The sequence below is a fragment of the Myxine glutinosa genome, chromosome 4, assembly GCF_964187855.1.
Source record: "Myxine glutinosa chromosome 4, kmMyxGlut1.1, whole genome shotgun sequence".
Classification (NCBI taxonomy): domain Eukaryota; kingdom Metazoa; phylum Chordata; class Myxini; order Myxiniformes; family Myxinidae; genus Myxine; species Myxine glutinosa.
In genome coordinates, this window is record NC_136264.1 from 26,867,467 (window position 1) to 26,939,555 (window position 72,089).

At 45.9% G+C, this 72,089-nt stretch overlaps 2 protein-coding genes across 6 annotated transcripts; both read left to right on the forward strand.

Moving 5' to 3' along the window:
* Positions 1–16,406: 16,406 nt before the first annotated feature.
* Positions 16,407–37,922, forward strand: SPSB4 (splA/ryanodine receptor domain and SOCS box containing 4). 5 transcript variants are annotated; one of them, XM_068112064.2, is made up of 3 exons: positions 16,407–16,648; positions 34,508–35,271; positions 36,950–37,922. In XM_068112064.2, the coding sequence occupies exons 2-3, from the start codon at positions 34,572–34,574 to the stop codon at positions 37,075–37,077; spliced, it is 828 nt and encodes a 275-aa protein (XP_067968165.1). In that variant the 5' UTR covers positions 16,407–16,648; positions 34,508–34,571; the 3' UTR covers positions 37,078–37,922. The 5 variants fall into 5 exon arrangements, with proteins under 5 accessions (XP_067968165.1, XP_067968167.1, XP_067968168.1 ...); XM_068112066.2 differs by lacking the exon at positions 16,407–16,648 and adding an exon at positions 17,082–17,149; XM_068112067.2 differs by lacking the exon at positions 16,407–16,648 and adding an exon at positions 17,163–17,322.
* Positions 37,923–39,412: 1,490 nt separating this feature from the next.
* Positions 39,413–47,084, forward strand: LOC137424529 (uncharacterized). The gene is made up of 3 exons (XM_068112068.2): positions 39,413–39,736; positions 39,894–40,032; positions 42,635–47,084. The coding sequence occupies exons 1-3, from the start codon at positions 39,466–39,468 to the stop codon at positions 43,038–43,040; spliced, it is 816 nt and encodes a 271-aa protein (XP_067968169.2). The 5' UTR covers positions 39,413–39,465; the 3' UTR covers positions 43,041–47,084.
* Positions 47,085–72,089: the final 25,005 nt, after the last annotated feature.

A 72,089-nucleotide genomic window follows, 5' to 3' on the forward strand; every position in this document is an offset into this window, starting at 1 on the left:
GGTACTGGGTCCCGCCTCGGCATCTAAAGCCGAGGCAATCCACGGGGGCGCCTGCTCGCCGGTGTAAGGCCTTATCCGGTCGGCGTGGACGATCCGAGGGAGGGCTCGTGGCCCCATTTTGATTTTTACTACCACGTCACAGACTTGCGACAGGACGACCCCCGGGCCTTGCCAGGGAGAGGTGAGTTTCGGGCACCTACCCTTCCTCCTCCGGGGATTGAAGAACCAAATCTTCATCCCCGGAGTGTACTGACTCCCCTGGCTCAGGTGGTCGTACCTGCGCTTCATCTTTTCCCCCGCCAGATGGAGTTGGCGGCGGGCGAAGGCATGGACTAGCTCCATGCCTTCCTCTAGGTGACGTGCATATCCCTCCCTCGGCGGGTTAACCACTGTGTCTGGCACGGGACCGCATAGCAAGTCGGCGGGAGCCCGTAACTCCCGCCCATACATAAGCAACGCTGGACTGCATGCGGTGGCCCCGTGCTGGCTGGTTCGGTAGGCCATGAGCAAATAAGGGAGATGTTCGTCCCAGTCATCCTGACGGGTGGCGGTGAACAGTGCCAGTTGTTGGATTAAAGTTCGGTTGAATCTTTCCACCATCCCGTCAGATTGAGGTCTTAAAGGCGTTGTTCTGGTTTTCCGAATTGACAGGAGACTGCACACATCTTTTAGCAATTTGCTCTCAAAATTTCGTCCCTGGTCGGTGTGCAACTCCTGTGGAATCCCATGCCGGCACACAAATCCTTCCACGAAGGCCTGCGCTACCACCCCTGCTTCTTGGTTGGGGAGGGCGTAGGCCTCCGGCCACTTGGTGAAGTAGTCCATCACAACGAGGATGTACTTATTACCTAGGCGGGTGCGGGGTAGTGGGCCTAGGATATCCATGGCCACCCGCTCTAGGGGGGCCCCCACCTGGTGTAATTGAAGGGGGGCCCTCATCCTCCGTGCTGGTCCCTTTTTGGCAGTACAGGCGTCGCATCTCCGACACCAGTCCTGTATGTCGCGCCCCATATTCACCCAATAAAACCTCCGGCGTACCTGCGATGTCGTCTTTGTCCTGCCCAAATGGCCGCCGGGGCGGGTACCATGCACCTGTTGCAATATATCGGTCTTAAATTGATTTGGGACTACCACCAGCCAGGAAGTTTTATCAGAGGGAACCTCCACCCACTTGCGATACAAGATGTTATCCTTCAATTCCAGGGTTTTCCACTGAGCCAAATACGCCTTGGTCTGTGCCCCGAGGGGGGTGACCTCTTTCCCATTAGGTCTTTGCCCCAATCTCACCCATTCGTGCACCGGCCCCAGTACGGGGTCCTCCCGCTGGGCCGTGCTCCAAGCCAAAGTTCCGAATTCCTCATCTGCGGTTAGTGGCAAAATTGGCCCTCTCACCCGGGTTGCCCGGACAACGAGGGTCGGGTCCGAATCGCCCAATTGTTCCCTCTCCTCGTGTCTCGCACAAAATTTGCAGTTTTCCCCCAGACAAGGACGCCGAGAGAGTGCGTCCGCATTACCATGGGCCTTCCCGGCCCTATGGGCCACATCAAAATCGTACTGCTGCAACTTTTCCAACCACCTTGCAATTTGGCCCTCTGGTTCCTTGAACCGAAGGAGCCATTACAAGTAGGAATGGTCAGTTCTAACCAAAAATTTCCGCCCGTACAAGTACGGGTGGAAATGGTTCATGGCAGCCAGCATAGCCAATAACTCTTTGCGAGTGACGCAATAATTTCGCTCGGGCCTACTTAAGGCCCGACTATAGTAACCAATCACTCTCTCCACGCCCTCCTGTGTCTGAGACAAAACTGCGCCCAATCCTTCCTGGCTCGCATCCGTGTCCAGGGTAAATGCCCCGTTGCTAGTGGGGTAAGCTAGAAGGGGTGCGGATGTTAAACACCCCTTCAATTTTTGGAAGGCCTCGTGGCACTCCCGTGTCCAATTAAATCGCGTCCCCTTCTCCGTAAGCCGGTGGAGGGGACGGGCCAACTCCGCAAATTTCGCCACAAAGCGCCGGTAGTAGGAGCAGAGTCCCAAAAATCCCCGCACCTCTTTGATGGTACGTGGTGCGGGCCACTCCTCTACCGCTTTAATTTTGTCTGGGTCCGTTTTTACCCCCTCGCGGCCGATCACGTGACCTAGATAGGCCACCTCCTTGGCAAACAAGGTGCACTTACTCGGGTTCAGCTTCAACCCTGCCTGTCTGAGGCACCCGAACACCTGGTCCAAATTAGCTACTGCCTGGGGGAACGTTTTGGCATGTACTAGGACGTCATCCAGGTACACCAGGCATGATTGCCATGGCATGCCGCCTAGTACTTGCTCCATCAATCTTTCAAAGGTGGCGGGGGCGTTACACAAACCAAACGGCATCACAGTAAACTGATACAGTCCCTTACCTGTGGAAAATGCCGTTTTCTCCTTCCCTGCCCTATCCATCTCCACCTGCCAATACCCACTCTTGAGGTCCAAAGTTGAGAACCAATTTGAGCCCGCAACGGCATCGAGGGTGTCATCAATCCTTGGCAGGGGATATGAGTCCTTGAGTGTCACGTTGTTTAGCTGGCGATAGTCCACGCAGAACCGCGTGGTCCCATCCTTCTTTTTGACCAGCACAACAGGTGACATCCAAGGACTTCCCGAGGGCTCGATCACGCCTGCGTCGAGCATTTTTTCAACCTGCTCGTCAGCTTCCGCCCTCTTGCTCCAAGGGAGCCGTCGGGCGGCCTGACGAATAGGCCGGGCCTCACCGGTGTGGATCTGATGTTTCACCAGGCCCGTACGTCCAATATCCTCGGTGGACAGGGAGAAGAGGTCCAAATGGGACCCAACCAGTTCGTGTAAGGCCTCCCTCTGGGTACCTCCCAACTCTACACTACTACGATTTACCATCTCGCAAATGGGATCGGGCCAATTCCTACTTCTTATTGAAGGCTCCCCCCGGGGCCGGCTCGGCTGGACGTTCTCGCCCCTCACTGTCGCGACTTCCTCAACTGGGGTGCAGCCAGCTACCCTCGTGCCCCTTACTATAGTGCGTGGTTCTGTACTTATATTTATTACTCGGACGGCCACTACCGGTCCGTCCGTTTTTACAAGGGTGCGGCCCACGATTAAACCCGGTATGGACTGCGCTGCCACCGGTTCGACCAGGCCGCAGGACTCCTGCCATGTTGGGCGAGCTGCCCACCGGGCCGGCACTATCGCCTCGGCCCTTGGGGGGAAAGGTCAGGGCCTCGGAAGCCTCCAGCTCCGCTCTCTCGGCCGTGCTCACTCCCCCTAACGGCAGCTCTTCTACTCCCACCTGCAGGATCCCCCGGCACAAGTCGATTTTACAACCGCTGGCAGTCAACAAATCCAACCCTATTAAACTTGGGTCGCACACCTCCGCCACCCAAACATCTATCTCCCTCCTTACCGACCCTAACTTGAGGGTCACAGAACCACGCCCTATGATCGGGGCCGTTACCCCGGTAGCAAGTTGCAAACTATAATTTTGCAGGTGCTGGATCTTATCCCAGCCACCTGCGCTCGAATCAAGGACCACAGGGCTGATGATCGTGGCGCTAGCTCCTGTGTCCACTACGGCGTCTACCCCCACGCCGGCAATTTTGCATCTGATTGTCAGGCTACCGGTTCCAATTTGGCCACAATAAATGACCTGTCGCGTCAATGAGGGCTCTCCTCCATCCTCTTCTGCCGAACACCGCCCTACGTGCCCGACACCTTCTAGTTTCCCGGGGTCTGGCGGGGGGGTGTCTGGGGTCGGCTAACCCGCTCCCCCCTGGGCGGAGTTGAGGACCTCAACCGCCGGGGATCATCCCGGCGCGTGGCTCGACAGTGCCGCGCCAGGTGACCCAGACGGTTGCAAGTATAGCACCTCACCTGATAAGGTGCTTGTCTCCGGAATTCCAAATTCCCCCCCCTGAAGGTCCGAATTGGATTACCCGCTCGTGGTCCACCGCGGGCCACCTCCGGGGCCGCCTGCCATGGTCCAGGTCCCGCCAGGCGCTGGTCCACCAGCCTCCGGACCATGCCCGCCAGGTCAGGACTCACGTCGGGGGCGGGCCCCCTAAGGGGTCCGCCCTCCATCGGGGGTCCCACCTGGCGGACCGCCATTGCGTGACGCTCGCTCCCCCGGGCCAGGGGCCTCGCTGCTTCCCAACGGGCCGCAGCGTCAGCCGCCTGCCACAGAGTCTGCGGGCGCCACATGGCGAGCTGTTGCCGGAGCTCAATATCCGGGAGGGCCTGGATAAAATGATCCAGCGCCAGGCTTTCCCGGGAATCCGCTGCCATGCTAGCATGTGCGATCCCCACTGCGCGGCGAATGTCGTGGGCAAGTTCCCCGATGGCTTCCTGGGGCTTGCGTTTTCGCAGCGCGAGCTGAGCTTTAACAAGCTCGCTCTGCTGTTCAACGCCGAATCGATTAATTAGGGCATCGCGGAGGGCTGGCAGGGTGAGAGCACCCGGTGGTAATGCCGTCAACACCTCCGCCGCCGTGCCGCGCAATGCGGCCACCAGGTGTACTCCACCTTCGTCCTCACCCCAACCGTTGCCCTTACACACACAGTCAAACTGCGCCAGGTACGCGCGTAGATCACTCTTGCCGTCATACGGCGCGAGTGGGACCTTGTGGGACCACCTCGTATGCGAGTCGTTGCCCGCCTGCCGGACCCCGTGCGTCGCCCCTTGCGGGGTCAGCACGGGACCGAACCGGCCGGGCCCCCACAGTACATTACCCCCAAGGGGCTCTCGTGCCTCCCCTGTCCCTCTAAAAACTACCCCTGTTGGTGTCGATGCATGGGTCACACTTCCGCAACCCGCTACCCATTCCATACCACCACAACCTTGCTCACCCACACCTCGCACCTCTCCCATCACCGGACCCTCTCGCTCGCACCCTCGTTCCATACCCTCCGGACCAGCCATACACCTCACTCTTGGCCTCTCACGAACATCCGGGTCTATCTCGACCCCCAAGCTTATTAAATCACCTGGCGCATCATACGCACGACCATATTGGTCACCACTTACACCGGGTCCTCTTTCTCTTCGCTTCTCCTCCATCACCTGCGAATCCCTCATCCGGTTAATGAGCACATCATCACGATCCGAACACAGACTTTGGACCAATTATTTTACTTCCTCCTTTATCTCTTTCTTATCCTCTCTCCGTCGCTTCTTAATTTCGCTCACCCCTTCTTCCACTTCTTCTAATTTCTGCTTCACCTCCTTCATCTCCTCGTGCGCCCCCTTAAGTTCTTCCTCTAACTCCACCTTATTTTTTTCTATGTGCTCCCGCACCTACCGCTCTTTAACCTCCATCACCTCTACCACCTTGTTCATTTTCCTCGTCAGGTCCTCGTGTACCGTCTGACACTCTTTTTTAATTACCCCCACGTCCTTTTTCATCTCCTTCTGTGTCGATTTTAAACCTTCTATTACCGCTGTGTTCTTCTTTACCTGGTCCCCCAACTCCTTTTGTCCCACTGTCAGTTGTTCTACTCCCAGCGTCAACTCCTCTATACCACCTTGCAATTTTACAGTCCCCTTTCTCACCTCCTTCTCCATGCGCTCCTTACAGTGCCTCACCACCTCGCGCACTCCTCCGACCTCCTCACTCACACCTCTTCTGATCTCTTCTCCCATCACTTGCATCTCCTGCCCAGATGCCACCCTCATCTGCTCCATTTCCTCCCTGTGAGCATCCAATTTAGTTTCTACCCCCATTCTGACCCCCTCTATCTGCTGCCCCATTTTTTAAACTTCCCTTTCTGCTTGGTCCCTCATGTCCCTCAATTTGCCTTCCATACTGTTTTCTAACCCCTCTAACCCATTTTTCACTCCCTCTATCTGATTCTCCTGGGCAGCCATTCTATTTTCCACCCCCATTAACCCATGTTTCACCCCTTCTATCCCATTGTCTAACCCCTCTAATTTCTTGTCTAATCCCTCACCGGTACCCCTCGCTTCGTCCCTCATTACCCCCATTTGGCCCTCCAATCGCTCACCCTGAGCATCCATCCGGTTCCCCATTACCCCCATTTGGCCCTCCAATCGCTCACCCTGAGCATCCATCCGGTTCCCCATTACCCCCATTTGGCCCTCCAATCGCTCACCCAATCGCTCACTATCAGCCCTCATTTGCTCACTATTAGCCCTCATATCGTCCTTCTGCAGGTTGAGGGACGCCTGCATTTGCGCCATAAATTGCTCCATGAGGGCCTGCATTTGGGCCATCCCTCCCACTTGTGCAGCGGGTGCGGCCGCCGCAGCCATGTGCGAGGCGCCATTTTGCGAACCTGCCGTCCTCACTGCTTCGCTCTCCTCTTGTCCCTCAATTTGGTCCTGGATCGACCCTGCCTCACTCTCCTCTACCGGAACCCAGCCGTCTTGATCCGCCATAGCGCGACTTTCAAAATTCGGGTTTTTATTTTTGTAAAACAAAATCAAATTTCGCCGTTAATAATTTCGAGCGCGTGAAGCGCGCTTCGGGTCCGATCTCACTCCTCGACACCAATTGTTACAGACGCGGTTTTAGATGTTAGTTTACCGAGCGGTTTGGTATTACCGCGTCCGAACAGTTACTCCCCGATTAGAACCCTATCCCGCCCGATTCCACTCGAACGTTGGCCGAATCGCGCTACGCTAAATCAATGATGGAAAGGACACAACGGCTGGGTTAAATGAAACGACACAAGGGGTACAGTTCTCAAGACCTCCGGAGGAGGATATAATTGGTGATGCAGAAACGGGTAGATTACACGGTAAGAGGTAAAGCACAGAAAAGATGGGCACTTAGACACAGTCTTATCTATCCCCGACAGACCACAGACAAACGGGACAAGACTGACTTACACGGGGATTGATGGCAGGGAAGGACAGGCAGTCGATAGCACAAGATGCACCTTGGCGCCGGGGCAGAATCAACACGGTCCGGTCCAGAGATGCGGGGAGGTATTTCAGCGCTCGGAGGTGGCGTCTTCTCTCTCCAAGCTGAGGGCGCATCTGACGTCACCTCCCTCTTCCTGCGCATGCTCAGCGGGGAGTGACACGCCCTCGGCTCGTTGTCTCCGCCCCAGATGGAATCGGTCCGCCGCTTCTATTGGGTGCGGGGGGTTACCGGGCTCCGCCCTTGTTGAGGAGCTGACAGCGAGACCCTGCGTGGTAACCCCGTCGGAGCACATGTTCAATGGCGGCTAACCAAGCCGGAGTGAGGACGCACACTCCCCGCGCCGCCGCCGCTGTTGTTGTTGTTGTTGTTGTTGTACCATGAGGAAGAGCTGCGGGGAGGTATTGGGAGGTCCTAAACTTTCTAACGGTGCCATACAATCACATTCTGGTGCAACGAAGAGTCAGAATTAATGGAAACGAGTCCTTAACTGACATAGACTAAGAATAACTAGCAAGATGTCCTATAGTTGTCTACGTGAGATGCGGTGGACCTGGATGCGACATTTAATGGGGGAAAAAGGGGGAGGTCGGGTCTACAGAGTGTTGTTTACAGAAAATGGGACTAGGGAATGGGGGATTGGGGATAGTTGGGAAGTATTGGGGAAATAGGGGAATATTTACAAGCGGATATGGATGGAGGCCAATCTCATATCCGCAACAATATATATATATATATATATATATATATATATATATATGTATATATATATATATATATATATTGTTGCGAATATGGAATTTGGCCTCCATATCCGCTTGTAAATATTCCCCTATTTCCCCAATACCCCCCAACTATCCCCAATCCCCCATTCCCTAGTCCCATTGTCTGTAAACAACAATCAGTAGAGCCGACCTTCCCCTTTTTCCCCCATTAAATGTCGTGCCCAGGTCCACCGCATCTCACGTAGACAACTTTCGGACATCTTGCTAGTTATTCTTAGTCTATGTCAGTTAAGGACTCCTTTCCATTAATTCTGACTCTTCGTTGCACCAGAATGTGATTATATGGCACCAGTAGTGAGTTTAGGACCTTTCCCATACCTCCTTCCATCTTCTTCCCCAAACAACAACAACAACAACAACAACTACAACTACAACTACAACAACAATTACAACAACAACGACGCTGCGCGGGGGAGTGTGCGTCATCACACCGGCTCGGTTAGCCGCCATTGACAATGCGCTCCGGACCATGCGCTCCACGGGGTTACCACGAAGGGGCTCCTTGTCAGTCCCCCGTCAAGGGCGGAGCCGGTAACCCCCCCCCCGCACGCACCCAATGAGAGGCGACGTGCCGATTCCACGAGGCGGAGCTAACGAGCCGAGGGCGTGTCACTCCCCGCCGGATATACGAAGCGACTCACCGGATGTGAGGTCAGATGCGCCCCCAGCTTGAGACGACAAGACGCCACCTCGAGCGCTGTGAAACCTCCCGCATCTCTGGACCGGACCGGGTCGACCCTGTCCTTGAGCCAAGAGTGCACCTTGAGCCATCGATACCCGCTTTCCTTGCAATCAATCCCCGTGTGAGTCAGCCTTTTGTCCCGTTTATCTGTCGTCTGTTGGGAATAATATAAGAGTGTGTCTAAGTGCTTGTCTTTCTATGCTGTCCCTCTTGTAGTTGTAATCTAACCTTCCGAACGAATATAATCTCCTCCGGAGGTCTTGAGAACCGTATCCCGGGTGTCGTGTCATTTTAATCCCAGCCGTGTGTCTTTTCCTTCATTGATCTAGCGTAGCGCGATTAGTCAACGTTCGGGTATGATCGGGGTAACTTGTGCAGACGTGGTCATACCAAACCGCTCGGTAAATAACATCTAAGCCACGTCTGTAACAATATATATGTGTATATATATATATATATATATATATATATATATATGTATATACATATATTTGGGAAGGTGTGCAGGTGAGGATGTTGAAGTGGCAAGAGATTTGGAGGATGGAGCCAATATTGTTGAATTTCCTGTTGTGGGCAACGTATGATGTGCTTCTGTCAACAGTAAACTTGAGATTGTGGGGGTTGTTGCAGGAGGAGAGATGTTATTTGTGTGGAGGTTGTGGGAACGGTGCAGCATGCACTGAGTGCATGTTCAGTAACATTGGTAGCAGGACAATACAGGTGGCGACATGATCAGGTGCTGGCAGTGGTGGTGCAGATGGTGCAACAAGAGGTGCTGAGGTCGAGAGAGAGAAGAGTGGAGAAGGAGACTGATGGGAGAGAGGTGTGGTTTGTCAAAGAGGGCCAAGTGGTAAGAGGTGGAAAGAGGAGGTGGAAAGCAAGAGGGCTGTCAGATGCTTGTGATTGACAGGTGGTGGCAGACCTAAAGCCACAATTGGGATTCCCAGAGGAGATCTGTGTGACATGGTTGCGGCCTGACATTGTCATTTGGTCAGGTGCAACAAGACAGGTCATCTTAGGGGAATTGTCTGTACCTTGGGAAGAGAACATGGAGGAGGTGCACGAGAGGAAGAGAGGAAAGTACAGTGAGCTGGAGGCAGAGTGCCGGGAGAAGGGTTGGCGAGTTTCGTGTCAGCCATTTGAGGTGGGGTGTCGAGGGTATATTGGCAATTCCTTTTCTGCATTTCTTGCTCGGCTTCGAGTGTGTGGGACAGAAAGAAGGAGGATGTGTGACAAGGTGGCCCAGGTTGCCTTGAAAGGCTCATTTTGGATATGGAGGAAGTTTATGGAGGCACGTCGAACGGTGTAGGTTGGTTGTGTGTGTTTTTTTTTTCCTTTCTTTTTTTGTTACTATTATTATTTCTTATTTTGTGTATGTGAGTGAGTGAGTGGGTGAGGGTGTGTGTTTTTGCATGAATACCCTGCTGGCCCTGCTGCTCCTGGACTCCGTGTCCTTTCCTCCTGACAAGGTGGAAAAGTTTCTGTCAACCCTCGACTCTGATTCTGCAACTGGACCCGACGGCATCAGCCCACGGGTCCTAAAATCCTGCTCTGCTGCTCTATCTCACCCTCTCTCTGTTCTCTTCACCCTCTCTTTTGCTCAAGGTCAACTGCCATCTGCTTGGAAATCAGCCAACATCACCGCTTTGCACAAAAAAGGTGCAAAAACAGATCCTAGCAACTACAGACCAATCAGCCTTCTCCCAATTATCAGCAAAGTCATGGAATCCATCATTGCTTCGGATATGAAATCTTTCCTCTTCTCCAATGGCTTGATCTCTGATCATCAATTTGGTTTCAGACCAGGTCACTCTACTCTGGACATGCTGCTTCTGCTGTCTCAACAATGGATGGAGGTCCTCAATGCCAAACAGGAAATTAGAGCTGTCTCCCTCGACATATCACGTGCCTTCGACACGGTCTGGCACCCCGCTCTGCTCACCAAACTCTCCTCCTTTGGTATCCATGGAAATCTCCACGCATGGCTGGCGGACTTCCTCTCTAGTCGTCGTCAACGTGTGGCCCTGAATGGGTTTCTCTCATCTCCTCTTCCTATTCAGGCTGGAGTTCCCCAAGGCAGTGTTCTGGGCCCCGTGCTTTTTCTGGTCTTCATCAATGATCTCTCTGACTCTCTCGAAAATCCTCTCTATCTCTTTGCTGATGACTCCACTCTCTGCCGCTTCATTCCTCTTCCCTCAGATCGGCAGTCTGCTGCCTCCTCACTCTCTGAAGACCTGGACAAAATCACAGACTGGTCAAACAAGTGGAACATGTCTTTCAATCCTGACAAATCTCACACTCTTACTATGTCTCTCCGAAAAGATCGACTGGACAACCCTCCCATCTACTTTCTCAACAATCCTCTCCAAGAAGTTCTGTCGCTCAAGATTTTGGGTCTCACTATCTGCCATGATCTTTCTTGGGAAAACCACATTTCCAAGCTGGCCTCCAAAGCCAGTCGCCGACTGGGCATCCTCCGTCGTGCGAAGTCCTTCCTCGGCACACCTGAGCTCCTCACCACATACAAGGCTTTCATCCGCAGCTCAATGGAATACTGTTCTCCCCTATGGGCCGGTGCTCCTGCCTCACACCTAGCTCGGCTTCACGCTGTTGAAACCAAAGCTTTCAGAATTATTGGAATCTCCCCCGATGAAGCTATCTCTGAGGGCCTTTCACTCACTCACCGCAGGCAGGTAGGTGGTCTTTCTGTCTTCTACCGACTCCTCTCCGGCCTTGCACCCCCAGCTCTCTCTGTGCTCTGTCCCCCAAATATTCCTGCAGGTCGCACAAGATCTGCCAGCAACCCTCTGCTGGTTAAACTGCCGAAATCTCGGCTCTCTGCTCACCTTCACTCTTTCATTCCTCTTTTCTCCCGCCTCTGGAACAAACTCCCTCACTCCCTTCAATCCCACTCCTCCCTCCAGGTCTTTAAAACAGCTGTTCACCACCATCTCTTATCTTCCCCCATCCAAAACCTTGATCTTTTCTACCCCCGCTAATTCACCCCAGATCCACTTTGTTTGAAATTCCAACTTCTTTCCTGGAAGTCCTGGCAGTGTCCATATGTTTTATACCTCTCCCACCGCCCCCTTCCCATGCCCCCCCCCCCCAAAGCCCTCGCCCTCTCTCAGATCTCTCGATGTCTCCATGTCTCTCGGTCCCTGCTCTCAAATGTTGTGTTTGTGTCCTTCCCCCTCTCTCCCCATCTTGTCTACCGCTCCCGATGTTATATGTTTTATGTGTCGGTTTGTCTTTCTGTGTGATTAATGTTCGCTCTTTCACGAGCCTCGATCTTGTATACAAAAAAAAAAGAAAAAAAAAAAAAAAGAATGAATTTTTGCATGAGTGTGTGTTTTTGTATGTTGAGTGGTCTATGTTGTAAGGGTAGGTGGTTGGTTGGTGTTGTATGTGTGTATGTGTGTGTATGTGTGTGTATGAATGATCTGATGTGTTTTGTTGGTGAGTGGTGAAGGGTATAAAGGTGGGTGTTTGAGTGTTCCACCATGTTTATTTGGTGCTGTGGATTCTGGATGTGGAGGTGTTGTTGTTGTTGTTGTAGTCTGCATTCGCACTGGCTGGGGGTGGGGGTATGTACGCATCCAGGTGTCGTTGCTGCATGTGGATGTGTATGTGCCCCTGCTGGCCCACCTTAGCTGACCGTATCGAGGTTGAAGGGCCGAAACGGGATGATGCTCGACCCGGTCAGTGCGGCACACTTGTGACCTGGTGTGTTTTGAACATATATATATATATATATATATATATATATATATTGTTACAGACGCGGCTTTTAGATGTTATATTGACCGAGCGGTGGTGTATTTAACCGCGTCCGAACAGTTACTCCCCGATTAAAACCCGATTCCACCCGACGTTGACCAGATCGCCCCACAGATATTCAATCGGGAAATCTCTAAAGCGACCGAAAGAGAAGGAAAAGAAGAAGAAGAAGAATACGGAGGAAGAACAGATTTTATTATACACACACAAGCAATGGATGGAAGAAGCAGTAACACAGCGAATCGTTAACTTACACTATTCATTTTTACTTAGCCCCAAGACAACGAGTAGGACAGGACGTTCACACTTACACAGGGGATAATGCAGGCAGGTAAGGCTTGAGGTGGATTGCTTGAGAGGGAGGCAAAGTCGGGAGGCCGCAGTTCGCAATTCCTCGCGGTTTTGGCGGGAAACCCTCCGTCGTGTCTCCACTGCGGTAGACGTCACGCGCTGGTTCGGCACACCTGCTCCTCTTCTTGGGGTGGGGCCGTCTCCCTCCTTTCAGCGCGTCTCTCCAAAGCTGGTTTCCTTGCCGAGTACCTCTCCTCTTTGGCTTGGAGCGTTTCGCATCTCACCGCCTCCTTTTGGTGCAGCCTCTTTGCTCATCTCCCAGGGTCATCTCTCAAGGCCTCTCTCAAAGCAGTCCCTTACAGTCGCTTTTATCACCTCGAGCGAAATCAAGCCGCCGACTCCGAGGACACGCCTACCGGGTCGCTCACCGCGGTGTTGATTGGCTGTTAGGGCTGGTTCACTCCTTCCCTCTTATGACGAGGTGGAGACACGCCTTTCTTCCCCAAACCTACCTCGTGGCCAATGGTGGTTTGAAGAAAACCGGCCAAAATGCGGAAGGCAATTGGAAGGGAGGTTTTGGGGAAATTGGAAGGGCCTACGCTTATTTTGTTTGATACAATGCAAAGTCAATCTAGTGGGAAACACATATTTAGCCTACATGGAATAAGGAAATACACTATTTAAAAGATATATCGTGACCTGCGTGTAAGTTTCATGGAATTAACTAGGACGCCGACTGCGACCATTATTTACATTAACAGGGTGTTACCGTACTTTTGTAACGTTCACATTGTAACGTTTCCACATTCGTTACAATATATATATATATATATATATATATATATATATATATATATATATATATATATATATATATATTGTTACGGATCTCGGTGTTCGGCGCTCCCCTTATCAAGGGGTGGGGGGCGGGTGGGGGGGGGTTAATCCCCTTGTCTTTTTATCTGGCCGACCCTAGTCCTTAGAAGTTATAACTTTCCTTCCGGCCGGTGGTAAGTAGGGTTGTTGGTCGAGTCTTAGTCCAATTACCTAAGTACTACCACCGGCCGTAAAGCAAGGAGATAACTCCCGCTCGAACCACGGATATGATGGAAAATGCCGAGCAGATAGCAATCCGCGATCCGAGCTGTTAACAAAGTGACTAAACCCGATTCTGAGCGGTTCCTAATCGTGCCACGTTTACCCAATTAGAGAAAAGACGAATGCGATTTGACAAGAGGAAACCAGAAAATAGGAAGAACAAAGAATGATTTATTAACAATGTACAAAGAAAGAAGAAGAGGAAACAAAAGGAATATTATACAAGATAGGAAGAGGAAGAAGCAGCACACAGGGCAGTCTTAAAGCAGTCTTATCCTTAATATCCAGGACAACGGGCCCGTCTCAGACACTCACACGGGGATTGTAGATGGTATGGCAGAAGGTCCGGCGATGGGGTCCACGCTCCCGTCAGCTCCCGTCCAGGCTCCAGTCCAGCGGGCGAAACCCGGCAGGCAGCTCCGCGTGTAGTTGAACGCGACCGGACAATTATATAGCGGGGGGAAGCTGGTGTCCTGCGTATGTAATATGTGCACACTTGTGCCAAACGCCCTCTTTCTCCCCAATGTCCTCTTTAACAAGCGAGCCCTTCTTCTTCTCAGTCCTTCTCCAAGCCACCCTTCCAACACGTCCTCTTTAACAAACGCCGGCGCATGAGTTTCCTCAAAGGGCTTTACGTTCGTGCTTTTATAACGCAAGCAACGATCGCTCAGCTGAGCCCAAAAGCCACGCCTGTCGGCGATGTCCCTTCAGCCCTGGTTGGCTGGTGAGGGCTTACCGGCTCCGCCTTTGACGGCTGGATGACGTGGCCACACCTTCTTCTTGGCGTTCCGCCCCCTTTTTCCGGGCCTCACCGCGTGGCTTATTGCGGCGTTTGAGCGAGCTCCAGCTCAAGGCAGCGAACGCTGCTACAAAGGTGCATAACAAATTGGGAGAGCCATAGGGCAGACGCGTCGCTTGGAGAAGGCGTCGCTTGGAGAAGGAGGTTGCCAACTATGGCGCGTAATGGCGCGTAATGGTTGCAAGGAGGTTGCAAACTATGGCGTGTAAGGGTGCGTAATGGCGTCGCTTGGAGAAGGAGGTTGCAAACTGAACGGAATGGGGCCTACTTCTTATTTGATTGACACAACGCAGATTCAACTATTGGAAACACGGCCTTATCTAAAACACATACTAATGAAATAACTGGAAATGGTGACCTACGTGTTGCTGTGGCCTATCTAGGGGTGCTACCTTCAACCTTTTAATAACAACAAAAAAATGTCATATTTACACAAGTGTGGGTTCTCAACAATATATATATATATATATATATATATATATATATATATATATATATATATATATATATATATATATATATATATATAAACGTACATGTCGAAAGATTTGCATCTCAGGATTCATATTGTAAATGGTAGCAAACTGAGCAGTAAAATAATGTAAATTATTTATTAACACCTGACGTTTCAAGAGCAAACCCCTTCTCTTCCTCAGAGACGTTGGGTGTGGTGGTGAAACCGTTTAGTTCCCTTGGTGATGGTCAACCGTACGTATAGTTTTAAAAATGCGGTTATATGAATTTTCTTTTCGTTAGAGGGGAAATCGTAAACTTGCTTCCATAGAAGGTTGGAGTTCACATTCAGTCCTGGTACTTAATCTCTGTCGTTATCCAAAGGAGGAGGCTTGGTCTCTCCGACGTTAGGAGGCAGCTGAATATGGATGCATCCACGGCTGTTCTGAGTTATCTTCACGCTAATCAAATTCCCTTTGGCTCCATTCCAAGCATCACCCGCCACCCTAATTAAGGCTTAGTTCGCCTGTCCTTTGTTCCGTCACAGCTTGGCAGGCGCGAGCACGTTGGCGGGTCCGAGTCCGAGGAGCCGCGGACAAAGCACGTGGGGGTAGCCGGTAAAACCCGGGTCTGCGGACAAAGCACGTGGGGGGTACCGGCAGGGCCCGGGCGCTTGTTTGTGCTCGAGGAGCAGGTGTCGCTCCAAAAGGCTCCGCGTCCCCCTTGGCGCCCGTGGCCGAGCGTCGGGTTACGGCCGCGGGGTAGGGACAGTTGGCGAACACGTGCCGGGCCTGTGGCCGCCGAACGACAGCTGCGTGCGGCGCAATGAGCCGCCGCAGGGCAGACAGCCGGCCCGCACGGCCTCGGTCCTTCGGGACTGACATCGGTGTAAAGGGGGTTGGGGGAGGACGGGGGATTCCGGGCCATATTGAGCTTTGAATCAGTCCGAGTCGGGACGCGGGACTTGTGACTAATGTTCGTCTGGCAAACGATGGGAATTCATGAATAAATGTTTAATTATTTTTTAAATAATCATAAACCCAGCACCTGCTTTACACCGCTTTATATATATATATATATATATATATATATATATATATATATATAATTCAAGACTGACGTCACAGATTATCAATCGAGCATCCTTGCCACAGTTAATATATATTTATATAGTACGTACATACCCACTTATCGAGTTATAATTATAGCAAACATTTTTTTATTCATGTACTAAGTCTTACTGTGACTCGGTAAATGCTATATCAAATTATTACTAAGAAGAAAAACGTTCAATTTGTGCCATGACAGGTGAGCTGTTCGGAGACCGGGGACCAGCAGGCCGGGCCGATGGGTTCGAGTTCAAACAACGGGCTCCATTAATCGTCCGCCTTCCGCTAATTGAAGCCCATTCTCGGATTCCTCACTTCACCGCAACAGCGTAGCGTAGTCCACACGCGGCGCCTTGAACAGAGTCCGGACGCGTCTTCTCCATGGCAACAAATTCGGCTATCCCGATTGGTCAAAAATAATCTCGGAGGCGTTCCCGACCAATGGTGGAGCAACGGGGCGTGGTTAATTTCAAAAGCGGGTGGAGCTTCGTTTTCTATATTCTATTGGCCTATATATATATTTATATATATATCTATATAATAACGGAAACAGTGCAGCAGTTGCAGCTGTACCTTGAATGCACTCGTGGATCGGAAGGAAGGACAGGAGAGTCGTGTGGTTTGAAAGCGGGAAAGTTAGCGACTCTCCGTGCTCATCGAGTCTAAATTGTGGACATTATCCCCCATGAGCATCGCTATCCGCCTCCCCAGAGCTGATGGGCCGGTCAGGCCACATTGACCCAACGTCTCTCCGGCTCCACTCAGGTCTGTCCGCACTTTACTCCCATCGCCTCACTGCGTCTGCTCACTAATCGATGTGATCTCGCACTTTGAATGAAATGTCCTGTGAAGACAAAGTCCTCAAACAATATGTATACGATGAATGTGTTGTGTACAAACTTTATCCTTCGACCTTTTCCGCGCCACTTTGGCCGAGTTTCCCTCGTCGACGCCGTCGCGTCAACTTGCTTTGTGACTTGCTGAGTGCTGCTATGACGTCATCGGATGGTGATTGGTGACGCAACGAGCAGGACTTGTTTTTAAAAAAAAGGTTTATTGCTTTATTTCCAATGTCCTGTCTCGTTTTCTGATCATTCGACCTTCGCCGCACGAAGGAAAAAGAGGAAATGCTTTCGGGTTCTGCACGTTGGTTGAGTTTCGTTATTACCTGGTGTGATGTCGTCACTTCCGCTGTACATTCTGCTTCCTGTCACCTTTGGCACAGTTTACTTATTGTTATTACTTTTTATTTCGGCAACTTGTCCGGTGAGTGCTGGAATTGGTATAAAGCCTTGTTGTGTGAACATTTCGGGTGTGGGTTCGATTCCTTCACCTGGAATATAATAATGGCGGGGTACAGAATAACAAAGAAACTCTTTAATGCAAAATCTCGGCTCATGGAAGAGCGAGGTGACAAATGGCAAGCAACTTATCGACAGGTGGGTCACAGGTGTAAGCACACAACAAACAAAGGAATGAACGATAAGGGAGAGAGATAAGGGAGAGAGAGGAGGGGGGAGAGGAGGGGGGAGAGGAGGAGGAGGGAGAGGAGTAGGGAGGAGGAGGTGTAGGGGAGAGGAGGAGGGAGAGGAGGTGTAGGGGAGAGGAGGGGGGAGAGGAGGGGGGAGAGGAGTAGGGAGGAGGAGGTGGGAGAGGAGTAGGGAGGAGGAGGTGTAGGAGGGAGAGGGGGAAAAAAACGGAGAGGGAGGGAAAGAGGTGGGATGGTAGGAGAGAGAGGAGGGGCAAGATGGTAGAGAGCGGGAGGATGGTAGAGAGGAGGAGGATGGAAGAGAGGAGGAGGATGGAAGAGAGGAGGAGGATGGAAGAGAGGAGGAGGATGGGAGAGAGGAGGAGGATGGGAGAGAGGAGGAGGATGGGAGAGAGGATGAGGATGGGAGAGAGGAGGAGGATGGGAGGGAGGAGGATGGGAGGGAGGAGGATGGGAGAGGAGGAGGAGGAGGGGAGAGAGGAGGAGGAGGATGGGAGAGAGGAGGAGGAGGATGGGAGAGAGGAGGAGGAGGAGGATGGGAGAGAGGAGGAGGAGGAGGATGGGAGAGAGGAGGAGGAGGAGGATGGGAGAGAGGAGGAGGAGGAGGATGGGAGAGAGGAGGAGGAGGAGGATGGGAGAGAGGAGGAGGAGGAGGATGGGAGAGAGGAGGAGGAGGAGGATGGGAGAGAGGAGGAGGAGGAGGATGGGAGAGAGGAGGAGGAGGAGGATGGGAGAGAGGAGGAGGAGGAGGATGGGAGAGAGGAGGAGGAGGAGGATGGGAGAGGGGAGGAGGAGGAGGAGGATGGGAGAGAGGAGGAGGAGGAGGATGGGAGAGAGGAGGAGGAGGAGGATGGGAGAGAGGAGGAGGAGGAGGAGGATGGGAGAGAGGAGGAGGAGGAGGAGGATGGGAGAGAGGAGGAGGAGGATGGGAGAGAGGAGGAGGAGGAGGAGGATGGGAGAGAGGAGGAGGAGGAGGAGGATGGGAGAGAGGAGGAGGAGGAGGAGGATGGGAGAGAGGAGGAGGAGGAGGAGGATGGGAGAGAGGAGGAGGAGGAGGAGGATGGGAGAGAGGAGGAGGAGGAGGATGGGAGAGAGGAGGAGGAGGAGGAGGATGGGAGAGAGGAGGAGGAGGAGGATGGGAGAGAAGAGGAGGAGGATGGGAGAGAGGAGGAGGAGGAGGATGGGAGAGAGGAGGAGGAGGAGGATGGGAGAGAAGAGGAGGATGGGAGAGAAGAGGAGGATGGGAGAGTTGTTAGGGTTAGCTGTCATCCTTTCTTGCTCCTGTCATCCCCGCTCTTCATTCCTCTCAATTTATCCCTCACTTTATAGTATGAATGTTCCCTTAAAAATATCTTCAATGCAGGAGAGTCCATTAAGCCCATCAAGCCTGCGCAATGAATGCCAACCTATGGTTGCTTGTCCATCGATGCTCAATCCTCTTAAAATTATCAGTCAAGCGAGGAATCAGCACGTACCAGTCTTTGGTATGACTCGGCTGGGGACTGGTGTGAACCACCGACCTGTCAGACACAAAGCAGATGCCCTGACCATTATCCCTCTTGAGTCTTGTTGAACTTTGCATATGTATTAAGTAGATGACCCTTTCCCAGCTTCTAATAAAATAGGATTTTGGAGCATATATCTGTGGATTGAATTTGTTTCACGTGAAACTTGTTCGGGTTATCGAAACTATCCAAAATGAGGCTCATCAAAGAGCTAAGTGACGCTGCAGGTAACGGAAACAAGGACTTGGAAGATGTGGATCTTGTACACAGATTGTAAAATGATCATTGAAAGTAGAAAAAAGAAAACGCAAACTGTTTAGGAAATGCGATTATGGTGAGACCGTATCGCACAATTGGTCACTCACCTTGATCGCTGCCACCTAAGGTCAACGGAGCTTATGTTTTCACCCATGTCTGTCTCTCTGTGAACAGGATATCTCAGAAAGTTCAGGACGCATTCAGACGAAACTTTGTGAACAGTTTTGGTGTGTGACTCGGACAAATTGGTTGTTTTTTTGTGAAGAACCAAATTCGGATCTGAATGAGGTTTTTATTTATTTATTTATTATTATTATTATTATTATTATTATTATTTTTATTTTTTTGAGCGATTCTTCAAAATTTCGAGATGGGGCCAAACCTGTTATACAGCATGATATTTCAAAAGGTTGTGGATGGATTATGACAAAACATTATGGAAGAGTTGGTTAGATGATGAGAACAAGGCAATTCAATTTTGGTTCAGGTCCGAATCCAGATCCGGCCTATCAGTGGGGTACAAATCATAAAGTGTTCGGCCTGGCGGAGGTGTGGCTCTACCGATTGCCGTTCTAGTTACCTTCGCAACCGAAGGTGGATGGAGGTTATGTTTTCATCCCTGTCTGTCTGTCTGCGACCAGGATATCTCAAAAACGCGTGGACGGATTCGGACGAAATATGGTGGACGGCTTTGGTATGTGACGAGGACTAAATGATTCGATTTTGGTGACGATTCAGATCTGTTCACTAGAATTTTAAAAGTGATTCTTCACCATTGAGTTAAAAAATAATAATAATTCACTATTGAGTGAAAACTATAATTGAATTATAAAAATATTATAATTATAAATTATTATATAAATATATTATTTATTATTATATAAATTATTATATAAATATTATATAAATATAAAAATTATAAAAACTATAAAAATAATTGCTAAAACCGATTATATAGCACGATGTCTCAAAGCTATGGACGGATTTGGACGAAACTTGGTGCACAGGTTGGGTGTATGACGGAGTCGAATCGATTCAATTTTGGTGAAGATCTGAATATGAATTCGGATACGAGAATTATTTAATTTTTTAAAAAAGTGATTCGTCACCATTGATAGATTGGGTGAAAAGCGATTATATAACATGATATTTCAAAAAGTTGCTGACTAGTTATGACTAAACTAGGTGGATGAGTTGGTTAGGTGACAAGAACAAGCCGGTTAGAATTTGGTTCATGTCCGAATCCAGATCCGGCCTATCGGTGGGATACAAAACATAGACTGTTCAGCCTGGAGGAGGTGTGCTCTCAACCCAGTGACGTTCTAGTTTTATACCGCGCATCCAGGTCCAGGCTTATGGCAGCGTTGGAATGTAGTAACAGAATTGAGGAGACGAGACAGACAAATAGTGGTGGGTACATCATTTTGTAAAGGCAGGAGCAGGGTGAGCAATAATACGATGGGTGCAGGAGGCTCCATGACATCGATGGGATGCTGTCCCGAAGGACCGGGTTGCCGAGAACAAGACAGACTCCGGAAAACGCGCATACATCAGACAAAAGCGGGGACAAAGGAGTGGAGGTGAGCATAAAGCTTGGGTTTCTCGAGTATAACGATCTTCACCCACCGAGATGAGCAGGTGGAAGAGAAAATAACGAATATTTTCTGCTGTAGTACAATTTGTGTCACCAGGTATGTATTGCATTCCGTAAAATCTACAAGCGTGATTTATTAAACCAGTTCTTTTTCTCAGAAACGAAACCAAACTATCTGCTTTTTGTGATTATTATTGCTATTATTTTTTTTCATTGTGTGCCGATCCCTACCCACTCCCCCCCACCACTATTTTTGAAGATGACCGCAGCCATTTCTATTCGATTTCATTGGGACCGTAGAGCATGCTATGCCGTGTAGTTTTTGGGCCTTGGACGTGACCCATGACGACAAGTGGGTGGTTGTCTTTTTCATCTTTGAAAACACGTTTAAATGTCGTCACCTGTGGCTGATGCGGTGGCCCATTTGTGCAAGATGCTAACTGTATGACTACCTGCCAAATTGCGCCGTTTTGCTGTGTAATTAAATTGCCCGCCGAGTTGCGGTGTCGGGGCCCTGGTCCGTCTTCCCTCTGTCCGGACGATCTGCCACAAAACGTGTCTACAGATTACGCTGCAATTTGATGGAATATTGCCGACATTGGGGAAAAAAATCTTTTGGATGTTTTAGACATTTTGATGTTTTGTTTCTAATCATGGCTTGATTTTCCTGCTGCCCTGCTTCAAACACCATGGAGACGTCTGGTGTGTACATTTGAACAATATTGGTTGTCACACATATTTGTACATGACGGTGATTGTACGTAGATCATGTTCACATTGTGTAAAGGAGAGGGAATTTGGTTGAAAAATAAAGTTCTGGCCTGAGTTGGTGGAAATGGGTTTTTTCAAAGCACAAGCTTTATTCCCAATTAATTAATTAAATAAAAATGCTCATTGAGTCACACATTGGCTGTTCGTTTGTTTGCTCTATTTTCTTGTTTGGACAGAAAAATAAATCTTATAACACCAGGGAATTGTGGGCTATCCTTGTTGTTCTTGGATTTTTCCAAGTTGGACTCGTTTGTGTAATTTCCTCTTGTTCCACTCAACAGTATTTCGATTGTTTTTACACGTGGGTGTTGCTGTTGGTGTTGGTGTCTGTCTCTGCTGGAAATTCCTTTCATTGCCTCAGTGTAAAATCCATATTTTGGTTGCTGTGGTATGATGACATTGGGTTCTTTATTTAAAACATCAAATGTCGTCATTTTGTATAATGAGGTGTGGCCGTTGCCAATTGCCAATCCAGTGTATATGCGTATATATATATATTGTTGCGGATATGAGGACTGTATATTTTTTTGATTGTGTGCTTTATTATTACTAGGGCATTGCCCGTACGTGGGTGCCCGTTCCTTGCCAAAAAAAAAAAAAAACGCTACCCGTACGCTCTACCCCGCCCGTACGCCCGTAAACAAAAAATAACAACGCTCTTCGCTTCCGCCCTTCGCTCTGACTGAATTGGGAGAAATAATGCGCATAAGAAATCGAATTACGTACCGTAATGGCGGTCAGCTCGTAACGCGCACACTGTCCGGAAGTTCGCATATCGCATATCTATCTATCTATCTATTAATGCCCATTTATTCAATTATCGCCAACGTATTTTGGCTTTTTGCAATTTAATCGCAAGGAAAAGTAGAAAGAGAAGAGGGAAAAAAAGAAAAGCCTTGCCTTGCTGCAAACAGCTGCTGCAAACAACAACAACATGGAAGGCTGCACTGTCCGGAAGTTGGCATATCGCAGTTACGATTATTTTAGTGTTAATGGCCAATTATTCAATTAGCGCCAACGTATTTTGGCTGTTTGCAATTTAATCGCAAGGAAAAGTAGAAAGAGAAGAGGGAAAAAAAGAAAAGCCTTGCATTAACGCATTAACGCTTGCATTGCATTAACGGTTCGGCACACGTGATAGCTCGCTGCTCTCTGATTGGTTGAAGCGTTTTTTGGACATAGCTCGGTAGGTACTTGTCCGATTAATTACAAACCTTGAAAAGGCACATCCTCGGGTCCCCAGCAATATACCTGGCAAGTTTCAAGTATATCGGACCCGTGGTTGTCGAGAAACAGCGGTCACAGACAAACACACAGACACACAGACACACAGACACACAGACAGACACACAGAGATTACTGGAATTATAGATAGATTATTATTGTTTATTCTGCGCCCCCTGCCTCCGGAGCTGTGTAAAGGTAAAAGGGCATCCCATAATTAGTCCACAAGCATACACGTCAGCCAATAATAGAATACCCCTGTTCGATAGTTATATCTTATTCTGTGTTTTAGGGTAAGGCTGTGTCTCCCATTAATTGAAGTACTCCATTGCACCAGTGAAAGAGAATAGATCCCCTTTCATTCCCCTCCCCAAAATCTCCATTTCCTTTCACATCCCCTTTCGTCATTGCCAAGCCTCGATTGCCAATTACATCCCCTCCAAAACCACCATTGAACATGTGCTCGGGTCGGGGAAGAGGGGCGTGCCCGCCCGTCGTCATCAAGGGCGGAGCCAGAGGGTCGCGTGACCAACCAGGGCCGAGGTGAGCACACCGATGGGCGTGTCCTGAAGGCCGGCGGCTTGATCGCCGGAGGCGCTATAAAGGCGCGCGCGCAAGAAGCGTGGGGGGGTCGGTGTTGCGGAGTGAGTGGACCAAGAGAGAGAAAGAGTGGTTGGACCAAGAAAGAGAGAGTGGTTGGACCAAGAGAGAAAGAGTGGTTGGACAGGGAGACGTGCAAGAGTGTTGTTGAGTTGAGGGTTTGGACCAGACGAGTCAGACGAGTCCTGGCAAAGCAAGCGGCGGCCACAGCAGCAACAACACCCAACAGCCGCTTGGGGCCTGGACGGCGGTTTTGAGCAGGGCCGCGAAGGAACGGCGGCTGCTAAACGCGCCGATCGTGCTGCAGGACCCCCTTGGACCTTCCTCTCCCTCCAGCCAGCCACCTCCTGCCTTTACACCCTTCTTGTGTACGTGAGTTTGTTCTGTGTGTCTTGTCCCTGGTTATTTAATTAAGTCTGTATAAGCCAGTATTTGCACTGTGTCACCTGCGTCTTATGTGTTGTAAATAAACGTGACTGCTTTCTTTTTGCTTGTGTGTATAATAAATCCAATTACTCTTCTGTCCGTCTTCTCGTCTTATTCCTTTTCCTCTTTGCATTTCGTCGTTTTAGTCTTTTCCAGATTGGGCAGCTGCGGTGCGATACGGCCAAAGTTCTGGGCGAATCGGGTGAGTCGGGGAACAACTGTTCGGTCGCGGAGCCTTCGCTCGGCAAACAACATCCTAAACCGCGATCAGTAACAAATTGGTGTCAGGAAGTGAGATCGGACCCGAAGCGCGCTTAACGCGCTCAAAATTACAAAGTACCGAAATTGCTTTTGTTTTACAAAACCCGAATTTTGAAATCGCGCCATGGCTGGTCAAGGCGACGGGATGCCGGTGGGAGAGATAGACGGGGTAGAATCGACCCAGGACCTCGGGGAAATGTATGTGGATGAAAGAGAGGAGGAGAACATTGGCAATGTGGTTGAGGTGGTATCGGGCGCACAAAATGGCGCTCTCGCGCACGAGGTTTCAGGCGCGCAAAAAGGCGCCTCGCACGAGCGCGCGGTAGCCGAGCCCGCTGTATCAGCGGGCTTTAACATGCAGCCGTTTGACATGCAGCAGTTCATGGCACGGTTTAGCGAATACATGGCAGAGTCGAAGTGCGACAACGAAAAAAGAGCCAGGGAAATGGAGGAAATGGAAAACAGAATGGGGGAGCGATTGGGAAACCAAATTGAAGCAATAACCAACAGAATGGGTGACCGCATGCAAAAATGTGGGGAGACCATGGATCGCATGGTGGGCGAGAGGGTCCCAGGGGTGCACGAGGAGGTAACGCGGGTCGAGAAGCGCGGGTTGAGCGAAGCGGAGGAAAGCACGGGTACAATGACGGGGGTAGAAATCGCGACACGGGGTTTGGAAAAGCCGGGGACCGATGAGGTAGAGGGAATTTTATTAAAGCCAACGGTCGTCGAGGTGAGTAAAGAAAAAGCGGAAGTGGGCATTGAAATTGAAGAGATGACGGAGGTAGCCCGGGAATTGCAGGGAGAAATGGAAAATGTACAAAGTCCCTGCTCAAATCATGATGATGTACTCGCTAATCCAAATGGAAGTTTGCAGGTTTTGGTGCAGGGAGGAAGAAGAACCCCGAAGGTGAGACGTGCTGTGTATTGTGCGGGGAGATTTTGTAAAAGGATGTTTAGCGACAAAAGAATTTTCACGCGATTGGGATCGATATGGCATCCGGGCGTTGGTGAAGGGTCCCGTGTGAGTAAAAATGGCACGTGTGTGAGGAAAAAGTGTGCGTCGGCGAGTGGGTGTGTTATAACGTGTGGGAGTGAAACCGAGTGCGAGCAAGAATGCACGTCGGGGTGTACGGAGTGTACGTGCGAGGGTGAGAGTGACACGAGGAGTGAGTTGGTGGTGGAGCGGGTGCGAGGATGCACGCATGGGATGAACGGCGAAGGTGTGCGAGAAAGCACACCTGAGTTGGTAGTAGCGCGAGAGTGGGAGAGCCCATCTGAGCGCGTTAGTGGGTGGATGCAAGAGTGCACGCCCATGGTGAGTGGTACGGAGTACGTACCGAGGGAGAGTGCGCAAGACGGTGCGCGAGGTGTGTTAAAGGAGTGTGCGAACAGCGAGTGTGCGCGAGAGGTGTGGTGTGTAACAGGGAGTACGTTGGTGGAATGTACGGACGGCGTTGGAACGCCGGGTTTTGTGAGGGTGAAAGGGGTAGCGTATGCGTGTGAGCATGCAAGTGAAGCATCGACGGTAACCGGGTTAGCGGTTAGGGCAACGGATAGCCGATGCGAGCGCTCGGGGCGCGGCGTGCTTTGTTGGATGCAGGGCCCGGCGCGGATCGAAGCTGCGTCGTTTCTCTTCGAAGCGTCGTTGCCGATTCGGGCTTGGCCCCGCCCCGCACGGTCGAGTCCGGGCCTTGGCGGGCGAGGCGACCGGTCCGGTTCAAGGGCGAGTGGGAGGAAGCGGAACGGTGCCCCCTCGTGGGGACGGGGTTCCGACCGGGGGAGATTGAGCCATCGGGCCCGGGACCGCAAGGTGCCGCGCCGAGATGGTGCGTGGAACCTCGGCCCAACCAAACCACCTCCCTTGAACCGAAAGCCGGACGGATTCAACCTGCAGGCGACCAAACCACCCGAATTCATTGCTCGGCCTTACGAACCGAGTTTAATGATGTCACGACGCACCGAGGCTAGGATATAGCGGACTGTGATGATGGTGATAGTGATAGTGATAGTGATTTGATACGAAATTTAGAAAAGTGAATAGAATTGGCAGTAATTGGAAAATTTTTGATTTGTTGAATTTGGACGAGCGAAATTGATAGTAGGACATCCCCGATGTGGTGGGATGGGCAATCCACCATCCCTCACAGAGGGGGGCAAAGGAGCAATAGATTATGGGGTTGATGGCAGTGAAAACTAGCCCGGGTGGGTTAGGATATTGTGTGTAGGGACCTAGACGATGACATTAGGTAACGTTAAGGTTAGTTAGTGACAATGACACCCGTAGTGGGGACGCAGGTAGAGTAGAGTGGATGATAATGACGTGGGAGCGCAATAGTTTAAAGGGACGACTGGGAAGCGCAAGTTTCAGAGGGGAGTAGTTAGATGAGATGATGCCGTGTGTTTGAGGATTGAACAGGTGTGATTGCACAAGTGTGCAACTGAACAGGTGTGTGGAGCAGTGTATGAGTGAGTGATGGTGATGTGTGTTGTGTTGACCAACTGGTCCAGGAAGAGGAGGAGGGTGCAGGTGGCACCAGGTATGATTGCACAGGTGTGCAACGACAGGTGAATGGAGGACAGGTGTATGGAATAAATGGTATGGAGTATTGGAATGGATGGTCGTGGAGTGAGTATGGTGGAAATTGTGGAGTGGAGTGGATGGTGCGAAGGTGTGAATGGGGGAAGAGTGGACCCCCATCACGGATACCCGGGGCGGGTAGTGTAAGTGTTAGGTAGAGGGTACAGGTAAATTGTGGTTGGATATTGGCATCTGTGGTGCGGGTGAAAGAATGGTCTTTGGATGGGTGCATTAGTGTTGTGGAAATGGCTGGGCGTGTAGCCTGTTAGTGTGTGTAGTTGGTTTGGGCACTCCACCACTGTGAGGATGTCGGCTAGGTGAGGCCGCAGGTGGGCTCTGGGAGCCGGTAGTTGTTGTGGATGGGGCCCGAGGATCCGGAGGACGGACCCGGGTAGCCCAGTGCCAGAGGGCACCAAGGGGTGACAGAACCAGGGGGGTCTTCCCCAGTTAGTTAGGTTAGGGTGAGGAGCTAGGTAAGCTCGGGTGGCAACTACAGTGGTGGAGGTGTGCAGGTGGGTAGACCTGCTGGGAGAGCTACACGTCACAGCCCAGAAATTGTGCAAGGGCACCGGGAGATGAATCGGGGGAGTGAGACCCCAAATTGAGAAGCACCACAGTTTGGTCAATGGGAATTGGTTTTTAGAACCCATAGTGTAAGTTGGCCAATGGATTGGCGGGGAAAGACCCCGGGTAGTGTAAAGTGTGTTAATGTCATTTAGAAAGTAGTTAGGATGAAGTCTCCTCGCACCATCTGCATCCACTCACCTGAGGTGACAGGTACTCCACACCATGCCATGTTTTGATTATTTTTTACTGTGCAAATGTTTGGATTGTGAGACGCATCATGACGTGGGTGTGACATTGTGCTTTGATGTTCCATCTCTTCCTCCTTATGAGGATTGATGATGAATTTGGTGATGGCAAATTTTGAAGTAGAGGGATTGTGGAGACGAATTTGGTATAGGAGAAATATGGGGAAGACGTGACAGTAGTGACGAATTTGTAAATGGGTAGATTTTGTAAATATGGGGTAAGGGCAAGGGTAGTGTAGGTGACAGGGGGGTGACGTACGGTAGGGACGAGCTTTCTCACTTCGCCCTCCGTACGCATTTCGCCTTGCATTGCCTTATTGATGTGTACCCTTGTGACCTTACCCCTCGCTCAATTGTCTCTTTTGTCTCCCACATGACCTGTGCGCCATTGGGTGCCGAGGGGAGCGTGCGTGAGTCCTCCATTGTGCGCCCGGAATTCCCAGAACCAGCTGTCTGCATCGATGCACCACATTATGGACCACATGTCTGTGGCCGAGCACCACTTATGGACCCCATGGGTTGGGACATGGCCCCTCTGCTGGAACCGGCCATGAGGGCCCGAAATCTTGCTGGCGGACCTTGGCCACAGGGCACCGATGCCCCACAGGTGAACCACACGTAGTCGGCCCTGTGGGCCATAAATAAAATAAATAAAAATGGACACGTTGGGCACACTTTATTGCAAATAGGCCGCCAGTAAGAAAATGAAAGAATGACAACAACTGGAAGACAATAATAATAACCAGCAGAGGGAGCCGAAGAGCAAGAGACCACCTGCAGGATTAGGGGTTGTTGATTTTATTTTGATTGAACATTGATGAACAATGGTGACTGCACCGATTGGTGCTTGGGTGTGTATTGGTGCGTTTTTGGGTGCGTTCATGGTGCATTGATGCAGAGCAGACTGTCTTCCCCCCAGAAAGAACAATCACAGGTCCTGGATTAGTCTTGTAAATAAAAATAGCGTCATTGTAAATAATGCTCCCCACCGTCAGTGTGTAGTTTGAAGACAATTCCGCAATTCGGTTAACTGTGGGCGTAAGTCTGTTAGGCAGGGTGCAATGGAGCAGCGGGACACATTTATTTATGTTTTAAAACTGTCGCACTCAGGGTCAGGTTAAAAGTAGAGGGAACTACACCTACGTGTCACACTAAATAAAAAAAGTTGTAGGCCCGGGACGTGCCTAAGAGGAGGAGGGTGCAGTGTTGCGGATATGAGGACTGTATATTTTTTTGATTGTGTGCTTTATTATTATTATTATTGTTTATTCTGCGCCCCCTGCCTCCGGAGCTGTGTAAAGGTAAAAGGGCATCCCATAATTAGTCCACAAGCATACGCGTCAGCCAATAAATAGAATACCCCTGTTCGATAGTTATATCTTATTCTGTGTTTTAGGGTAAGGCTGTGTCTTCCATTAATTGAAATACTCCATTGCACCAGTGAAAGAGATAGATTCCCTTCATTCCCACTCCCAACACTTCCATTCCCCCCTTTTCGTCAATTGCAATTCGCATTGCCAACTGCATGTTGGGCGGTTTTCCCTTCATCCGCCATTGACTGTTACTGACATCAAAACTGTTAAGGAACGACTGGCTTGGCAAGCGCTAGCTAGCTGCTTGGTAAATGACCACACCTCCACCCCTTGTGAAGTATATAGATTACAGTAGATCTTTGCTCAGTTCTGTAAGTAAAACTTACCTCAGGGATGTCTGGATTCCTCCAAATTTCTTTGTTTAATGTTACAAACAGCATTAGCGACTGTTTGAAAAGGTAATCGTATGTGTTTGTGGTTTATAATATTTTACAAGCCCGGCTACGCCGTTAATAGACTTTCGGTCCTGTTTTCTTATGAGCATCTCGTTAATCATCTTCAAAAAGTGTGTTGTAACACCCAAACACCCAGTTTTCTCATCCTTGCAATCTGTTGGAGGTCCAGGTGTATGCATGCAAAGTTTGGGGCCGCTAGGTTTCATGGTTTTGGAGTTGTGGAGGAGACAGACAGACAGACAGACAGACAGACGGACGGACTGACACTGCCTTTTATTATTATACCCACATGTATACACACACATACACACACACACACACACACACACACACACACACACACACACACACACACACACACACACACACACACACACACACACATATGGATGATTAACTGCTTTGCCTGTGAAACACCACGATGACCGCTTATAGCTTGGTCAAGTTTCGAACCCAGGACGGATAGAGCTGACAAGCGAGTGTGTTTACCTCTAGGCCTGGCTGTCCCTGCTTTCCCATGATGGTCCACTTTACTATGGCTTACCCCATTGTGATTTGTTGATCATCTGCTAATGTCACGGTAATTCATGTAAAAGTACATTGACGTCTCCCAATGGAGTTAAACATCCCACGGTGTCCTTTGCATGTAATACGTACAAGCTCGTCCTTGTCCAAAGTAGTTTTCTCTCCCTTTGTTTATCCCTGTGGTTTTTCTCTGGCTCTTCCATGGAACATTTGTCAGAGCGGCAGCTAATGGTGTCCAGAACCTCGATTCACAAGCTCATGAATTGGGGGCATTGATTTGGGACTTGACCAGGGTGCCGGGACTTGGAACACTCACCTACTTTGTCGAAGGACGTTGCAGGAAAAGGCAAAAATGTGAATTTCGAATGAAGCAACGCAATGTCGAGGAGTTTTCCCTCCTCTCCGCCCTCCTCGATATCAAACGTGCGCACATAGGGAATGTATAATGCCGAAGCGAATCGTTGCATGATCAAATGCATTTAGTGTCGGAAGTTCTGTAATTTGCGTTCTATGACATTTTGCGTTCTATTGCTGCGTGTATCCCTACTCTTTTTGACATCTAAGGATAGCGTATCACTTACTTAGGAAAGTAGGCCTCCCTTTGGTATCCTGCCTCCCTTTGGTGCCCTTGCTAACTCGGCACGTCACAGTTTTGCAATTCCAGGAGCCGCTCAGCACTCCGAGCTGTGACGCAGCAGCACCAGGGGAAGGGCCGATGGCAGATGGCGAGACGTGATTCCCTCGGGGCTCGCACCGACCTACCACGTGTGTGTTGTGCTGAGGATTGTGGGAGTGTTGTGACGTAGTGATGATTGTCTCTCGTATACCGTCTCTATTACACACAGAGTTGCCCTTCAGGTGCCTGGGTGTGGTTGCCTAAAGGCCTCCCTCCTATTTTTGGTACTTGTTGGCTTTTTAAGTTGAGCATGTTGTGCTTGCGGGTTGTTTGCTTTGAGCAAGTGTAAGTTAAAGAGCTGGTGCTCCAAGGTTCTACTCTACATTGTTTTGCATAATATCGTGTGTGTGTGTGTGTGTGTGTGTGTGTGTGTGTGTGTGTGTGTGTGTGTGTGTGTGTGTGTGTGTGTGTGTGTGTGTGTGTGTGTGTGTGTGTGTGTGTGTGTGTGTGTGTGTGTGTGTGTGTGTGTGTGTGTGTGTGTGTGTGTGTGTGTGTGTGTGTACCGCTGGTCACCATGGTGATCCAGATGTTTAGCCACCTTGGCGTCAAACATGCCTCCTGATTAGATTTATTCGGTGTAACTGCCATGTTTGTCCAACAGGTATAGAGGTAGCACATTTTTACCTTGGTGTTTCATTTCCAACCCAAACTATAGACTGTTGGATTGGTGCTTCCCGGGACATTCCTCACATGGACATTAAGCTGGGGGTCTCATCTGCTAGCATTGGGTGGTGGATGTTAAACATCCCACTGTGTCCTTTGTGAAGAGTGAGGAATTTTGTTACCTAGGAGACATGCTGAATGGAGAAGGTGGATCAGACTCGGCAACGGTTGCTAGAGTGAGATGTGCATGGAAGAAGTTTCGGGAACCAAGTGGCGTGCTCACGAGGAGGGGAGTGTCGTTGAAGCTGAAGGGAAAGGTGTATGCTGCATGTGTGAGAAGTGTTATGATTTATGGGAGCGAGACATGGGTAATGAACGTACAGCAGCAACGAAGGCTGGAAAGGGTGGAAATGCGAATGGTTCGGTTGATGTGTGGAGTATCGTTGAGAGAGAGGAAGACAAATGATTAATTGCGAAAGATGATGGGAATAGAGCCTGTGAAGAGGAACAGGTTGAGATGGTTTGGTCATGTGTTGAGGAAGGATGAAAGTGACTGCTTGAGAAGAGTGATGGAAATGAATGTAGAAGGAAGTAGAGGACGGGGAAGACCGAGAAAGACTTGGCTGAAGATGGTGGAAGAAGAAATGCGGGCAAGGGAGTTAACAAGGGGAGATGCAGAAAATAGGGCAAAATGGAGAAGATTGTCATGGGAACCGCAAGGCTAACTCCCGCTCTAGCAGGGAAAATGGCCTTAAAATGCCTGTTGTTGTTGTTGTTGTTGTGTCCTTTGTGAAGAGTGAGGAATTTCCCATGTTGGCAAGTTTTGCCAAAATTCCAAAACAAATCTCTTTCGGCCAAACATCGGGGGCTTACCAGGAGGCTCATGAAAGTATGGCGCCAAAACTTATTTGAAGTCTTTAGTATGATTCGACCAGGGTTTGAGCCGCCAACCTCCCAGACTCGGAGCAGACACCATGACATTTACACCACCGAGTCTGGAGAAGTAAGTGGGATAATCGCCACTCGTCTCAGAAAAGTCTTCGTCATGCAGGAAATGAGTTTCCATTTGCAATGTTGTTCACTTCAATATTTCTCATTAACAGAAACGTGCTTCAAAGCCCCTCTGACTTTGAATTAAATCCTTTACCTTTCCTGGTTGTGGCTTTGTTAATTGTATACGCTTTGACATTGATTTGTTTTTACACTGGATACAGGTGAGTGTGAAATCTGTGAAGACCACTTCTGAGTGATTATTATCCCCACACTTTAAAAACATAAAACCAGAGAGATATTGTAATGGGCTGTCTGTCTGTCCCTTTGTCTGTCTCGTCTGTCCCTTCTGTCTGTCCCTTTGTCTGTCTCGTCTCGTCTGTCCCTTTGTCTGTCTCGTCTCGTCTGTCCCTTTGTCTGTCTCGTCTGTCCCTTTGTCTTGTCTCGTCTGTCCCTTTGTCTCGTCTCATCTGTCCCTTTGTCTGTCCCGTCTGTCCCGTCTGTCTCGTCTGTCTGTCTTGTCCCGTCTGTCCCCGTCCCGTCCCGTCTGTCCCCGTCCCGTCCCGTCTGTCCCCGTCCCGTCCCTCTGTCCCGTCCCTTCCGTCTGTCCCTCTGTCCCGTCCCTTCTGTCTGTCCCTCTGTCCCGTCCCTTCCGTCTGTCCCGTCCCGCCCCCGTCTGTCCCCCTCCCCGTCTGCCCCCCTCCCCGTCTGCCCCCCTCCCCATCTGCCCCCCTCCCCGTCTGCCCCCCTCCCGTCTGCCCCCCATCCCCGTCTGCCCCCCTCCCCGTCTGCCCCCCTCCCCGTCTGTCCCTCCACCCCGTCTGCCCCCCCTCCCCGTCTGCCCCCCCCCCTCCCCGTCTGCCCCTCCACCCTGTCCGCCTCCCACCCCCCATCCGACCCTCTGTCTTCTGTCCGTCCATCATTTAATCGCCTCCTAAACGGTTGTGCAGAAATTCACCAAACTTGGTAGTCATGATCACCACATGACATGAAGGTGCAAGATCAGTATATTTTTGGCCCTGTCCCCTGGAGTGGGATCAAAAGGTCAAATAACAAAAATGGAGTCGTGGGTACATTTTAAAACATTTTTGTTTAAATGAAAGTTTGTATACGTAATCAACATTGGAGGACGCATGAAATATGTAATTAATTTTTGGATTTTACCCCCGGGTCATGCTCCAGCAGATGGGGTCTTAGGGTAACAGGGGTCACTGCTCTTCCGTGCCCTCGTCGTATACATTATCAACCATCATTCCCTTACATCCCCATTTTCCCCCTTCACATTCATACGTAATAAGTAGTTGGTTCCTTATTAATCAACAGGGCTGTTAGTTGAGCTGCAAAGTTGTTGAGCACCTGAGTCGATGGATGAATGGAGTCGACTGTGTTGTTTGCAGGTGAAAAGTTCACATTTTGGTCTTCCACTGACGCGTGGTGCCGTCGGGTTGCTTAGAGGGGAACCTTGTTTTATTTTTACACTTTCTTGGTATTTGGAGATTGCCAGCCCACGTAGATGTCATTTAACAAGAGGTGATCCTCGGGGCATTTGATTTAACCACTCTGGTTACCTTTGTGGATTCTTTTTTTGTTCATGTGCGTCACACCTTGAAACGTCTTGCGTACTTGTTTGCTTAAACTGGCTCACCTTCGTGGCTTTTGTGCACACGCTGCTGGCGTCCGTAGAGCTGGGCTGTGGATATCGAGATGGTTTGCCACGAGCATCTCGGAACCTGGATTTACCTGGCAACTTTCATTGATGGCTCGTATGCTCCGTTTTGACTTCTGCTGGTATCTTTGAGATCCCTTGTACGAAGTTTAAAGTCGGCCTGCTTCTCCAAGCAGAAATGGAACAGCCCGGGTCATGGAATTGCTGATATACCAGTTTTGTTGAACCGGCAGAGCCGCCTTTGGAAGTGAACTCTTTCGGCGGCAACTTTTGAATTGCCCTGCTTGGGATTGAAGCCACTGAAGTCTTTTTCTGCCTTCTGATCACGGAGTGACTTGCCTCTTTGTCAGTCAGTCGGTCTGTGGCTTTGTGACGACCGTTTCCCACTGCACCCTCTCCTTCCCCACATCCCCCCCCGAAACCGTCTCACAGCCTTCCTGCGTTGAGGCGAGGTATGTCTGGGGAGGTCGCGGAGCGCGGGGCCACGGCTGGGAATGCACCCGTTTTGTGGCTTTGTGATGGGATATGCTAGAGTGCTAGGTGTTTAAGGTTTCCTGTAATGTCTATCCACGTCTGTCTGTCTGTTTGTCTCTTTGCTCTGGTTCCACATGCTCTGCAGAGTCGGCTTATTATCATCCCTTAATGTAAGCATCAGCTCGTGCTTTGTAAATGGTCAGCAGTTTCCTTCTAAAGTACTTTTGATTGAAATATTTTGCATAACCACTGTTTGAATGTTTTAACATCACGAGGCATAAACTGTGCCTTTTGGAAATGTTTTGCGATCATCTGTTGTGATGTAATTGTTGCATGATGTAATTGTGCCAGTCCCATTGCCGATTGAAACATTGAGCCAAGCTTGTCTGGCTGTTTTTCAGTGAACGTTGGCAGAACCTTGGACGTCTGGCTAGCTGACTGTGTCTCAGGTGTGGTGACGCAAAAATGGGTCAGAAGATCTCCGGCGGAGTCAAAAACTTGGAAGATGCTGAAGCGGTGTGCCGTGCATTGCGACGCCACGCACTCCTGGGGCCTGACTCGTGGCGTCCTCCACGCCTTGACCTGCTGCTCGACTTTCCAATAGCTACGTACGAAGTGCAATCTCAACACGGCTGGAGCGACACTGACCGCTCACTTAACATCTTCGTGAAGGAGGAAGACCCACTGACCTTCCACCGGCATCCCGTGGCACAGAGCACCGACGCGATTCGAGGAAGGACGGGCTTTATACGTGGCCTGCACGCCTGGGAAATCGAATGGCCAGGCAGGCAGCGTGGTACGCATGCGGTTGTTGGCGTGGCGACACGCAATGCACCTCTGCACTCGGTCGGTTATACGGCACTCGTTGGCTCCACGCAAGACTCATGGGGCTGGGATCTAGGTCGCAATAAACTATATCACGGTGGCAAAGCTATGGAGGCACCTTCAAGTTACCCATCTTTCCTTGGCCCCGACGAGGCCTTCGCTGTGCCAGAAACCTTTCTCGTGATCCTGGACATGGACGAGGGGACCCTCAGTTTTGTTGTCAACGGACGGTATCTTGGGGTGGCCTTTCGTGGCCTTAAGGGCAGGAGACTTTATCCAATTTTGAGCGCCGTTTGGGGACATTGTGAGATCTCCATGCGTTACATCAACGGGCTGGACCGTGAGTGCATTTTATTTGGTACACGCACACACACATTCTCTCAACGTTCATGCTGTTGTGCTCATCACTTTGCTATACCATTGTTTCGGTTTTGCTACAGTTGCTTGGTGGCCATTTTATTGCAAATTTTTCATTCCCAGCGAATGAGCCGTTCGGCAACTGGAGGGGGTTAAGGAGAGCCGCAGGATGAACTTTTTCCGTCCAAATTTGCTTCTGCAGGAGGCTTAGTGGACCGCAGGTTACAAGCCCCGAAGTAGCTTCCAAGGTTATTTTCGTTGGCTCAGTGCGTGTCTTGAAAGCACGGCTACCCACAGTCCTCCCTCCTACAGACCATGACCAAGCCGGGAATCTTTTAAAATTTATTTACTTAAATCCACTTTGAATTGAGCTAACTTTTTCTGCTCCCCAACTTCTGTAACGCTTTGTACAACAGTTAACTTGCGTTGATCAAAGGATTTTTCTCCAAATTGAAAGCCTCTTGGGTGGACGTTTTACCCACCCACCTCCACCCTCAAGAAACAAAAGCAGTTTAAAACACCTATTTGATGTGATGCTTCGAATGAGGAGAGCATAACTCTGTTTTGGAATGTAGGAGTGCCCAAGAAGAAAGCTTTTTACATTGTGTGGTCATGCCAAGTGTGAGAATCAGCCTCTGTAGAGGAAGCCTTGGAATTCTGTTTTGGATGATTCAGGCCTTGTCTGGCGCCATTTCCTGCAGGGTCACGATTGTGCACCAACCCACTCTCCCTCTGTCTAGCCATCACTGTCGCAGTAAAACTTGACCAACACCCCCCTCCCGCCCCCATCCCCATTGGTTCAGGCAAAAGCGATAGATTTAATGCAGTAGGCTCGTGAGGGGTTGAAAAAGGACTTGCTCGTATATGGCCGAGCTCGTCGAACTGCCCGGTTAATGAAGCACATTTGACTTTTTAGCGTCCCACTCCACGCTCGGGTCACTTTCAATTTGCTAATGATCCCCTTTGGTCTTCCATGTTCCTGGCTTTTCTCTGACGTCCGCGAACGTCCTTGCAGCCACACTCGGTCCATTGTAACCGTATGACCGTGTCCAAACCCTCTTTCAAGTGACGTACGTGCCTTCGTGGTGGCAGAGCGGGGCGAAATAGCTCTGTCCACCGCTCGTGATGTTCCACTCGCGTTGTTGGTGGACATGTAGTTCATTTATTTATTTCATCTTCATCCTGCACATCAAAAGATTTTTGATAAAAAAGGTAGCCTCTGAGTCTTTTGACCGATTATAAGCGGTTGGTCGTTGCAGTTCCTTTTTTTTATTGCCATTTTTCATCTTAGTAGCTCATGCTGAAGGCCTGGGAACAGGATGTCACTCTTGATTTGGCACATTCCTCACTCCAAGGCCCCCCTCAGGAAATGATGCATGTGTCTGGCATCACGTTTGCTGGTCACCAGGTGCTCACTTTGCTCAAACTGCCTTCTTCCGTTTTCCTCTAATTTGCAGAGCCCCAGCCTGTGGCCTCAGAATTGTTAGTTTGAATTAAAATTTGGATGAACATTATTTGGTCATTAGTACAAACGTTCGAAATATTCAAATAGCTCTTCATTCAGGTTATCTTCATTTGTCTGTTTTTCATTTTCTTTTGAACTTGTTTTTCACCAATTGCTTCCTCATTCCTTGTGCTCACCTCTCTATCACCTTTTCCAGCTGAACCCTTGCCGCTACTGGACCTCTGCCGCCGTTCTGTCCGTGCTGCACTGGGCAGGGATCGACTGGCGGACATTGATCTCCTGCCACTTCCACCAGCTCTGAAGTCTTATCTCCATTACCAGTGACGGAACAATGTTTGCGAGGCCTACCATTGGCTCAGACGTCATTGCGGGCATTTTGTGCCTCCTGAAATAACCGAGCCACCATCATGTCTGATCGACCACAAAACTAGCTTGGCTGTGCCTCCCATCCGCAACTTTCATTCTGCCACCAGCAGTGGAGCGAACGTGCCGACTGGAAAACTTGAATGGGTGGTGGGGAGCGGGGAGGATGTCGGGAGGAGTGTAAGGGACGATTGTGAGCCCTTGCTGCTAATGGCTGTTTATTATTATTGTTATTATTATTATTATTATTATTATTAGTTATGGACAAAGCAGCATCTTTTTGCTGAATGAAGTTTTAATCGACTGGTTGTGCAATATTACAGGATTGCTGCACGTGGCATCACCATGTAGCGCAAATCTCTGCCGGTTTTCCAGCGTTTGATGCATCTGCTCCTCCGATCGTGCACATCAGGGTTCTACTACTTGATGCCACTGGCTTTTTTGAATGGCATCTTTATTTGACAACTTTTTTTTTAGTTTAAAACCCGAATTTTGTACTTTTGACACCCGTGCTGACTAATTCCTTACTTTTTCCTGCTGCCCCACTCCGCCATTCTCCGCTACTGATTTATCGTAGTGATGTCGGCTACTCTTGAAGCAGTTTCCATCCTTTATTCATTCTTTACCTCTGCACCTCCTGTTTTGCACATTTTGTTTTTATCTTTGCAGCGTCATCCAGCTGTCTCAGACTGTATATTTTTTACACAATGTCACATGCAGAATGACAAAGCGTTTTCCTCATGTTTAAGTGTACATGTGGATGTTTTTTTTTTTAAGAATTGCAATAAAAATGACGAGCTGTGTTATTCTTTATTTTTGTGGAGTTTTTACAAAGTCTGTTTTTGCTATCTGCATAATTGGTTGCTCAGTGATCCACCATATCAAAGATGCAGCCTTGCACACCCTCGTCTCCCACCACAATCTCTTCCTGGAAGTGGTATATGAAGGTTTGGCACTGTTGGAATGAAACTTCCAGGAAAGGATCAGGGGTGAGTAAACCCCATCAGGGGTGTGGCACAAAAGACTGGCCTCTGACCATAACGCAACACTAGGTAGTTGGGGTGAGGTGCGGAGGGGGATTGAAACACAGTAGTGAGCAAAAGTTTGGGTTGTTTTCACTTTTGTGGTGCTATTCCCCATTAAACATTTGTGGGAAGTTGGAAGTATGCACAATACATGGAGATAATTCAAATGTGACCAAGTCCTCAAACTCCACCCCATGCCAATCCCAACTCTTCCACCCCCCCCCCCCCCCACCCCTCCCCAAGCCCAAACATTTCAACTCAAACTCAACCCCCGCACCTAACCTCCAACTCTTCAACGTCCTCAAACTCCACAACCCCTTCCAACCTCAAATCTTCAACGTCCTCAAACTCTAAACCCCCTTCCAACCCCAAATCTTCAACGTCCCCAAACTCCACAACCCCTCCTAACCTCAAATCTTCAACGTCCTCAAACTCTACACCCCCTCCCAACCCCAAATCTTCAACATCCTCAAACTCTACACCCCCTCCCCCCCCCCCCCCCCCAGCCCCAACTCTTCAACGTCCTCAAACTCTACACCCCCTCCCAACCCCAAATCTTCAACGTCCTCAGACTCGACTACTCCCCCCCCCCCCCCCACCCAAGCCCCAACTCTTCAACATCCTCAAACTCTACACACCCTCCCCCCCCCCCCCTCCCAACCACAACTCTTCAACGTCCTCAAACTCTGCACCCCCTCCCAACCCCAACTCTTCAACGTCCTCAAACTCTGCACCCCCTCCCAACCCCAACTCTTCAACGTCCTCAAACTCTGCACCCCCTCCCAACCCCAACTCTTCAACGTCCTCAAACTCCACCTTTGAGTTTCCAAAAGCCGCTCTTCATGGAAATCAGTCACGAAGAGGACGATTATATCGACGTCAGAGGCTGATACAACAATGGCCGGTTGTAAAAGATTTCCTTCTTCCCAAACCATAAAGTGCTCCATTTGCTGGTAAATCGGCCAGACATGCGTTTCGTCATCGGCTTTTCTCCACCAATTAGAAGCAACCTTTCATAAATTGCCGGGCATAATATAAGAAAGGTCATGATTCGTTGTTTGGGGTGACGTCAATTTAAACTCATTTGCATACACGGCTCGACCACGATCGTCTCCCGACGTGATTTCTTGGTTGAGAAGTTTACCTCAAGGTACTTTTTTTTTTTTTCTTAGCGAAGGATTTCCTTATAAGATGCTTCGGAATAAACAACCCTTCGGAATTCCTCGGCGAAGGATTTCCTTAAGGATGAGGAAATCCTTAGGAACCGTTGCTATGCTTGACAACCAATCAGATTAGAGATCCTGAAGAGGGGTCCTGACTCAAGATGGCGGCGAAGCGATCCACAAACTGGCTTCGTGAGGAGACAGAAGCACTAGTGGAGGCTTTTATGAAGCGCAAGAGCGTCCTGAAGGGGAAGATCACTCCTTCCAACACCCCAGAGGAGAAGGCACGAGCCTGGAAAGACCTGACCGAATCGGTCAACGCCGTTGGTCATGCCGGACGGACCGTGTCCGAAGTGAAGAAGAGGTGGGACAACGTGTCGACCCCCGCGCGACGGAAGATCGTCCAATGGATGAAGCAAAGCTGCCAGACAGGTAAACACCTTGATTTTATAAATGGAAACATCGCGCCGATGTACTTATGAAACCACGAAGAAAGTGACGCATCATGATCATTCTTACACATAATATGCTCGTCGTTCCTAATTCACAAACAAACGGGTCCTTCTATTGCCCTTTCTTTGCATTTAAGGTGGCGGACCCCCTCCACCTCCTTTGTCCCCCAACACTCTAAAGATATGGGACATTTTGGGACATGACTCACCAACGATTGTCGGGATCATTGGCGGCTGCGAGACCACGGATGATGTTTATCGTGCAGATGAATCATTGTGAGTGTCATCATTATTATATATATATATACGTATATATATTTATTATAATAGAGCAAACGTATATGGTTATGTCGCCATGTTTATATACGACTAAAACGTCTTCTTCTTCTTCAAATAAATTACCACCCTCTTAATTGCGTTAAGACTGCTGAGACCCCTCAGACCTTTGATGACCCTTTAATTACCCCAAGACCCTTCAGACCACCAAGACCCCTGAGGACCCGGAAGACCCCAATGACCCAAAATACTCTACAAGGCCCTGAGGCTCAAAAAGACCCTGAATACCCAAAGAGCCAAAACACTCAGAAGACCCAAAACACCCAGAAGACCCAAAACACCCAGAAGACCCAAAACACCCCGAAGACCCAAAACACCCCGAAGACCCAAAACACCCAGAAGACCCAAAACACCCCGAAGACCCAAAACACCCCGAAGACCCAAAAGATCCCGAAGACCCAAAAGATCCCGAAGACCCAAAAGACCCCGAAGACCAAAAACACCCCGAAGACCAAAAACACCCCGAAGACCCAAAAGACCCCGAAGACCAAAAAGACCCTGAAGACCAAAAATACCCTGAAGACCAAAAAGACCCTGAAGAACAAAAAGACCCTGAAGACCAAAAAGACCCAAAGACCCTTAAAGACCAAGAAGAACCTTAAGACCCAAAACACCCCGAAGACCAAAAAGACCCTGAAGACCAAAAGACCCCGAAGACCAAAAAGACCCCGAAGACCCAAAATACCCCGAAGACTAAAAAGACCCTGAAGACCAAAAAGACCCCGAAGACCCAAAACACCCTAAAGACCCAAAACACCCCGAAGACCCAAAACACCCCGAAGACCCAAAAGATCCCGAAGACCCAAAAGACCCAAAATACCCCGAAGACTAAAAAGACCCTGAAGACCAAAAAGACCCCGAAGACCCAAAACACCCTAAAGACCCAAAACACCCCGAAGACCCAAAACACCCCGAAGACCCAAAAGATCCCGAAGACCCAAAAGACCCCGAAGACCCAAAACACCCTGAAGACCCAAAACACCCTAAAGACCCAAAACACCCCGAAGACCCAAAACACCCCGAAGACCCAAAAGATCCCGAAGATCCCGAAGACCCAAAACACCCCGAAGACCAAAAACACCCCAAAGACCCAAAAGACCCCGAAGACCCAAAAGACCCTGAAGACCAAAAACACCCTGAAGAACAAAAAGACCCTGAAGACCAAAAAGACCCAAAGACCCTTAAAGACCAAGAAGAACCTTAAGACCCAAAACACCCCGAAGACCAAAAAGACCCTGAAGACCAAAAGACCCCGAAGACCAAAAAGACCCAGAAGACCCAAAATACCCCGAAGTCCAAAAAGACCCTGAAGACCAAAAAGACCCCGAAGACCCAAAACACCCCGAAGACCCAAAACATCCCGAAGACCCAAAACATCCCGAAGACCCAAAACACCCCGAAGACCCAACACACCCCGAAGACCCAACACACCCCGAAGACCCAACACACCCCGAAGACCCAACACACCCCAAAGACCCAACACACCCCAAAGACCCAAAACACCCCGAAGACCCAGAAGACACAAAAGACCCCGAAGACCCAAAAGACCCCGAAGACCAAAAACACCCCGAAGACCAAAAACACCCCGAAGACCAAAAACACCCCGAAGACCCAAAAGACCCCGAAGACCAAAAAGACCCTGAAGACCAAAAAGACCCTGAATACCAAAAAGACCCTGAAGAGGAAAAAGGCCCTGAAGACCAAAAACACCCTGAAGACCCAAAGACCCTTAAAGACCAAGAAGAACCAAAATAACCTTATGACCCAAAACACCCAAAACACCCCGAAGACCCAAAATACCCCAAAGACCAAAAAGACCCTGAAGACCAAAAAGACCCCGAAGACCAAAAAGACCCCGAAGACCCAAAATACCCCGAAGACCAAAAAGACCCTGAAGACCAAAAAGACCCCGAAGACCCAAAACACCCCGAAGACCCAAAACACCCCGAAGACCCAAAACATCCCGAAGACCCAAAACACCCCGAAGACCCAACACACCCCGAAGACCCAACACACCCCGAAGACCCAACACACCCCGAAGACCCAAAACACCCCGAAGACCCAAAACACCCCGAAGACCTAAAAGACCCTGAAGACCAAAAAGACCCTGAAGACCAAAAAGACCCCGAAGACCCTTAAAGACCAAGAAGATCCAAAAGAACCTTAAGAACCAAAAGACACCAAAGACCCTGAAGACCCAAATCACCTCAAAGACCCAAAATACCCTTAAAGGCCCAGAGGATCCAAAAGACCCTCAAGACCCAAATGGCCCTGAAGACCCAAAACACCATGAAACCCAAAAGACACCGAAATGGTCAAAGATGCCTCCCCCTCTGAAACGACGTGTGGTGAGGCGCGCGGAGCGCGTCGAGTCACACTAGTATATATATATATATATATATATATATATATATATACATACACACACACGCACATTCAGTTTGCATGGATTGTACTCTACATGTCAGTGTTTTACCCAAATCCAACTGTTATAGAGCTCATCCCAATATTCCTCAGCTTTGTATACATTTTTCCTTTCCAGACCTGAGAAAAGTGGGATTTCTGTCAAACCAGAATCCATTGATTCCAAAGAGCACGTGGACTGGTTAACAACGACGATCGAGTCATTGCCGGACATCTCCGTGACCGACAACCCGGCTGATAGACAGACCTTGGAGGTGAACGTCTATTCCTCCGAAGCGTCCCGCGATCGGACTCCAAGTGTGCAAAAGAAGCCCATCCAAGACCTTCAAAGGGAGGTTCTTCTGATGCAGAAAGAGCAATTGCTCTTGCAGAATGAGCTCTTCGTATTACAAAAAAAGAACTTGGAAGATGAGATGAAAAAAAGGCAACTGGAGATGGATACCTTGACTCTTCAGAAAGACATTCTTACAATGAAGAAGCAGCGATTAGAAAGCGATTGGGTTCGGGTGAGGATTCATTTTTAGAAGAATTTTTTTTCCCATTTTTTTTTTAAGTTCGGAAGATTTGAATAGGATAGAGCGATTTAATCTTTCAAGTCATTCTTCACCATTGAGAGATGGGGCTAAAAACGAGATATAGCACGATGTCTCAAAAATTTCTGGACGAGTTGGTATGGTTACGAGAAAAAGCCGATTCATTTTGGTTCAGGTCCGAATCCAGATCCGGCCTTACAGTGGGAACAAAACGTAAACTGTTCAGCCTGGTAGAGGTATGCGCTCTTCTGAGTGTCGTTCTCGTTTCTTATATTGCAGGTGAGTGCTCAATTATCAGCTTCGTGAGTGCTTGTGGTCAAAACACCTCACCACCACATAATTCAAAACACCTCACCACCACGTAATTCAAAACACCTCACCACCACATAATTCAAAACACCTCACCACCACGTAATTCAAAACACCTCACCACCACGTAATTCAAAACACCTCACCACCACGTAATTCAAAACACCTCACCACCACGTAATTCAAAACACCTCACCACCACATAATTCAAAACACCTCACCACCACGTAATTCAAAACACCTCACCACCACGTAATTCAAAACACCTCACCACCACGTAATTCAAAACACCTCACCACCACGTAATTTCAAAACACCTCACCACCACGTAATTCAAAACACCTCACCACCACGTAATTCAAAACACCTCACCACCACATAATTCAAAACACCTCACCACCACGTAATTCAAAACACCTCACCACCACGTAATTCAAAACACCTCACCATCACGTAATTCAAAACACCTCACCACCACGTAATTCAAAACACCTCACCACCACGTAATGCAAAACAACTCGCCACCATGTAATTAAAAACACCTCACCACCACCTAATTTAAAATGCCTAACCACCACGTAATTCAAAGCTCCTCACCACCACATAATTTAAAACACCTCACCACCACATAATTCAAAACACCTCAGCACCACGTAATTCAAAACACCTCACCACCACGTAATTTAAAATGCCTAACCACCATGTAATTCAAAGCACCTCACCACCACGTAATTAAAAACAACTCACCACCATGTAATTAAAAACAACTCACCACCACATAATTAAAAACACCTCACCACCATGTAATTAAAAACAACTCACCACCACATAATTATAAACAACTCACCACCATGTAATTAAAAACAACTCACCACCACATAATTCAAAACACCTCACCACCACATAATTCAAAACACCTCACCACCACGTAATTCAAAACACCTCACCACCACGTAATTCAAAACACCTCACCATCACGTAATTCAAAACACCTCACCACCATGTAATTCAAAACACCTCACCACCACGTAATGCAAAACAACTCGCCACCATGTAATTAAAAACACCTCACCACCACCTAATTTAAAATGCCTAACCACCACGTAATCCAAAGCTCCTCACCACCACATAATTTAAAACACCTCACCAATAATTCAAAACACCTCAGCACCACGAAATTCAAAACACCTCACCACCACATAATTTAAAATGCCTAACCACCATGTAATTCAAAGCACCTCACCACCACGTAATTAAAAACAACTTACCACCATGTAATAAAAAACAACTCACCACCACATAATTAAAAACAACTCACCACCATGTAATTAAAAACAACTCACCACCAAGTAATTCAAAACACCTCACCACCACAAAATTAAAAACAACTCACCACCACGTAATTAAAAACACCTCACCACCAAGTAATTCAAAACAACTCACCACCACGTAATTAAAAACACCTCAACACCAAGTAATTCAAAACACCTCACCACCACGTAATTGAAAACACCTCACCACCAAGTAATTAAAAACAACTCACCACCACGTAATTAAAAACAACTCACCACCATGTAATTCAAAACACCTTACCACCATGTAATGAAAAACAACCCACCACCATGCAATTAAAAACAACTCGCCACCGCATAGTTAAAAACAACTCACCACCATGTAATTAAAAACACCTCACCACCACATAATTTAAAAGACCAAACCACCACGTAATTCAGAATACCTCACCACCACGTAATTAAAAACAACTCACCACCACGTAATTAAAAACAACTCACCACCACGAAATTAAAAACACCTCACCACCACGACATTAAAAACACCTCACCACCACGTAATTAAAAACAACTCACCACCACGAAAATAAAAACAACTCACCACCATGTAATTAAAAACACCTCACCACCAAGTAATTCAAAACACCTCACCACCAAGTAATTCAAAACACCTCACCACCAAGTAATTGAAAACACCTCACCACCAAGTAATTGAAAACACCTCACCACCACATAATTAAAAACACCTCACCACCACGTAATTAAAAACAACTCACCACCACGTAACTAAAAACAATTCACCACCATGTAATTAAAAACAACTCACCACCACTTAATTAAAAACAACTCACCACCACGTAATTAAAAACAACTCACCACCAAGTAATTCAAAACACCTTATCACCACATAATTCAAAACATCTCAGAACCATGTAATTCAAAGCACCTCACCACCATGTAATTCAAAGCACCTCACCATCACTTAATTCAAAACACCTCACCACCAAGTAATTAAAAACACCTCACCACCAAGTAATTAAAAACACCTCACCACCAAGTAATTCAAAACAACTCACCACCACGTAATTAAAAACAACTCACAACCACGTAATTAAAAACAACTCACCACCACGTAATTCAAAACAACTCACCACCACGTAATTAAAAACACCTCACCACCACGTAATTAAAAACAACTCACCACCACGTAATTAAAAACAACTCACCACCACGTAATTAAAAACAACTCACCAGCACGTAATTGAAAACACCTCACCAGCACGTAATTGAAAACACCTCACCAGCACATAATTGAAAACACCTCACCACCACGTAATTGAAAACACCTCACGACCACGTAATTGTCCCCCGTCGCACCGCGGAGCGAAAGGGGGACTATGGTTTTCCCCTCCGTCCGTGTGTCCGTCCGTGCGGGCGTGCGTGCGGGCGGGCGGGCGTGCGTGTGTGCGTAAGCGAAGGACCGAATTCTAATTTGGTGTGTGGGTGCAACCCACGTCAAAATCCAAGATGGCCGCCACCATGCATGTCTGACGCCATGTATGTCTGAACCTTGTGAGCAGAATATCTTGAAAAATAAGCGAAGTACCAACTTATAATCTGGTGTGTGGGTGTATCTAGGCATAAGGAAAACACTATTGAAAATTGGGTCGCCACGTCAAAATCCAAGATGGCCGCCGCCATGTATGTCTGAACCTTGTGAGCGGAATATCTTGAAAAATAAGCGAAGTACCAACGTCTAATCTGGTGTGTGGGTGTATCTATGCATAAGGAAGAAAGCTATTGAAAATTGGGTCGCCACGTCAAAATCCAAGATGGCCGCCACCATATATATATCTGAAAATTGTGAGCGAAATATCTTGAAAAATAAGCGAAGTACCAACTTCTAATCTGGTGTGTGGGTGTATCTAGGCATAAGGAAGAACGCTATTGAAAATTGGGTCGCCTCGTCAAAATCCAAGATGGCCACCTTGCGTCTTCCACTTTGTCAACTCGCATCACTTCACCGACGGGGGACCTCGGCGTAACGCTTGTTAAAAACACCTCACCACCACGTAATGCAAAACACGTCACAGCCGTGTTATTAAAAACAGTTCACAATCACGGAAGAAAACGTTTGAGGGAGTAGTTCATTGACAACACAGCTACTGCCCAGATATGTCGATATATAGATAGTGGCCAGACGGAAGCCAAACAGTTCAATCTTGGTTTCATCAGACCACAGAATCTTGTTTCTTACAGTCTGAGAGTCCTTTAGGTGCTTTTTTGCAAACTCCAAACGGGCTTTCATGTGTCTTTCACTGAGGAGAGGCTTCCGTCTGGCAACTCTGCCATAAAGCCCAGATCGGTGGAGTGTTGCAGTGATGGTTGTCCTTCTGGAAGTTTCTCCCATCTCCACACAGGATCTCTGGAGCTCAGCCAGAGTGATCATCGGGTTCTTGGTCACCTCTCTTACCAAGGCCCTTCTCCCCCGATTGCTCAGTGTGGCCGGGCGGCCAGCTCCAGGAAGAGTCCTGGTTGTTCCAAACTCCTTCCATTTAAGAATTATGGAGGCCACTGTGCTCTTGAGAACCTTCAATGCAGCAGAGATTTTTTTGTAGGCTTCCCCAGATCTGTGCCTCGACACAATCCTGTCTCTGAGCTCTGCAGGCAGTTCCTTCGACCTCATGGCTTGGTTTTTGCTCTGATATGCATTGTCAGCTGTGAGACCTTATATAGACAGGTGTGTGCCTTTCCAAATCATGTCCAATCAATTGAATTTACCACAGGTGGACTCTAATCAAGGTGTAGAAACATCTAAAATATGATCAAGAGAAATGGGAGGCACCTGAGCTAAATTTCCAGTGTCATAGCAAAGGGTCTGAATACTTATGTCAATGTGATATTTCCGTTTTTTTGTTTTTAATAAATTTGCAAAACTTTCTAAAATCCTGTTTTCTCTTTGTCATTATGGGGTATTGAGTGAAGATTGATGAGGGAAAAAATGAATTTCAACGATTTCAGCATAAGGCTGCAACATAACAAATGTGAAAAAAGTGAAGGGGTCTGAATACTTTCTGAATGCACTGTACATACATACATACATATATATGTTGCAGTTCTAGGAACCAGTCCGAAGGCAATTGAACGCAACATACAGGTCCTACAGTTTAGTTATTTCCATAGTACAAGACCACGTCAGGAAGGGCATCCGGCCATAAAAACATTGCCTCAAACAGGGAACCATGATTGTCATGGGGCCCGGAAGGCTAACACCTGCTCTAGCAGGGAAAATGGCCTTAAAACGATCATTCATTCATTCATAGTACAAGACCAGGGTAGGTCCTTCCCTTTGTGTAGTGCGTTGATTGTGGTAGAATGCGTTGATGTGTTGTAGAGAGGTTTTTTTCTCCCCATTTCTCAACGATCATCACCAGTTCCTTACGAGCTCCATAAAACACGCTGTGGCGTGGCGAGGGTGCCAGCTTATTAGAATATTGTGCCAAAAGCTAGTTTGAATCGCACGCCAAGACTAAACTGCTTTTGATTCCTTTTGATGCCACAACCACCACATGACCTTTATATTTTAGCAGTGCACCATTTTTATTACTCCCGCTCGGGAGTAATTCATTCGATCGTGTCCGTGTCCGTGTGTGTGTGTTCGTGTGTTTGTGAACAAGATATCTGGAAAAGTTCTGAACGGATTTGGATGAAAGTTGGTGGGATGATTGCCCTTGGGATAAGGAAGAATTTATTACTTTTTGGTGAAGCTCAGGATATTATTCCGGATCCAGGAATTTTTTGAAGGGTTTTTACCATTGGAAGATAGGGCTCATTAGTTTTTAACATTATCTTCTATATATTCTATATTTAACATTGTGATATGAAAATAGTTTTCACACTTGTTGTAAATGTAGTTTAAACTCGTGGTTATGTGTTAGAGCGGTGTATTTTGTTTTTGTTAGCAGCGTCGTCTTCAATGTTAATTTTTTTTTTTTCTAATAAAGACATATTCTGTCATTTTAAAACCACCAAAGTGTGTATTCCGTTTCTCCGTTTCATAAAATGTATCGTTTGATAAGTATAATGCTTTAAAACTGTTTTTTTTTTTTTTTTTGTTTTTTACCTCAGAAGAGATATCAACATTTAGCTCAGCGAATGTTAATCGCGGTGTCAGTATTTGATGAACTTATAAAGACTTAGGTGACTTATAAGTGTGATCAGCATGTGCACGGGATTCTTCCCAGAAGAATGAGTGGTCGCATTAGCTTGTACGACTTAAAATGAGCGAGTTTTGTTTTGACGTTTGGGCCAGTTTTACATGTTGTATCCCTAAGGAATGAACCGAACGTTTTCCGGGCTTACAATTTTATTTGAAGTCACACATGCCTCAAAATACACTCGCTTATATAGAATTGAACGCTGAATCCGAAAATGTAAGTGAAATTGCCTTGTTGTTTTTTTAACATTATCTTCTATATATTCTAAATATATATCTGTGCAGTGTCTGTCTTGTGTTGTCTTGTCTTGTGTTGTCACTGAACTACTCCCTCAAACTTTTGTGAAATCGTACTATTCCAACTTGACCCACGGCGGGAGTATGCGCTCTACTGAGTGGCGTTCTAGTTTCCACTTGATTTTATTCCAAACTTTAGATACATTGCATTGAGACATTATACACGCTGTTCATCGCCCCAAGACTCAAACATCACAATCCACTTACCACGACTTTGCCTCAACCACACACAGCCTACCCGCATTTCTCCTCCATCATCACCTCATCCAGCTGCACCACTGATGTCTTCTGCTGCTTGGGAGCAGCGATGAACGCCTCCATTCTCTGGACCTCATTCAGCACCAGAACAAACAGGCTCGAATTGGCCATTAGTGCGCTGGTTTTTCCCAGGAAAGATCATGGCAGATAGTGAGACCCAAAAGCTTGAGCAACAGAACTTCTTGGAGAGGATTGTTCAGAAAGTGGATGGGAGGGTTGTCCAGTCGGTCTTTTCGGAGAGACGTCGTAAGAGTGTGAGATTTGTCAGGATTGAAAGACATGTTCCACTTGTTTGGCCAGTCTGTGATTTTGTCCAGGTCTGCAGAGAGTGAGGAGGCTGCAGACTGCCGATCTGAGGGATGAGGAATGGAGCGACAGAGAGTGGAGTCGTCAGCAAAGAGATCGAGAGGATTTTCGAGAGAGTCAGAGAGATCATTGATGAAGAATCATTGATCATTGAATTATTGTTTTAATAAAGCAAACCCCACCAAAGTATGTTTTCATTCAGTATTCATGGTGATTGAAAGTTGGAAAGGTTTCATGTGATCACCCTGTATGTTTAAAATATCGGCTGACAGGATGACCTCGGCCCTCGATGTACGCACTCTCTCCTCAAAGCTAACACGCCTGGGTTTGAATCCCGACCCAGCTATACACGAGCATCCTGGTGTTTCACAGGTATGGTGATTCATCAATGTTCCTCGCGTCCCGTCTACCAGCATTCGTTGGTGGACGTTAAAGATCCCATGTTGTCCTTCGCGAAGAGTAGGCGAGCTATCGCCGGCACCATGGCCAGATTACTGCCCTAACTACTGCTGGGAGGGGGATGGCAAACTGCCCAGCATGACCCTGGCCTATTAACAGCTGAATCAACGATCTGTAACGCATAGTATCGGATATATGAATAGATGGGTTCGATCCCATTAATATATTTACCCTAACTTATTGCATAGAGACAACCATTGAGGGTGCATGAACAATGGACCCAAGACCATTCTGTCTGTACCTTGCCCACAATCTCTTGTTTGTATAGACTGTGTGACGCATGATGAGGTGTGTGCAACAGTTTGCCCACATGGTGACTACTCGCACTCGATCATCTCCCGAGAGCCTCCTTCACCACCCAACCGGGTCAAGTCGTGGTGTCGGAGAAGGTCGAGGTCTTTCAATGGAGTTACAACGCAACATTAATGTGTCCAGTGACGTGCACCTGCAGTTTACCTTTCATGGGAAATCATGCACTCATTTGACTGTGGCTGGAACCACATGTAGCACCACTCATGCTCGATGGGGCAATGACCATGAAAGCAAAAGCAATCTTATTATAATGGGGCAAACGTATATCGGTATGTATGTATGTATAATTGTGACCAAAACGTCTTCCTCTTCTTCAAATATAAATAAAATTGAAAAAAAACGGTCCATGAAGCCGTGACTACATATATATCTATTAATTACGTACTGTTTGAACGTCGGTTGCATCCAATTCCTCCAAGATCCCAAATTCCCTGAAGACCCAGAGGACCCAAAATACTCCAAAGACACAGAGGACACAAAAGACTCTGAAGACCATTAAAGACCCATTAAGATGCTTTATACCCATTAGACCAGCTTGGACCCTTGACCATTTAGCGCTTTGCACCACTTGGACCTTTTTAGATTGCAAATAAATAATATCACCAATATTACAAATAAATTTGTCCAAAATAAATGTTTGTATTATGATTGGTGTAAACATGACGACACAGAAACTCAAGTAGTCAGGTCATTATCCTGAGTTTAAACAAGCCTGTGCTTCTGCAGCGACATATGGTGAGGCAAGCGTTGCGATCTGATCCACATTCGTTAATATCTTAACCACAAACGGTTAATCTTCCGTGAGTGACGAAAGGATGGCAAAACGGATGCACACTCGCCTTTAAGCTATCCCGGGTTCGAATCCCTACCCAGGTCTAAACTGTCATGTTGTTTCGCAGGCAGGTGAGGCACCAGTGTGTGTGTGTGTGTGTGTGTGTTTGTGTGTGTGTGTCTGTCTTCCCTCGGCTGGATGTTGAGGTTGAGGAACCGTCTGGCAGCACTCATTTTTCCTTAGTGGACTTTGAAGATCCCACGGTGTCTTTCGCGAAGAGTGTGGGAGTTATCGATAAACAAGTTACACCTCCCTGCCTAAATCAGCTTCAGTCAAATGACAGACTTGGCCAACCGGTTCGTGAAGGACTGGGGACAAAAACCATTACCTGGCTGACTGCACAACAAGGTGGCATTAAATTGTGCTAGTAGGAGCAGTAGAAAATACGACTTCTGTGAAGGATGGCATGCTTCTTGATGCAGCTATGCCTACCGGCACATAATCAAAACGACGTTTTTCATTCAGATTTCAATGCACGCAGGAGCAACCAAGTCAATGGTTCACCTTGGAGGAGAGAATACCACCAACGAGGTGACCCTGGCACACCTCATTGTCATTCTGCCTCCCAGCGAAAGGGCGCACCCTACAGGGTAAGAGAGCGACCAGGGATCAATTGTACGGGATCAGGAAAAGGAATCTCTGATATTACAACTGTTTGACCAAACCAAAGAAAGAAAACAAGGTGGCATGGGATGAAGAGTGGTGGAGAATATATTGTTGAGGTTTTGAGATTGTACATATGACATCATTAAAGGTTAAAGGTTTGCCCCCCATAGTTAGTCCACAAGCAACACGTAGGCCCATTAGAATTAGTTATGTCATAGTATGTGTAAGAGTAGGCCATTTCCCTAGTGACATCTGCGTTGTGTAAAGAAATGAGCTTAGGTCCTTTTCATTTTGCGGCCACCCTTCATTTTCATCTATGGGCAAACTCGATCCCGCGCCCCATTTGGCATCCCTCAAGTTTGTTACGCTTTGGCCGCCTGCAGCGTTCGATGCCCTTGGTTTCGCTCGAAACTAGTCGGGTAACCACGAGGTAGGCCTAAGAAGAGGGAGGAGCGCGAGGGTCAAGGTGTGGCCGCATCAAGCAGCGCGTCAGAGGCGGTGACGGTAAGGGCAACAGCCAACCAGGGCTGAGAGGGCATGGCTTGATAGGGCATGGCACGATGCATCGAGTAAGTTCGAGAGGGTTTGCTGGGCAAGGCTATATAAGTCTTCACACAAAGCCCTTGAACAGGACTCGTGGGGAGAGGGCGTGCTGAGAGGACTGCAACGAATTGCGCTTTGTAAAAGGACTGTTTGAGGACCGAGCGAACCGGCTGATACGAGAGAACTGATCCGGAGCACTCGTGTGAGAACAGTACTGAGAGGACCGGCGTGCACGTGACAGTCTCGAGGCATTGATTGAGAAGCACGTATTGAACTGTCCATTTATTACGTACGCAGCCCCTCGAGTGTAACCGCCAAAGCCAGCCCTACCGTTCGCCCCGTAATAATCCCGTTCACCAAATGACACGTGGAGAGCTCCTGCCGTCTGGTTCATCTACTTCGCGGTGCGAGTTGGGGACCGGAGAGCGAGCTGCCTGGACGCCATCCCTGGACCATCGACCTGTTCGTCTGCAACCCCGTGTGAGTGTGTCTGAGAGTGAACGGGCCCGTTTGTCTTGGAATAAGTTAAGACTGTTTAAGGCTGCACTGTGTATTCTTCTTCTTCTTGTTGTACAAAGTGGAAATAAATCGTGTTATTCCTTTCTTCCAAATTCGACCGTGTCTGTGATTTCCTCCATTGGGTAAGCGCGGCACGATTATGGACCGCTTGGATCGGGTTTAGTCCTTGATAACGGCTCGGGTCATGGGTTCGCTACCGCTCGGCGTATCCACCAACACCCATGATTCGGGGGGGCTTATTTCCTCGTTTCTGGGCGGCACGAGTACTTAGGTATTAGTGATTAGTCCTACGACCCTACTTCACGCTGTCCAGGAGTGACGTCATAGGTCCTGGGTCCCGTCGGCTAGTCAAAGACAAGGGGACTAATCCCCGCTTGGTAAAGGGGAAAGGCCGGCGCTGAGATCCGCAACAATATATACTGTATATACACCACTGCCCTACAATGATTCCATCTCAAAAACGGATTTACAGAATACAAGGAAGATCGACACATGACGAGGCCATCATTAAACTGGACATTTCTGCCAATATCGCTATACCCTTCTATCCCCAATACTTCCAGGTGCCGATGTAATTCCAATTTAAACTTACTGTTTCTGCTGCCACTACCTTTCCAGGGAGACCATTCCATGTATTAACTGCTCTCTGAGTGAAAGACCCCTGCTTGTTGTCTGAAGTCTCCCCTTGTTGTCTGAAGTCTCCCCTTCTTGTTGTCTGAAGTCTCCCCTTCTTTACTCTAAGGCGATGTCCCCCTGGTCCTGTTACTGTCCAATCTCCTGAAAAACCATTCCGCACACATTGTTTCTCACACCATTCCATTGGAAAAACCATTCCGCAAAAACCAACCATTATTTTGTCTCTACACACACACACGAGGGTGGATACTTCGAGACCTGGGAGGACTCCGTTCCACCATCTGAAACCGGCATATGGAGATAAGAAAACAACAACACACACACACACAAACACACACACTGACACACAAACACACACACACTGACACACAAACACACACACACTGACACACAAACACACACACACAAACACACACTTTTCTAGAATACAGCTCAGTAAGCTATTCTAGATGGTGCCTCACTAAATTCATTTACAATGTTAAAACTACATCATTAAGGATCCAATCCTTCCAGGATGGGATACCTATTGTTTGTGTTCAGATTTTTAAATTATTATTATTCCTTATGGCTTTTCGTGGGTTTAGCCCCAATTAAATTCATTTTCTTAGCAACCATTGGTCCAATTGACACGAAATTTTCACCATAGTATATGTCTACTCATCAAATAAAATCTCTACATCTGGCAAATAAAATACCCTACATCTGGCAAATAAAATACTCCACATCTGGCAAATAAAATACCCTACATCTGGCAAATAAAATACCCTACATCTGGCAAATAAAATACCCGACATCTGGCAAATAAAATACCCTACATCTGGCAAATAAAATACCCTACATCTGGCAAATAAAATACCCTACATCTGGCAAATAAAATACCCTACATCTGGCAAATAAAATACCCTACATCTGGCAAATAAAATACACGACATCTGGCAAATAAAATACCCCACATCTGGAAAATAAAATACCCTACATCTGGCAAATAAAATACCCTACATCTGGCAAATAAAATACCCTACATCTGGCAAATAAAATACGCGACATCTGGCAAATAAAATACCCTACATCTGCCAAATAAAATACGCGACATCTGGCAAATAAAATACGCGACATCTGGCAAATAAAATACGCGACATCTGGCAAATAGAATACGTGACATCTGGCAAATAAAATACCCGACATCTGGCAAATAAAATACCCTACATCTGGCAAATAAAATACCCTACATCTGGCAAATAAAATACCCTACATCTGGCAAATAAAATACCCTACATCTGGCAAATAAAATACTCTACATCTGGCAAATAAAATACTCTACATCGAGCAAATAAAATACTCTACATCTGGCAAATAAAATACCCTACATCTGGCAAATAAAATACCCTACATTTGGCAAATAAAATACCCTACATCGAGCAAATAAAATACCCTACATCTAGCAAATAAAATACCCTACATCTGGCAAATAAAATACCTACATCTGGCAAATAAAATACCCGACATCTGGCAAATAAAATACCCTACATCTGGCAAATAAAATACTCTACATCTGGCAAATAAAATACTCCACATCTGGCAAATAAAATACCCTACATCTGGCAAATAAAATACCCTACATCTGGCAAATAAAATACCCTACATCTGGCAAATAAAATACCCTACATCTGGCAAATAAAATACCCTACATCTGGCAAATAAAATACCTACATCTGGCAAATAAAATACCCTACATCTGGCAAATAAAATACTCTACATCTGGCAAATAAAAGACGTGACATCTGGCAAATAAAATACGCAACATCTGGCAAATAAAATACCCCACATCTGGAAAATAAAATACCCTACATCTGGCAAATAAAATACCCTACATCTGGAAAATAAAATACGCGACATCTGGCAAATAAAATACCCTACATCTGGCAAATAAAATACCCTACATCTGGAAAATAAAATACCCTACATCTGGCAAATAAAATACCTACATCTGGCAAATAAAATACCCTACATCTGGCAAATAAAATACTCTACAAATGGAAAATAAAATGCTCTACATCCAGCAAATAAAATACTCTACATCTGGCAAATAAAATACTCTACATCTGGCAAATAAAATACCTACATCTTGCGAATAAAATACTCTACATCTGGCAAATAAAATACTCTACATCTGGCAAATAAAATACCTACATATGGCGAATAAAATACTCTACATCTGGCAAATAAAATACCCTACAGCTAGCAAATAAAATACCCAACATCGAGCAAATAAAATACCTACATCTGGCAAATAAAATACCCTACATCTAGCAAATAAAATACCCAACATCTAGCAAATAAAATACTCTACATCTAGCAAATAAAATACCCTACATCTAGCAAATAAAATACCCAACATCTAGCAAATAAAATACCCTACATCTAGCAAATAAAATACCCAACATCTGGCAAATAAAATACCCAACATCTAGCAAATAAAATACTCTACATCTGGCAAATAAAATACACTACATCTGACAAATAAAATACCCTACATCTGGCAAATAAAATACCCTACATCTGGCAAATAAAATAATCTACATCTGGCAAATAAAATACCCTACATCTGGCAAATAAAATACCCTACATCTGGCAAATAAAATAATCTACATCTGGCAAATGAAATACTCTACATCTGGCAAATAAAATACTCTACATCTGGCAAATAAAATACTCCACATCTGGCAAATAAAATACTCTACATCTGGCAAATAAAATACTCTACATCTGGCAAATAAAATACTCCACATCTGGCAAATAAAATACCCTACATCTGGCAAATAAAATACTCTACATCTGGCAAATAAAATACCCTACATCTGACAAATAAAATACCCAACATCTGGCAAATAAAATACTCTACATCTGGCAAATAAAATACCTACATCTGGCGAATAAAATACCCTACATCTAGCAAATAAAATACCCTACATCTGGCAAATAAAATACTCTACATCTGGCAAATAAAATCCCCTACATCTGGCAAATAAAATACCCTACATCTTTTTTTTTTTTTTCTTCTTCTTTTTTTTTTGTATACTGAATCGAGGCTCGTGAAAGACCTAACATTTATTTCACAAACAAATCAACCAGACAAAATATACAAAAAGAGGGAGCGGAAGACAAAATGGGGAGAGAAGGGGAAGCACACAACCACAACATTTGAGAGCAGGGAGAAGTGTGGGAGGGAGAGGGCTTGGGGGCAGCACACATGGGAAGGGGAGGGGGGGGGGGGAGAGGTATAAAACACGAGGGGACCGAAATTAGCGGGGGTAGAAAAGATCAAGGTTTTGGATGGGGGAGGATAAGAGATGGTGGTGAACAGCTGTTTTAAAGACCTGGAGGGTGGAGTGGGATTGAAGAGAGTGAGGGAGTTTGTTCCAGAGGCGGGAGAAAAGAGGAATGAAGGAGTGAAGGTGAGCAGAAAGTCTTGATTTTGGCAGTTTAACCATAAGAGGGTTGCAGGCAGATCTTGTGCGACCTGTTTAGAATATTTGGGGGACAGAGCCCAGAGAGGGCTGGGGGGGCAAGGCCAGAGAGGAGTCGGTAGAAGACGGAAAGACCACCAACCTGCCTGCGGTGAGTGAGTGAAAGGCCCTTGGAGTTAGCTTCATTGCGGGAGATTCCAGTGATTCTGAACGCTTTGGTTTCAACAGCGTGAAGACGGGCTAGGTGTGAGGCAGGAGCACCAGACCAGAGGGGAGAGCAGTATTCCATAGAGCTGCGGATGAAAGCCTTGTATGTGGTGAGGAGCTCAGGTGTGCCAAGGAAGGACTTCGCACGACGGAGGATGCCCAGTCGGCGACTGGCTTTGGAGGCCAGATTTGAAATGTGGTTTTCCCAGGAAAGATCATGGCAAATAGTGAGACCCAAAAGCTTGAGTGACAGAACTGGCAAATAAAATACTCTACATCTGGCAAATAAAATACTCTACATCTGGCAAATAAAATACTCTACATCTGGCAAATAAAATACCTACATCTGGCGAATAAATTACCCTACATCTGGCTAATAAAATACCTACATCTGGCAAATAAAATACTCTACATCTGGCAAATAAAATACTCTACATTTGGCAAATAAAATACATTTACCTCTTCATGCAGGTGTGTGTGAATCAAATTTGCGCCCCTTTATATGAACTTTTCTCGAGCATTACTTGGTTCCTCCTAAGAACACAAGGGTAGTACAGCATGCACACGAGATTTTTTGAATGTCCCTTCTTTTCTATAGTTTGACACATACCACATAAAGGGGCCTCTTCCATGCCCCTGGCATTTTTCCCAAGAATGTCTTCACTACATATTCACTCCTTTACGCACTTTAGACCGTTACATTCCTTTTGACCCTTCACACCCCTTAGATCCTTTGAGGCCCCTTGCATGCCTTTAGATCCTTACACCCCGTCACACCCTTTACACTCATTAGACCCTTTGCACTCCTTAGACCCCTTTAAACCCTTTACACTCCTTAGACCCCCTTAAACCCTTTACACTCAGACCCCCTCAGACCCCTTACACCCCATTAGACCCTTTACACTCCTTGGACCCCCTCAGACCCTTTACACCCCTTCGAGCCTTTCAGATCCCTTACACCCTGTTAGACCCTTACACCCCTTTAGACCCTTTGCACTCCTTAGACCCCCTCAGACACTTTACACCCCCAAAACCCTTGGGAGCCGCAAAATCTCAAGTGGATATTCCTAATGCCGTTATAGTATTTCAGAGGAGTACAGCATCATCTGCATTTTTGTTGCTTAATCGAGTTTTTACATCGTGCTCGGCTGTGATTTGGTCTTGGATAATTCTAGTTGTGCCCCATATTTTGTAGGGTTTGTCAAGCAGGTGGTAGAACAGGGTGTGCACGGTGAACACTCTACGTGACTGAGCTCGGCTGGAAAGCATTTCAGTTGCGGAAAGGAAATGTAAACTTTGATTCATTGCTGCTGGCATGAAATAGTTGTGCAGTTTTTATGCTTGAAGCAAGACCAGGCGACTGGTATTATTAGCAAGTCTGTTTTATTTATTTAATTTTTTTTTTCTGGAGGTTTCTTGCAGCTGACTTCATCCATTGAGCTGGTTGCTAAGTACTGTCACACAACTTCTTTGGGAAATGAACACCAGAGCATGTCAGTTGGAAAGTTTGTCTGCACCTTGATTAGACATGCTGATGACATCCCTTTTTCCAACCACTAGACTTGATTTATTCAATTGTTTGGCATCCGTTGGCATGGCAACTTAAAGCAGATTCGTCCTCGGGCTGGATTGGACAAAGGTCGTCGTTGTGGCACGATGCTGTCGGATAAAGAGGCTTCTTGGGTACACAGGAATCCATGATGACATCAGATCGAACACCTGTTTAAAAGTAATTTCTGCTCCAGCACATCAAGTGGAATAATGCTGTCCACATTTTTCCCTCTGAATGATCCATCAATATCAAAAGTCCAGTGATTGTACCTCCTATCAACTGTCGCACTGATGGAATCAAATGGGTGTGCACCCACAACCATTTGATATATGCTATTCAAATTATATGCACCAATTGGAAGTTGGTAAAGCTAACGTCCCGAAGTCGGTGAAATGAGCACCAATGTACTGGTAATAGGGGCACTGCATCAGCAGCACAGGCCACGCCCTCAGCCAATGATGTCACCTGCAGTTCTGTGCTGCATAGCTAAGACGAAGAAGATTTAACAGGAGCAACCAAAACTCCAATCATGAACATCATTCTTCAGACCAGAAAAGTTGTTTTTTACCCTGCGCTCACGAAGCGAAAAGCTGGGTTAGGCATTCGGTTGCGTACGTGTGGCGTGTGTGTGTGCATTTTAAAATTCATTTTCTCGGCAACCGTTGATCCGATTGACACGAAATGTTACCATCGGAGCGCCTCAGTGTGTAGAATTGTTTCATTCATAACTATGACGTCATAGATCACGTGGTATCGACGCCATCTTGAAAAAACCTTTCACCTCTATATCTCCGAAACCGCTCAATGGGGAAAAAAAACAGGGCTCATTGTCAAGTACTTTCCATGGGGAATAAGATATGTTAATGATGATGTCATCAGTCCCTTCATTATGACGTCATAATTCGACAAGTACAATGTTTAATGTGGTCAGTATGAAAACAAAATTTTCTGCAACTTTTAGTCCGATGGACAATAAATTGACCATAGGAGCGTCTCCTCCTGTAGAATATGCTAATATTAATTATGACGTCACAGGTCACATGGTACAGGTGCTATATTGGAAAAACCTAAAAACATTGCACCTCTATATCCCCGAAACCACTCCATGGAAAAAATTGAAACGTGGCTCATTGTAAAGAACTCCGCATGGGAAATAAGTGTTGTTAACGATGACATCATTGGTGCCTTAATTATGACATCATAATTCGACAGGGACAACGCTTAGTCTGATCAGTTTGAAATGTATTGAGCGTGATCTATGCAACAATTATATTAGAGAATATAAATGTATGATTTCATCACTCACGTGGTCTGGCAGCCATATTGGATAAAAGAAAAAAAAACTCTTAAAAAACAGAAGAGTTGGCTCGCACCAAGTTGAGTGCACAGGATAAGTATTCTATGAATACCATCTCGTGTATTACTATTAGGGAAGGAGGAGGAAGGAGCGGGAGAGGCCAGTGAGGGTGGAGACGAGTAAGTGGGGAAGGTGAGGAGCAGTGAGGGAGGGGGGGAGAAGAGTGAAGGGAGAGGGGAGTGAGAGGTGGAGAGAATGGAGAGAAGTGAGGGGTGAAGAGAAGTGAGGGGTGAAGAGGAGTGATGGTGGGAAAGGAGAGTGAGGGGAGGTGAGTGGGAAAGGAGAAGGGTGAGGCGTGAGGGAGGAGAGTGAGGTTTGAGGGGGAGAGAGGGGGAGAGAGGAGAGTGAGGTTTTTACCCATTTTGTAAAACTCTTCGTGCAGCATCAAACTCAAGATGTCCAAATGGCATACACGTCTATTCCCATGGGTTTCCCACAGATTCCCCACTAGTCTAATAAAGAAAATACATCAGATGTCTGTCTGTTCGCGTTTTTTGTAAAGACCAAAGAGCACTGGGCCGACAAACACCAAATTTGGCACACAGACCAAATCCGACCCGGGGATTGTAATAAGGGTATTTTCATCCATTACCTCAACTTTGACCCTGAAGACCCCCAATACCTCTACTTACATGCTTGAGAGATTAGATTACATGCTTGAGAGATTAGATTACATGCTTGAGAGATTAGATTACATGTTTGAGAGATTAGATTACATGCTTGAGAGATTAGATTACATGTTTGAGAGATTAGATTACATGCTTGAGAGATTAGATTACATGCTTGAGAGATTAGATTACATGCTTGAAAGATTAGATTACATGCCTGAGAGAAGACCTTTTACAAGCTTGAGAGATTAGACCCCTGAAGACCCCAAAGACCCACAACACCATTAAGACTCTTGAAGACCCCAAACCCCTTCAGGACCCTTTAAAAGCCCGATTACTCCAAAGACCCTTAAGACCCCCAAATATCCCAAAGACCCATTAAGGCCTTTAAGACACCGAAGACCCCAAAGATCCAGACTACTATTTAAGACCTCAAAGATCCTTAACCCACAGACCCTCAAGACCTTTTTTTTTTTTTTTTTTTTTTGTATACAAGATCGAGGCTCGTGAAAGAGCTAACATTAATCACACAAAAAGACAAACCGACACAAAACACAAAAAACAAGGGGAGCGGCAGACAAGATGGGGAGAGAGGGGGAAGGACACAAAAGAGAGGGGGAAGAGGGGGAAGGACACAAACACAACATTTGAGAGCAGGGACATCGGGAGGACTTGGGGGGAGGTGGGAGAGGAATAAAACATATGAACACTGCAAGGACTCTGGGGTGAATTACCGGGGGTAGAAAAGATCAAGGTTTTCGATGGGGGAAGATAAGAGATGGTGGTGAACAGCTGTTTTAAAGACCTGGAGGGAGGAGTGGGATTGAAGGGAGTGGGGGAGTTTGTTCCAGAGGCGGGAGAAAAGGGGAATGAAAGAGTGAAGGTGAGCAGAGAGCCTAGACTTTGGCAGTTTAACCATAAGAGGGTTGCAGGCAGATCTTGTGCGACCTGAAGGAATATTGGGGGGACAGAGCACAGAGAGAGCTGGGGGAGCAAGGCCGGAGAGGAGTCGGTAGAAGACAGAAAGACCACCAACCTGCCTGCGGTGAGTGAGTGAAAGGCCCTCGGTGTTGACTACATCGCAGGAGATTCCAATGATTCTGAAAGCTTTGGCCTCAACAGCGTGAAGCCGAGCAAGGTGTGAGGCAGGAGCACCAGCCCAGAGGGGGGAACAGTATTCCATTGAGCTGCGGATGAAAGCCTTGTATGTGGTGAGGAGCTCAGGTGTGCCAAGGAAGGACTTCGCACGACGGAGGATGCCCAGTCGGCGACTGGCTTTGGAGGCCAGCTTGGAAATGTGGTTTTCCCAAGAAAGATCATGGCAGATAGTGAGACCCAAAAGCTTGAGCGACAGAACTTCTTGGAGAGGATTGTTGAGAAAGTAGATGGGAGGGTTGTCCAGTCGGTCCTTTCGGAGAGACATTGTAAGAGTGTGAGATTTGTCAGGATTGAAGGACATGTTCCACTTGTTTGACCAGTCTGTGATTTTGTCCAGGTCTGCAGAGAGTGAGGAGGCTGCAGACTGCCGATCTGAGGGATGAGGAATGGAGCGACAGAGAGTAGAGTCGTCAGCAAAGAGATAGAGAGGATTTTCAAGAGAGTCAGAGAGATCATTGATGAAGACCAGAAAAAGCACAGGGCCCAGAACACTACCTTGGGGAACTCCAGCCTGAACAGGAAGAGGAGATGAGAGAAACCCATTCAGGGCCACACGTTGACTACGACCAGAGAGGAAGCCCGCCAGCCATGCGTGGAGTGCTTTGAAGACACTTTAGACCCTGAAGACCCTTTAGACCCCAAACACCCTTAACACCCCTTTCCAAACTGGCATTGCTTTAACTCACCTCTGAAATAAACCTAAACCAGCATCATCTCAACTCCCCATTTTAAATAAACCCTTCTGCCCCCCGCCTCGCCAGCTCCGTTGCCCCCCCCCCCCCTTCTCAGTTCTGCACTACCCCTATCCCCCTCCCCGAACAATGCTGGGTAACCCTGATAGTTAGCAATAACATTGTAGAGCGTGCACCAAGTAGCTGAAGCACTCAAGTAAGCACTCCAAAAAAACGGTTGATAAGGAACGGCTGGCTTGGTAAGCGAATATCGATTCGGACTTATGAAGATCAAGATTTTGGATGATGAGGGCTGGGAGTTCACTCGTCCCATCGTTGCGTTAATGATTGTAATCCTCCCAAATATTTTGCCTTCATAACTCGGAGATTTCCCCAAGGAGTACCCAAGCTCTGCTGGGGAAGCCTTCACGTCAATCCTGCTGGTTAATTCATTGCAAGGGTGATAATAAAATAGCACAACATTTTTAGCAGATGAGGCACGTTATTCCGAAAGTGCCATATTGAGGAGCGTTTTTATTTTGCCGAAGCTCAAGCAACAAACGTCAATCACATCATTGATGTCTGCTCTGCTCTTTTTATTATTTACCTTTGATCTCGGACTGTATGGGTGGGGGTCAGCGAGTGTGGGTGTGCTCGTTGTTGTTTCTGTGTTTCTGCGGAATTGAAAATGTCTTGGTTGGCCAGGGTGGTGTGTGCGTTGCGTGATTGATGGGGTTTCTGTTAGGTGTCGTGCAGGTGAGGGTGTGGTGTTGGGGATCGAGTGTTGTTGTTGTTTATTGCTCACCTTATCCAGATGTTTGTACCATCCAGTTTTTGCCATTTGTAGGAGAGGTGTGTATTGTGTGGGTCTGTCCACCATCTCCCCAGTTAGACCACCCTCTCGGTTCTTCACATGCCATGCTTTCAGTATCAATCTGTCGTTTGTTGGATGTCACGCCTCGGACACGGGTCCCATCAAAGTCACATTTGTGGCCAGATTGCAAGCAATGACGTGCTATGGCTGACTGTGTCACCTTTCCCAGCCTAACTGCTCTTTAGGTAGCCATCAGGCATACGGTCCAACTTTACTTCCACATCCAAAAAGGTCAACTTTTTTCCATTTCAATTGTAAACCTAATGCTGGGGAATACCTGAGGAGGTTGCCAAAGTAGGTGGTCTACCATGTCTGTTTGCAAAATGGTGAAAGTGTCATCCACGCATCTGGTCCGGTATTGTGGGAGCCAATTCTCATGGGTCTCAAATACCAAGTTAGCCACAACAGCAGAGACAGGTGAACCCATAGCTGTGCCAAATATTCGTCGATAGTAATTGTCGTGCAATTCGGACTTCTCCAGCAGACCAACAACAACCTCCGGTGGTAATTGGCCGTTCTGACTTTTCGGCCATTTTCCAGTAGTTGGAATGTTTCAACCGTTGAGCGTGACACTCACCACCAGATTGAATGGTAATGACAGTTTATAGCTGGGTCGGGATTTGAACCATGCTAGATATCTTAGAGATAAGTGTGCATACCTCCAGACTATGCTGTCGGCCCATGCTTAATGTTAATGACATCAATATATATATATATATTAAATTAAAAAAATTGTTATAATCAAAAATATATATTTTGACATGAAAAAATAAATAAATAAATAAATGTAGAAATTATGCCATCAATATATTTCAGTGCTTTGAGAGTAAAAAGGTGCACCTGTTTATACTCTGTACAAAGTGAAAAGTACCTGTGTGACCCTGAGCTGTCGTTCTCCATTCACAACAACCGCAGACGTCTGGTCGTGCAGACGACTCGAGACAGACACTCTCTCTATACATGGAGTGCGAGCTGGAAGTGGGAAACGGCAATGGAAAGAATTTGCACTTAATTCCAGGGAACAGTGCAAAATAGCAGTGTAACGTAATAATGTTGTTCCTGTACACAGGTTTACTTAATCCATCTACTTCAGACAGGGCGTCTACCGTCCACTGCAAGTATCACAGGAGTACAGACTCCAATTTACATATCGCTATTTATTTCATATAACAAGGATCCACAGGAGAGACGGGGGACATGACATTTTGGCCAAACCTGGTATATACATCGACTCTGTGTTAACCCCATCCTTTCCATTAATTTATACTTTTCATTCATATAGCACAATCTAGCCATAATAATATGGTGTATTTTCACAGAGCAGAACATTTGGACAATACCGTGACGGCGTGGCCAAATGGACAATACCATGACCAAATGGACAATACTGTGATGGTGGCCAAATGGACAATACCATGACCAAATGGACAATACTGTGACGGCGTGGCCAAATGGACAATACCATGACAAAATGGACAATACTGTGACGGCGTGGCCAAATGGACAATACCATGACCAAATGGACAATACTGTGATGGCGTGGCCAAATGGACAATACCATGACCAAATGGACAATACTGTGATGGCGTGGCCAAATGGACAATACTGTGACGGCATGGCCAAATGGACATTACCGTGACGGCATGGCCAAATGGACATTACCGTGACGGCATGGCCAAATGGACATTACCGTGACGGCATGGCCAAATGGACAATACCGTGACGGCGTGGTCAAATGGACAATACCGTGATGGCGTGGCCAAATGGACAATACCATGACCAAATGGACAATACTGTGGTGGCATGGCGAAATGGACAATACCGTGGCAAAATGCACAATACCATGGGGGCGAGATCAAATGGACAATATCATGGAGGCGTGGCCAAATGCCAAATTCTTCATTCCTGCTTTGCAATGTTGCGCATTACAAGTCTCATGGTCTTTGCAACCTGGATGTGGTGAATGATTCTGAGAAAGTAAATAAAGTAAAGGTGTATTATTAAAGGTGATTAGTAGAGGTGTATTATTAAATTATGATTAGCAAATGTGTATTATTAAACTGTGATATTAGCAAAGGTGCATTTTAATCTTCGATTTTTAAAAGTGCATTATTAATCTTTGATTTTTAAAAGTGCATTATTAATCTTTGATTTTTAAAAGTGCATTATTAATCTTTGATTTTTAAAAGTGCATTAATGTTTCATTTTAAAATTGCATAATTAATGTTTCATTTTAAAAGTGCATTATTAATCTTTGATTTTTAAAAGTGCATTAATGTTTCATTTTAAAATTGCATAATTAATGTTTCATTTTAAAAGTGCATCATTAATTTTTCATTTTAAAAAGTGCATTATCAATCTTTGATTTTTAAAAGTGCATTAATGTTTCATTTTAAAATTGCATAATTAATGTTTCATTTTAAAAGTGCATCATTAATTTTTCATTTTAAAAAGTGCATTATCAATCTTTGATTTTTAAAAGTGCATTATTAATCTTTGATTTTTAAAAGTGCATTATCAATCTTTGATTTTTAAAAGTGCATTATTAATCTTTGATTTTTAAAAGTGCATTATTAATCTTTGATTTTTAAAAGTGCATTATTAATCTTTGATTTTTAAAAGTGCATTACTAATCTTTGATTTTTAAAAGTGCATTATTAATCTTTGATTTTTAAAAGTGCATTATTAATCTTTGATTTTTAAAAGTGCATTATTAATCTTTGATTTTTAAAAGTGCATTATTAATCTTTGATTTTTAAAAGTGCATTATTAATCTTTGATTTTTAAAAGTGCATTATTAATCTTTGATTTTTAAAAGTGCATTATTAATCTTTGATTTTTAAAAGTGCATTATTAATCTTTTGATTTAAAAAAATGCATTAATGTTTCATTTTAAAATTGCATAATTAATGTTTCATTTTAAAAGTGCATTATTAATCTTTGATTTTTAAAAGTGCATTATCAATCTTTGATTTTTAAAAGTGCATTATTAATCTTTGATTTTTAAAAGTGCATTATTAATCTTTGATTTTTAAAAGTGCATTATCAATCTTTGATTTTTAAAAGTGCATTATTAATCTTTGATTTTTAAAAGTGCATTATTAATCTTTGATTTTTAAAAGTGCATTATTAATCTTTGATTTTTAAAAGTGCATTACTAATCTTTGATTTTTAAAAGTGCATTATTAATCTTTGATTTTTAAAAGTGCATTATTAATCTTTGATTTTTAAAAGTGCATTATTAATCTTTGATTTTTAAAAGTGCATTATTAATCTTTGATTTTTAAAAGTGCATTATTAATCTTTGATTTTTAAAAGTGCATTATTAATCTTTGATTTTTAAAAGTGCATTATTAATCTTTGATTTTTAAAAGTGCATTATTAATCTTTGATTTTTAAAAGTGCATTATTAATCTATGATTTTTAAAAGTGCATTATTAATCTTTGATTTTTAAAAGTGCATTATTAATCTTTGATTTTTAAAAGTGCATTATTAATCTTTGATTTTTAAAAGTGCATTATTAATCTTTGATTTTTAAAAGTGCATTATTAATCTATGATTTTTAAAAGTGCATTATTAATCTTTGATTTTTAAAAGTGCATTATTAATCTTTGATTTTTAAAAGTGCATTATTAATCTTTGATTTTTAAAAGTGCATTATTAATCTTTGATTTTTAAAAGTGCATTATTAATCTATGATTTTTAAAAGTGCATTATTAATCTTTGATTTTTAAAAGTGCATTATTAATCTTTGATTTTAAAAAATGCATTAATGTTTCATTTTAAAATTGCATAATTAATGTTTCATTTTAAAAGTGCATTATTAATTTTTCATTTTAAAAAGTGCATTATCAATCTTTGATTTTTAAAAGTGCATTATTAATCTTTGATTTTTAAAAGTGCATTATTAATCTTTGATTTTTAAAAGTGCATTATTAATCTTTGATTTTTAAAAGTGCATTATTAATCTTTGATTTTTAAAAGTGCATTATTAATCTTTGATTTTTAAAAGTGCATTATTAATCTTTGATTTTTAAAAGTGCATTATTAATCTTTGATTTTTAAAAGTGCATTATTAATCTTTGATTTTTAAAAGTGCATTCTTAATCTTTGATTTTTAAAAGTGCATTATCAATCTTTGATTTTAAAAAATGCATTAATGTTTCATTTTAAAATTGCATAATTAATGTTTCATTTTAAAAGTGCATGATTAATTTTTCATTTTAAAAAGTGCATTATCAATCTTTGATTTTTAAAAGTGCATTATTAATCTTTGATTTTTAAAAGTGCATTATTAATCTTTGATTTTTAAAAGTGCATTATTAATCTTTGATTTTTAAAAGTGCATTACTAATCTTTGATTTTTAAAAGTGCATTATTAATCTTTGATTTTTAAAAGTGCATTATTAATCTTTGATTTTTAAAAGTGCATTATTAATCTTTGATTTTTAAAAGTGCATTATTAATCTTTGATTTTTAAAAGTGCATTATTAATCTTTGATTTTTAAAAGTGCATTATTAATCTTTGATTTTTAAAAGTGCATTATTAATCTTTGATTTTTAAAAGTGCATTACTAATCTTTGATTTTTAAAAGTGCATTATTAATCTTTGATTTTTAAAAGTGCATTATTAATCTTTGATTTTTAAAAGTGCATTATTAATCTTTGATTTTTAAAAGTGCATTATTAATCTTTGATTTTTAAAAGTGCATTACTAATCTTTGATTTTTAAAAGTGCATTATTAATCTTTGATTTTTAAAAGTGCATTATTAATCTTTGATTTTTAAAAGTGCATTATTAATCTTTGATTTTTAAAAGTGCATTATTAATCTTTGATTTTTAAAAGTGCATTATTAATCTTTGATTTTTAAAAGTGCATTATTAATCTTTGATTTTTAAAAGTGCATTATTAATCTTTGATTTTTAAAAGTGCATTATTAATCTTTGATTTTTAAAAGTGCATTATTAATCTTTGATTTTTAAAAGTGCATTATTAATCTATGATTTTTAAAAGTGCATTATTAATCTTTGATTTTTAAAAGTGCATTATTAATCTTTGATTTTAAAAAATGCATTAATGTTTCATTTTAAAATTGCATAATTAATGTTTCATTTTAAAAGTGCATTATTAATTTTTCATTTTAAAAAGTGCATTATCAATCTTTGATTTTTAAAAGTGCATTATTAATCTTTGATTTTTAAAAGTGCATTATTAATCTTTGATTTTTAAAAGTGCATTATTAATCTTTGATTTTTAAAAGTGCATTATTAATCTTTGATTTTTAAAAGTGCATTATTAATCTTTGATTTTTAAAAGTGCATTATTAATCTTTGATTTTTAAAAGTGCATTATTAATCTTTGATTTTTAAAAGTGCATTATTAATCTTTGATTTTTAAAAGTGCATTCTTAATCTTTGATTTTTAAAAGTGCATTATTAATCTTTGATTTTAAAAAATGCATTAATGTTTCATTTAAAAATTGCATAATTAATGTTTCATTTTAAAAGTGCATGATTAATTTTTCATTTTAAAAAGTGCATTATCAATCTTTGATTTTTAAAAGTGCATTATTAATCTTTGATTTTTAAAAGTGCATTATTAATCTTTGATTTTTAAAAGTGCATTATTAATCTTTGATTTTTAAAAGTGCATTATTAATCTTTGATTTTTAAAAGTGCATTACTAATCTTTGATTTTTAAAAGTGCATTATTAATCTTTGATTTTTAAAAGTGCATTATTAATCTTTGATTTTTAAAAGTGCATTATTAATCTTAGATTTTTAAAAGTGCATTATTAATCTTTGATTTTTAAAAGTGCATTATTAATCTTTGATTTTTAAAAGTGCATTATTAATCTTTGATTTTTAAAAGTGCATTATTAATCTTTGATTTTTAAAAGTGCATTACTAATCTTTGATTTTTAAAAGTGCATTACTAATCTTTGATTTTTAAAAGTGCATTATTAATCTTTGATTTTTAAAAGTGCATTATTAATCTTTGATTTTTAAAAGTGCATTATTAATCTTTGATTTTTAAAAGTGCATTATTAATCTTTGATTTTTAAAAGTGCATTATTAATCTTTGATTTTTAAAAGTGCATTATTAATCTTTGATTTTTAAAAGTGCATTATCAATCTTTGATTTTTAAAAGTGCATTACTAATCTTTGATTTTTAAAATTCTTGGTTATGACAAACTTCCCTGCAAATGTCTGCTGCTCTTCTTCTGCTCCAATCGGTTCTTCTGATCATGTGCTTGTCAAAGTGGACATCTCTCTGGCCATTCTCAGAGAGCCTCCTCAGCGTCGACGAGTCTGGCATTTCACTCAGGCCGACTGGGACGGTCTTCAAGCAGCCATCAATCGTCTGGATTGGTCTCCCATCTCCACTGCCTCTGACATCAATTCTTCCTGGGAATTCTTCCAAAGCAAACTGATCTCTCTCATGCACAGATTTATCCCATCTCGCCTTCAATTGTCTTACCCTTCCTCCCGTCCATGGTACACTGAATCTTGTGGTGAGGCAGTTGCCCTGAAACAACTTGCCTTTGCCTCTTGGAAGGCTAATCCAACTGAAGGAAATCTCAGTTCCTTCCACCAAGCTCGGAGCAAGTGTGTGGCTACCCTCAGGAGTGCCAGGAAGCACTATCTCTCCTCACTCAAGAATGAACTCTCAAACCTGTCTCCTTCCTCCAAATCCTGGTGGCGTCTGGTCAAATCCGTTTCTGGTGTTTGTTCCCCCTCCATCCCCTCCCTTACCTCAAATGGCCACACAGTTGACATCGCACGTGACAAAGCCGAATGCCTCAACTCTGTGTTCGCCTCGAAATCCTTAGTCCCAAACCCATCTCTCTCTGTTCCCACCTTTCCCAGTCGAACCCAACTGCTCCTGGACTCTGTGTCCTTCTCTCCTGACAAGGTGGAGGAGTTTTTGTCAAACCTCGACTCTGATTCTGCAACTGGACCAGACGGCATCAGCCCACGGGTCCTAAAATCCTGCTCTGCCGCTCTATCTCACCCTCTCTCTGTTCTTTTCACCCTATCTTTTGCTCAAGGTCATCTGCCAGCATCCTGGAAATCAGCTAACATTACCGCTTTACACAAAAAAGGTGCAAAAACAGATCCTTGCAACTACAGACCAATCAGCCTGCTCCCAATTATCAGCAAAGTCATGGAATCCATCATTGCTTCGGATATGAAATCTTTCCTCTTCTCCAATGGCTTGATCTCTGATCATCAATTTGGTTTCAGACCAGGTCACTCTACTCTGGACATGCTGCTTCTGCTGTCTCAACAATGGATGGAGGTCCTCAATGCCAAACAGGAAATCAGAGCTGTCTCCCTTGACATATCAAGGGCCTTTGATACGGTCTGGCACCCAGCTCTGCTCACCAAACTCTCCTCCTATGGTATCCATGGAAATCTCCATGCATGGCTTGCGGACTTCCTCTCTGGTCGTAGTCAACGTGTGGCCCTGAATGGATTTCTCTCATCTCCCCTTCCAGTTCAGGCTGGAGTTCCCCAAGGAAGTGTGCTGGGCCCTGTGCTTTTTCTGGTCTTTATCAATGATCTCTCTGACTCTCTGGAAAATCCTCTCTATCTCTTTGCTGATGACTCCACTCTCTGCCGCTCCATTCCTCTTCCCTCAGATCGGCAGTCTGCAGCCTCCTCACTCTCTGAAGACCTGGACAAAATCACAGACTGGTCAAACAAGTGGAACATGTCTTTCAATCCTTCCAAATCTCACTCTCTTACTATGTCTCTCCGAAAAGATCGACTGGACAACCCTCCCATCTACTTTCTCAACAATCCTCTCCAAGAAGTTCTGTCACTCAAGCTTTTGGGTCTCACTATCTGCCATGATCTTTCTTGGGAAAACCACATTTCCAAGCTGGCCTCCAAAGCCAGTCGCCGACTGGGCATCCTCCGTCGTGCGAAGTCCTTCCTCGGCACACCTGAGCTCCTCACCACATACAAGGCTTTCATCCGCAGCTCAATGGAATACTGTTCTCCCCTATGGGCTGGTGCTCCTGCCTCACACCTGGCTCGGCTTCACGCTGTTGAATCCAAAGCTTTCAAAATCATTGGAATCTCCCGCGATGAAGCTATCTCTGAGGGCCTTTCACTCACTCACCGCAGGCAGGTAGGTGGTCTTTCTGTCTTCTACCGACTCCTCTCCGGCCTTGCTCCCCCAGCTCTCTCTGTGCTCTGTCCCCCAAATATTCCTACAGGTCGCACAAGATCTGCCAGCAACCCTCTGATGGTTAAACTGCCGAAATCTCGGCTCTCTGCTCACCTTCACTCTTTCATTCCTCTTTTCTCCCGCCTGTGGAACAAACTCCCACACTCCCTTCAATCCCTCTCCTCCCTCCAGGTCTTTAAAACAGCTGTTCACCACCATCTCTTATCTTCCCCCATCCATAACCTTGATCTTTTCTACCCCCACTAATTCACCCCAGATCCACCTTGTTTGAAATTCCAACTTATTTCCTGGAAATCCTGGCAGTGTCCATATGTTTATACCTCTCCCCCCCCCCCCCCCTTCACATGCCTCCCCCCCT

Excerpts from the sequence above, each read along its gene's own strand:
- SPSB4 (XM_068112064.2), top strand. The coding sequence starts at position 34,572 with ATGGGTCAGAAGATCTCCGGCGGAGTCAAAAACTTGGAAGATGCTGAA. Across the intron at positions 35,272-36,949 it reads TTACATCAACGGGCTGGACC|CTGAACCCTTGCCGCTACTG; the intron begins GTGAGTGCATTT and ends CACCTTTTCCAG.
- LOC137424529 (XM_068112068.2), top strand. The coding sequence starts at position 39,466 with ATGGCGGCGAAGCGATCCACAAACTGGCTTCGTGAGGAGACAGAAGCA. Across the intron at positions 39,737-39,893 it reads GAAGCAAAGCTGCCAGACAG|GTGGCGGACCCCCTCCACCT; the intron begins GTAAACACCTTG and ends TTTGCATTTAAG. Across the intron at positions 40,033-42,634 it reads TATCGTGCAGATGAATCATT|ACCTGAGAAAAGTGGGATTT; the intron begins GTGAGTGTCATC and ends TTTCCTTTCCAG.